The 72,089-nt window shown below is 43.7% G+C and overlaps 2 protein-coding genes across 6 annotated transcripts in view; one reads left to right on the forward strand and one right to left on the reverse strand.

Moving 5' to 3' along the window:
• Positions 1-3,959: 3,959 nt before the first annotated feature.
• RLN3 (relaxin 3) lies at positions 3,960-23,040 on the reverse strand. Its single transcript, XM_075855497.1, has 2 exons — positions 22,720-23,040; positions 3,960-4,505 (listed from the first exon to the last, which is right to left on the reverse strand). Exons 1-2 carry the CDS (start codon positions 22,898-22,900, stop codon positions 4,228-4,230), a joined length of 459 nt encoding a protein of 152 aa, XP_075711612.1. The 5' UTR covers positions 22,901-23,040; the 3' UTR covers positions 3,960-4,227.
• A 33,889-nt stretch (positions 23,041-56,929) lies between these two features.
• RFX1 (regulatory factor X1) overlaps positions 56,930-72,089 on the forward strand; it is a 24,550-nt gene continuing 9,390 nt past the window's right edge. For 2 of the 5 annotated variants that reach the window (XM_075859150.1, XM_075859153.1), the window contains exons 1-6: positions 56,930-56,990; positions 58,829-59,026; positions 59,120-59,226; positions 71,487-71,573; positions 71,735-71,794; positions 72,018-72,089. The exon at positions 72,018-72,089 is cut by the window's right edge and continues 24 nt beyond it. In XM_075859150.1, coding sequence (XP_075715265.1) covers positions 56,951-56,990; positions 58,829-59,026; positions 59,120-59,226; positions 71,487-71,573; positions 71,735-71,794; positions 72,018-72,089 — 564 coding nt within the window. In that variant the 5' untranslated portion in view covers positions 56,930-56,950. Of the gene's footprint in view, positions 56,991-57,722; positions 57,813-58,828; positions 59,027-59,119; positions 59,227-71,111; positions 71,196-71,486; positions 71,574-71,734; positions 71,795-72,017 lie in introns of those variants that run through there. The other 3 variants (XM_075859149.1, XM_075859151.1, XM_075859152.1) reach the window with 3 other exon arrangements.

Raw genomic sequence — 72,089 nt, forward strand, 5'->3', positions numbered from 1 at the left:
GTATTAAAACCAATAAAAAAATAAATAATTTTTGAAGATTTGTCCGGTTTCAGAAATGAATGTTACTTTTTGTATAATTAAGTTATACAATTTTTAAATTTACTTTCTGCAATAATTTCTCGCCGTTCTTAAAGAGGCTCTGTCACCAGATTTTCAAACCCCTATCTCCTATTGCAGCAGATTGGCGCTGCAATGTAGATAACAGTAACGTTTGTTGTTTTTTTTCAAAAACTAGCATTTTTGGCCAAGTTATGACCATTTTTATATTTATGCAAATGAGCCTTTACAACTGGGCGTGTTTAAAGTTAAGTCCAAATGGGCGTGTATTGTGTGTGTACATCTGGGCGTTTTTACTTGTTTTACTAGCTGGGCGTTGTGAATAGAAGTGTATGATGTTGACGAATCAGCATCATCCACTTCTCTTCGTTACCACCCAGCTTCTGGCAGTGCACAGACACACAGCGTGTTCTCGCGAGATCACGCTGTGACGTCACTCACTTCCTCCCACAGGAACTTCATCGCGTCGGATGAGCGAGGACACGCTGTGTGTCTGTGAACTGCCAGAAGCTGGGTGGTAACAAAGAGAAGTGGATGATGCTGATTCGTCAGCATCATACACTTCTATTCACAACGCCCAGATAGTAAAACAAGTAAAAACGCCCAGATGTACACACACAATACACGCCCAGTTGTACATACACAATACACGCCCACTTGGACATAACTTTAAACACGCCCAGTTGTACTTAAAGGAACAGTGTCATCACAAATTATTTTTTTATATGTTAAAGATGTTAGTGCTTTATTAAAAACGTTTATATTCATTTGTGTGTTTGTGTTTTACTTTTTCTTATTTTTACACTTTTTCTTCCCTATGGGGGCTGCCATTTTTTGTTCCATTTCTGTGTGTGTCGATTAACGACACACACAGACATGGAATACGGCAGCCACAGTCCCATAGGGACTGTGAACGGCTCCCGTCCCATTGACTTCAGTGTACGGCGTCTGTGTGGGAACTGCGCATGCGCCGCTCCCACACAGTCCAATTCGAAATTGGCGCCGTCCGGCGCCATTTTCCTGTGGACCGGAAGTCGCAGCCGGACAGTAATATTACTACTTCCGGTCGCGGCTTCCGGATTTGTGCACTTGGACCAGCGGCAGCAAACGGAGCGGACGGGCCGGAGGGAGCCGCGGCGGCAGGAGCAGGTAAGAGATTTCAATGTATGTTCGTGTTTGTGTGTGTTTACTACTGTATGTAAACCTACTACACTGTGTGTTAGCTCAAAAAATGGCGACACACAGTGTAGGAGGTTACACCGTTCAAACCCCTCGTTTATCCCGGCACTAGCCAGGATAAAGGAGGGGGGGATGCTGAGAGCTCACTAGAGCGAGGGCTTTTAACCCAATGTTGCAATGCTGCAATTTTGGGAATAGCTCCATCTAGTGACCAAAAATGGGTAGTATTATAAATTAGAATTAATTTATAATATTTCCTGACTCGTGAAAAAAATAAAAAAAATTTGAACAATGTTTAATCACCCACACACTAAATGTTTAATTTTTAAAAAAAAAACATGTTTTTCTGGCAACACATTCCCTTTAAGAAAGGCTCATTTGCTCATTGCTACTTCCAGTGGACAAAATTCTGTCCATGGTCATGTGATGGACACAGAGGTGCACGGCACGTTACATGGTCATGTGATGGACACACAGGTGCACGGCTTGTAACATGGTCATGTGATGGACACACAGGTGCACGGCTTGTTATATGGTCATGTGATGGACACACAGGTGCACAGCTCGTTACATGGTCATGTGATGGGCACACAGGTGCACAGCTCGTTACATGGTCATGTGATGGACACACAGGTGCACAGCTCGTTTACATGGTCATGTGATGGACACACAGGTGCACAGCTCGTTACATGGTCATGTGATGGACACACAGGTGCACAGCTCGTTACATGGTCATGTGATGGACACAGAGGCATATATAGGTTCAGGCCATATACAGTAGACATCACTGCTATGGAGCCCAGGGCCAAAGCTAGCCTTCCCCAAGAACCAGTTCCAAAATTAGGACTGGTAGGGAGGCATTTTCAGCACTAGCAGTCTCGAGTGAAGAGGGACGGATCTTGCCTTAAAGAGGCTCTGTCACCAGATTTTGCAGCCCCTATCTGCTATTGCAGCAGATAGGCGCTGCAATGTAGATTACAGTAACGTTTTTATTTTTAAAAAACGAGCATTTTTGGCCAAGTTATGACCATTTTTGTAGTTATGCAAATGAGGCTTGCAAAAGTCCAAGTGGGTGTGTTTAAAAGTAAAAGTCCAAGTGGGCGTGTATTATGTGCGTACATCGGGGCGTGTTTACTACTTTTACTAGCTGGGCGTTCTGATGAGAAGTATCATCCACTTCTCTTCACAACGCCCAACTTCTGGCAGTGCAAACACAGCCGTGTTCTCGAGAGATCACGCTGTGTCGTCACTCACAGGTCCTGCATCGTGTCAGACGAGCGAGGACACATCGGCACCAGAGGCTACAGTTGATTCTGCAGCAGCATCGGTATTTGCAGGTAAGTCGATGTAGCTACTTACCTGCAAACGCTGATGCTGCTGCAGAATCAACTGTAGCCTCTGGTGCCGGTGTCCTCGCTCGTCTGACACGATGCAGGACCTGTGAGTGACGACACAGCGTGATCTCTCGAGAACACGGCTGTGTTTGCACTGCCAGAAGTTGGGCGTTGTGAAGAGAAGTGGATGATACTTCTCATCAGAACGCCCAGCTAGTAAAAGTAGTAAAAACGCCCCGATGTACGCACATAATACACGCCCACTTGGACTTTTACTTTTAAACACACCCACTTGGACTTTTGCAAGCCTCATTTGCATAACTACAAAAATGGTCATAACTTGGCCAAAAATGCTCGTTTTTTAAAAATAAAAACGTTACTGTAATCTACATTGCAGCGCCTATCTGCTGCAATAGCAGATAGGGGCTGCAAAATCTGGTGACAGAGCCTCTTTAATATATAGGCTGCCAGCAGTATGTATGATCTGCTGGTGGGAATTATCAATTCATTTATTTATTTTATTCATTTACATGGTGTCAACATATCCCGCTGCGCTGTACAGAGATTGTCATCACATTGTTCCTTGACCTCATTGGGGCTCACAATCTGAATTCCAAATTAAAGGGCTATTCCCAGAATAAACAAGTATCACCTATCCACAGAATGGTGATAATTGTCTGATCGCTGGGGGCCCACCGATCGTGAGAACGACGGTCTTGAATTGCAGCAGTGAGGAGGGGCTTGAATGAAACGGCAGTCGAGTATGCGCCCACCACTCCATTTAAAGTCTGTGGGGATAATGAAAACAGCCGACAGTCCCATAAACAGTGAATGGAGCAGTAGGCGCATGCTCAAACGCCACGACATTCCTCCTCACTGTGGGGTGCAGTGAGGAGGATCTGGAGGTTCGGGAACTCCATTCTCACGATCAGTGGGTGTCCCAGCGATGCGACCATTATCACCTATCCACAGTATTTTTTGGAGTGTGGGAAGAAAATGGACTACCTGAAGAAAACCCACGCAAACACAGGGAGAAGTTACAAACTCCATGCAGATGACGTTCTTGGTCTGACTCGAATCCAGGACCCCAGCACTGCAAGGCAACATTGCTAACCACAGAGCCAACATGCTTAACCTCAATGTCAGTAAGGTTGACCAAGGACCGTAATGAGAGGGGGCCCATAACATAAGTAGTAAACACCTTAATCACCAGGCATAATCTTGGAGTCCGAAGGAATAGAGAAGAAGACCCACCAAGGCCGGCCCCTGCTTACATTTTACATCTTGCAGAGTAGCATCATAGTTGCTCTTTCTTTATGTCGGTTCCACTCTTCAAATTTGGATTGTTTTTTCACGACATTATTTTTATTGAGACAGACAGTGGGACGCTTCTAGGACACTTCTGCTTTTTTATTTTTTTTATTTGTATGGCCAAATAGCCCATAGATTTTTTCAGCTCAATATGTAATGGAAAAATATACAAATAAATAACACACCAGACGGTTAAAGTATATTACACATATGTGATGGATACAGCCCACTAGGGGCTCAGAACAGTACATTGGTCATACACTCTGTACACATAGGCCCCTTATGTAAAGGGATCTGGCCCTCCCTATTCCAGAGACATCTCCAGGATAGGGGACAACGTTCAGTCTCAACAAAGGGAGCTAATCTGACTTTTACTACAGCCCCATTTGCAGCATGTGTTGGACAAGCCCAGTGCCGCCTCCCTTTCTCTCCTTTCCACCACTCTTACAGAGTCCTCCGATCCTCCATGCCTGCCCCCTGTTGGGTCTCTCCAGCTTTGAGGGGATCCATAGTCCAGGACTTCACTGTTGTGGGGTCGTAAATTGGTAGCAAACTCGTTATATACTTCTTCATCCAAATTTATGTCTTCATGTCCTAGGTTTCCAAAAAGATCTGTGGGGTCACCTGAAAAACACAAATACTTTGTTATCATACAGGTATACAAAACATTTCTGGACATCTAAAACACACAATGTCAATGTAGTAATAGCTTTTGAACATGAATGTTTTGTATTAAGGTAACTATAGATATAGATGTTTGTCCACTACCAGAGGAAGGTGTGGAATGTCCAAAAAGTCTTGGCCAATCCTTACTTTCTTACCATAGTAGTCTGAAACCCATCCTATAAATACTCTGACTAATGGAACCGATTTCCTGCACTGGTTGGAAAAATACACTTCTGAACAATTCTAACAATTATAATGACAACTAGTGATAGCAAAAACAAAAACTTTTTGAAGAATAACGAATAAACTTTCCAACCAATGAAGAGAATGGTTTTGTCACCATAGACAAGGAGATGATCAGCACAATATAAGTCATCTTTGTTCATGGTGGACTTTAGAAGATGACATATGTGTGGTGTCCATCCTATGATCAAAAACATTGCGAACAGTCTACTGAAAGTTAACATTTGCATGCAAATCTAGTTCGCATGGCTTCATCTGGGTATAATAATTTCCTCCCACAAGCTTCGGTTAATTTCAGGGCAGATCAAGGTCTGTGGTGGTCCCTAGACTAAACGTAGTCTTAGCCTACCCACTTCCTTTTACAAGATAGCAATCGAGAATAGGTCAGAAAAAATAGCCTCATAGCAGTGCAATACAGTGGCCAGATAGTGCTGTAAAATGTCCAAATTAGGAGCACTTGTGGAGAGCAGAGTGGTGGATAACCCTAGACAGGGGAGCAATTGCTCCTTTGGTGCCTCCTTTAATCCAGCCCCGAACAGTACCATAGAGTGTCCAAATAACAGAGCCATATAGTGTTGAGGCAATATAGTAGCCAGATAATGCTTTAAAATGGCAAATCAGTAGAAAGAGCAATGGAGAGCAGAGTGGTGCACATCCCTAGATGGCGATGCAATTGCCCCTTTGGGCTTTCTAATTCAGCCTGGTTACAGTACCCTACAGTGCCCAAACAATAGGTCACTTGAGGGGCTGGTTGAGGAAGAAACAATATACAATTTGTAAAGTAAAAAAGTTAATAATCTGGCAGGAAACTTTTATCCGGATAACACATAGTTCAGGGAGCCAACCAGACTGGAAGAAACAGTGACCACTGATTAGTGGAGCTCAACATGATGACCAGTCATGTGATCATATAGATGGAAACAACTGTAAGAGGAGGGCTGCTTCTTCTGATGACCGTAAATGGAGAGGCTGTAAGATGAGGGCTGTTTCTTCTGATGACCGTAAATGGAGAGGCTGTCAGATGAGGGCTTGTTCTTCTGATGACAGTAAATGGAGAGGCTATCTGATGAGGGCTGCTTCTTCTTATGACAGGAAATGGAGAGGCTATCAGATAAGGGCTGCCTCTTCTGATGACAGTAAAAGGAGAGGCTGTCAGATGAGATGAGGGCTGCTTCTTCTGAATACAGGAAATGGAGAGCCTGTCAGATGAGGGCTACTTCTGAATACATGTGAAATAGAGAGGCTGTCAGATGAAGGCTACTTCTTCTGAATACAGAAAAAGAAGAGACTGTCAGATGAGGGCTGCTACTTATGACGGGAAATTGAGTGTCTGTCAGATGCAATTCTTAAGCCAATGACTTTTAATGCTTGTTGTGGATGCTCATAGGCTGCTTCGTGGAATTATACCTCTTGAGACCTCATAATTCCAGACTATAGGATTATTCTAGACTAAGAGTTCTTACAGGACGCAGAATTATCATTATTTTCATAATGAGCTTCATAAGTCTATGAATGAAAATCATACAAATAGCGGATAGCTCTAGCGGCTTCATCTTCATGCAAAAGGTGATGGCAAATCCTCAATTTTTCCAACCTGAACAGAATGAGTTGCCTCGTGACTGGATCTCCTAAAATCAGGTTGCCACAGAGGAGGGAAATTTTACTCAATACAACCACCATTGTGTTCTTCTATATGAATAGTCACATGTAGGAAAGAGATAAAACTGAGAAATTCACGTGATGAGATTTGTTCAGAAAAATACAAGGACAAATTTCTATTAGTCACAATCAATCATTGTGTACTAGAGACACAACCATTATCAATAAAGGGGAGATGAAGGTTTAAGGAAAGGGTCTGATTTCTATCCAGAAACAACACCTCTCTTGTCCAAGGGTTGTATCCGGTATTGCAATTTAGGCCCTATTCACTTGAAAACCAGACATGGACAAAGGAGGCGCTATATCTGAAAAAATCAGCCTCTTCCTACTAATCTCCTACAACCCCATTAACTATTGTCCTTTATGGTTGTATAATAAATAATGATTATTATGTGAATGGTCGGCTTAAAGGGGTATTCCAACCAAATATACTAATGGCATATGCTGGGGAATCGCAATAATAAACGTCTCTGGTCGCAATGGCCCTAAGGTGTAAATCTAGTTGTGAGCTTATTATGTCTTTGGATAAATCATATTCTTTACTTTTAAGCCATTCACATGGTCTATAGGGGGCAGTATTATAGTGGTTATATTCTTGTACATAGGGGGCAGTATTATAGTAGTTATATTCTTGTACATAGGGGGCAGCATTATAGTAGTTATATTTTTTTACATGGAGGGCAGTATTATAGTAGTTATATTCTTGTGCATAGGGGGGTAGTATTATAGTAGTTATATTCTTGTACTTAGGGGGCAGTATTATAGTAGTTATATTCTTGTATATAGAGGCAGTATTATAGTAGTTATATACTTGTACATAGGGGTAGTATTATAGTAGTTATATTCTTGTATATAGGGGCAGTATTATAGTAGTTATATTCTTGTATATAGGGGCAGTATTATAGTAGTTATATTCTTGTATATAGGAGCAGTATTATAGTAGTTATATTCTTGTATATAGGGGCAGTATTATAGTAGTTATATTCTTATACATAGGAGGCAGTATTATAGTAGTTATATTCTTGTATATAGGGGGCAGTATTATAGTAGTTATATTCTTGTATATAGACGTAGTATTATAGTAGTTATATTCTTGTATATAGAGGTAGTATTATAGTAGTTATATTCTTGTACATAGGAGGCAGTATTATAGTAGTTATATTCTTGTATATAGGGGGCAGTATTATAGTAGTTATATTCTTGTATATAGGAGGCAGTATTATAGTAGTTATATTCTTGTATATAGGAGCAGTATTATAGTAGTTATATTCTTGTATATAGGAGGCAGTATTATAGTAGTTATATTCTTGTATATAGAGGCAGTATTATAGTAGTTATATACTTGTACATAGGGGTAGTATTATAGTAGTTATATTCTTGTATATAGAGGTAGTATTATAGTAGTTATATTCTTGTACATAGGGTGCAGTATTACAGTAGTTATATTCTTGTACATAGGAGGCAGTATTATAGTAGTTATATTCTTGTATATAGGGGGCAGTATTATAGTAGTTATATTCTTGTATATAGGGGCAGTATTATAGTAGTTATATTCTTGTGTAAAGGGGCAGTATTATAGTAGTTATATTCTTGTACATAGAAGGCAGTATTAGGCTATGTTCACACGGAGTATTTTGGGGGAGGAATATCTGCCTCAAAATTCAGTTTGGAACTTTGAGGCAGATTTTCCTCTCCCTGCACGCCGATTTTCACAGCGATTTTCGCGCCGTTTTTCGCCCGCGGCCATTGAGCGCCGCGGGCATAAAACAGAGCGAAATACGCTTTCTCTGCCTTTTACGCTTTCTCTTTCTCTTGAAGTCAATGGGAGGTCAGAGGCGGAAGCGCCCGAAGATAGGGCATGTCGCTTCTTTTTCCAGCGAGGCAGTTTTACTGCTCGCGGGAAAAAGACGCTGACGCCTGCCATTGAAATCAATGGGAGGCGTTCTCGGGCCGTTTTTGCCGAGTTTTGCGACGCGGTTTCCGCGTCAAAAAACTCGGAAAAATACTCCGTGTGAACATCCCCTTATAGTAGTTATATTCTTATACATAGGAGGCAGTACTATAGTAGCTATATTCTTGTATATAGGAGTAGTATTATAGTAGTTATATTCTTGTATATAGGGGGCAGTATTATAATAGTTATATTCTTGTAAATAGGGGCAGTATTATAGTAGTTATATTCTTGTATATAGGGGGCAGTATTATAGTAGTTATATTCTTGTATATAGGAGGCAGTATTATAGTAGTTATATTCTTGTATATAGGAGGCAGTATTATAGTAGTTATATTCTTGTACATAGGGGGTAATATTATAGTAGTTATATTCTTGTATATAGGGGGCAGTATTATAGTAGTTATATTCTTGTATATAGGAGCAGTATTATAGTAGTTATATTCTTGTACATAGTGGGCAGTATTATATTAGTTATATTATTGTACATACGGGGTAGTATTACAGTAGTTATATTCTTCTACATAGGGGGCAGCTTTATAGTAGTTAGATTTTTTTACATGGAGGGCAGTATTATAGTAGTTATATTATTGTGCATAGGGAGTAGTATTATAGTAGTTATATTCTTGTACATAGGGGGCAGCATTATAGTAGTTATATTTTTTTACATGGAGGGCAGTATTATAGTAGTTATATTCTTGTGCATAGGGGGTAGTATTATAGTAGTTATATTCTTGTACTTAGGGGGCAGTATTATAGTAGTTATATACTTGTACATAGGGGTAGTATTATAGTAGTTATATTCTTGTATATAGGGGCAGTATTATAGTAGTTATATTCTTATACATAGGAGGCAGTATTATAGTAGTTATATTCTTATACATAGGAGGCAGTATTATAGTAGCTATATTCTTGTATATAGGAGTAGTATTATAGTAGTTAGATTCTTGTACATAGGGGGCAGTATTATAATAGTTATATTCTTGTATATAGGAGGCAGTATTATAGTAGTTATATTCTTGTATATAGGGGGCAGTATTATAGTAGTTATATTCTTGTATATATAGGGAGCAGTATTATAATAGTTATATTCTTGTATATAGGGGCAGTATTATAGTAGTTATATTCTTGTACATAGGGGGTAATATTATAGTAGTTATATTCTTGTACATAGTGGGCAGTATTATATTAGTTATATTATTGTACATACGGGGTAGTATTACAGTAGTTATATTCTTGTACATAGGGGCAGCATTATAGTAGTTAGATTTTTTTACATGGAGGGCAGTATTATAGTAGTTATATTCTTGTGCATAGGGAGTAGTATTATAGTAGTTATATTCTTGTATATAGGAGGCAGTATTATAGTAAATATATTCTTGTATATAGGAGTAGTATTATAGTAGTTATATTCTTGTACATAGGAGGCAGTATTATAGTAAATATATTCTTGTATATAGGAGTAGTATTATAGTAGTTATATTCTTGTACATAGGAGGCAGTATTATAGTAGTTATATTCTTGTATATAGGGGGCAGTATTATAGTAGTTCTATTCTTGTACATAGGGGGCAGTATTATAGTAGTTATATTCTTGTACATAAGGGGCAGTATTATAGTAGTTATATTCTTGTACATAGTAGCAGTATTATAGTAGTTATATTCATGTATATAGGGGATAGTATTATAACAGTTATTTCCTGATCGTCCATATGGGTTTTAGTCCCCTAGGTACAATCAAGCAGAGATAGGTTAATTAGCAATAAGCATTAAGCAATTAAACAATTAACCCCTTAGTGACCAACAATACACCTTTTAACGTTCGTCACTAAGGGGCCTTAGGCTAGGCTGACGCCTTTTCACGTGAGCCTAGTCTAAGTCTGATGACAGCTGAGCTCCTGCTCCAACTCCCGCGATCTAAGTTTACTTAGATCGTGGCCGTTTAACCCGTTAAATGCCGCCGTTAATAGCGACCGCGGCATTTAACTTTGTTTACAGAGGGAGTGAGCTCCCTCTGTCACCCATCGGCGGCCCGCGAATGCAATCGCGGGTCTCCGATGGGTTGTCATGGCAGCCGGGGGCTTGATAAAAGCCCCCAGGTCTGCCCTGGACATATGCCTGTTAGGACGCGACGGAGGCACGTCCTAACAGATTGCCTGTCAGATTTACACTGACAGGTAATAATGCTCTGGTATACGAAGTATACCAAAGCATTATAGCAGCGATCTGAATATCGCACAGTAAAGTCCCCTAGTGGGACTAATGAAATAAATAATAAATGTGAAATAAAGATTATTAATAAAAAGTACAGTAAAAAAATAATTAAAAACATTTTTTTTCCATAAAAGTGTAAAAAATAAATAAAAGTACACATATATGGTATCGCCCCGACCGTAATGACTCCATTAATAAAGTTAATATGTTAATTAAACCTCAAGGTGAACACCGTAAAAAAAAACGCAAAAAACAATGGCGAAATTGCAATTTTTTTCCATTGCCCCCCAAAAAAGTAATAATAAAAATGAATCAATAAGTCCCATGCACCCCAAAACAGTACCAATCAAAACTACGTCTTGTCCCGCAGAAAACAAGCCCAAAAAATCACTACATTGATGGAAAAATAAAAAAGTTACAGCTCTTGGAAAGCGACGATGCAAAAGCAAATAATTTTAGTTCAAAAGTGTTTTTATTGTGCAAAAGTTGTAAAACATAAAAAAACCTCTACATATGTGGTATCGCCGTAATCGTACCGACCCATAGAATAAAGTTAACATGTTATTTATGCCGCACAGTGAACGGCGTCAATTTAAAAACGCATAGAACAATGGTGGAATTTCAGGTTTTTTTTATAATCCCCCCAAAAAAAGTTAATAAAAGTTAATAAAAAAATTATATGTACCCTAAAATGGTGCTATTAAAAAGTACAACTAATCCCGCAAAAAACAAGTCCTCATACAGCTATGTAGACGAAAAAATAAAACCGTTATAGCTCTTTGAATGCGACTATAGAAAAACGAATAAAATAGCTTGGTCATTAGGGCCTAAAATGGGCTGGTCACTAAGGGGTTAAGGACATCCCCTATAAGTATGTACTGGCAACCGGGCCCCAGCGTATTTTTTCTTTCTCTTAGGTCAGTACGGAGACAGTACCCTATCCTTCTAACAGAGGAAAAGATTATTCCGGGCTGCATACAGGGCTGCGCCTCTGTCCCTCAGCCGCGAAGGTGTACCAAGATGGTGGTCAACGTCTTGGTACACGGCGACGGGGCACCTTACCTGATCCTGGTAATATTAGCAGGGGAGGAGGACCCCCTGTTGGAGCATCCACCGTTCGTCTAGGTCCGAAGTGGATTCCGGACCGACCGCCCGCGCTCTCCCGGTTACCCGGAAGTGCTGCTCGGCGTTACAGAGGCATGGATGGGGGCGGAAGTGATGTCATTGTTGGCCCCGTCCCCCCGATGTGACGCGCTAATGCAGCAGGCTCACAATACCGGTATCTCATTCAAACATGGCGCGCTCTGCCTCTGGACAGCCCTCTGCTTGCTAAGGTTAGTAAGGCTGTTTACATTGATGGGTCCTGATGTGTCTTGATGCTGATGGCTATGCGTTTCTTTCTGCCTCTTCTCTAGATGTCTGCCAGAAGAGAAGGTAGGAAAAAGACCCACAAGTCGCCACCCCTCCCAGGGAGGATTCTAGGGGATTCATGCAATGGTTCAAACAACAGCTGTCTGTAGTTTTTGAGGATGTAAAATCACCACACCATGCTGAAAGGGCCAGGCGCTCTTCCTCTCCACCTCCTCAATACCAGGAGGATCCCTCCTCAGCAGGTGGTTCAGATTCAGAGGTGGTCTCTGACTCCCCAAATTCTGACGACCCAGAAGACTGTTATATCCTAAGTAAAGATAAGCTCCATGATCTCCTCAGAGCGGTGAAGGATACATTGGAGACGGGGAATGAGGTTGAGCATAAGCCTAAAAAGGACACACTGTTTTATTTTCCCATTACCAAAGGAAAAAAATTTCCCAGCCATCCTGTCCTAACGGAATGGATGAAATGGGATTGGGATAAGCCTGAGAGGAAGGCCGAACTGGGTTCTCGGTTCAAAAACCTCTACAGACTGGATAAAACTGGCTCCAAAGATTGGGAGAATATTCCAAAACTGGACTTGCAAGTGGTTAAATTTTGCAAAGAAAACCGTTTTTCCACCCGATGAATCAGCACTGCTGAAAGACCCCATGGATCGCAAGGCAGATTCCCTTCTGAAGAAGGTGTATACCTCAGCAGTGGGCTTGTGCAAAGCCTCCTTGTATTCAGTACCAGTGGCTAGAGCACTCCGGGTCTGGCTAAGCCACCTGTCAAGGGATCTATAGGGGAGTCCCAAGGGCAGAAATTCTCCAGTCCCTCCCAGTAATGAAGTCAGCTTCAGAGTTCCTCTGTGACTCTCAGCTGGATAACATCAAGTGTGCATCCAGGGCCTTGTCCCTATCGAATGCTGCCAGAAGGGCTCATTGGCTTAAGTTATGGTCTGGGGATAATCTTTCCAAAAATAATTTCTGTAGCCTCCCTTTTCAGCCAGAATCTCTGTTTGGTCCCCAATTAACGGATATTTTGAATTCCTTAGGGGAAGGCAAAAGGGCTAGGTTTCCTGAACCTAAAAGGAAGGATACCAGGCGATACTTGCGGGATCAGAGAAGAAAATCCCCGAAGATCAAAAGAAGGTTTTTTAGACCGTCAGCCCACGTTTAAAATGAAGCGGGAAAACCCTTCCTCCTTTCGGAAGAAAAACCCCGCTCAAAATCCAGACAGTTTATGATGCCCAGCCAATCCTACAAGTAGGAGCAAGGCTTCAGATTCTCCTCTCGGTGGTCGGTGACATAATCCGACGACTGGGTGACGGCAACCATCAGGAGAGGATACTCTTTGGAGTTCAGAACTCTACCCCCAGACCACTTTTTCCTCAACAGGCATCACAATCTGATAGTCCATCAGCTTCTGCAGGTCTTTGACCAGGCATTGCAATCCTGCCATTTTGGCCCCACAGAGCCTGGTTCTCCCTAGCATTGTCTCTCTCGAAGGGTTCCTGAAACTACCAGTGTCACCGGACTTTCTGTCACAGAAAGGGGTGTATCACCCGAAACCTCGCAGTCTACATCTCACGGCCTGGACACTGACCGGGAGAACCAGACAGAAATGGGTCTTTCATCAGAAGTTATTAATACATTGCTGTCAGCTAGACGACCTTCAACGGTCAAAGTATACAACAGAGTTTGGACCCTGTTTACCTCCTGGTGCACTAAAAATTCAGCAAACTTAGTTTCTATGAATACTATCCTGCAATTTCTTCAGGAGGGCTTCAATAAAGGTTTGACGCTAAATACCCTTAAGGTGCAGTTCACTGCAATTAATGCCCAATAGCAAAATCGTTTCTCCAACCAGCAGTCTCTCGGGTGCCCTCTCCTTCCTGGGACCTTTCAGTGGTGGTGTCGGCTCTAACAAAGCCACCGTTTGAACCTATGCAAGAGTCATCCATCAGATTTTTCTCCTTCAAGGCCTTCTTCCTGGTGGCAATCACGTCGGCCAGGCGCATAAGCGAGCTGCAGGCCCTTTCCTTCAAAGAACCATATTTGAGGGACCTGGGAGATTGTCTTCTACTACGTACCATGCCTGGGTTCTTGCCTAAAGTTCCTTCCTTTAGGAATATAAATCAATAGATATTATTGCCAGTTCTTTTCCCTCATCCCCAAGGTGAAGATCAGGAGAATTGGCATACACTGGACGTGAGAAGAGCAGGTCTCACCTACATTCAAAGGACAAAGGCTTTTAGGAAAGCAGAAAATCTGTTCCTCCAACATGCCGGTCCTAATAAGGGGCAAAAAGCAAGTAAAGGCACCCTAGCAAGGTGGATTAGATAAACTATTGAAAAATGCTATCATCTCAGTGACCTTCAATGTCCTCTGCAGATCAGGGCACATTGCACACGCTCTACAGCAACCTCATGGGCAGAAGTCAGGGATATCCCCCTGGATCAGATCTGCAGAGCGGCTAAGTGGGCATCCGCATCAACCTTTGTCAAGCACTACAGGCTCGACTGGCATCAGAGGGTTCTCTATTTGGCAAAAGAGTGCTTGAAATGGCGTTTGCTATCCCGCCCATATAGCTATTGCTTGGCAAGTCCCATATGTGTTGTGCTGCCAAGGACGATCAGGAAAACGAAAATTTACTCACCAAAATTTTTATTTCCTGGAGTCCGTAGGCAGCACAAGCTCCCCCCCCCCCCCCCTGGCAGGACTTATGATTATTGCTTCGTAAAAATACGCTGGGACCCGGTTTCCGGTACATACTTATAGGGGAAAATCCTTAATTGTTTAATTGCTTAATGCTTATTGCTAATTAACCTGTCTCTGCTGCATTGTACCTAGGGGACTAAAACCGATATGTGTTGTGCTGCCTACGGGACTCCAGGAAATTAAAATTTCGGTGAGTACATTTTTATTATTGTATATAGGGGCAGTGATACAGTAGTTATATTCTTGTACGTAGGGGCAGTATTACAGTAGTTATATTCTTGTATATAGGGAGCAGTATTATAGTAGTTATATTCTTGTATATAGGGGCAGTATTATAGTAGTTATATTCTTGTTAATAGGGGCAGTATTATAGTAGTTATATTCTTGTATATAGGGGCAGTATTATAGTAGTTATATTCTTGTATATAGGGGCAGTATTATAGTAGTTATATTCTTGTACATAGGGGGCAGTATTATAGTAATTATATTCTTGTATATAGAGGGTAGTATTATAGTAGCTATATTCTTGTACATAGGGCACAGTATTATAGTGGTTATATTCTTGTATATAGGGGCAGTATTATAGTAGTTATATTATTGTATATAGGGGCAGTATTATAGTAGTTATATTCTTGTACATAGGGGGCAGTATTATAGTAATTATATTCTTGTATATAGAGGGTAGTATTATAGTAGTTATATTCTTGTACATAGGGCACAGTATTATAGTAGTTATATTCCTGTATATAGGGGCAGTATTATAGTAGTTATATTCTTCTATATAGGGGCAGTATTATAGTAGTTATATTCTTGTATATAGGGGCAGTATTATAGTAGTTATATTCTTGTATATAGGGACAGTATTATAGTAGTTATAGTCTTGTACATAGGGGGCAGTATTATAGTAATTATATTCTTGTATATAGAGGGTAGTATTATAGTAGCTATATTCTTGTACATAGGGCACAGTATTATAGTGGTTATATTCTTGTATATAGGGGCAGTATTATAGTAGTTATATTCTTGTATATAGGGGCAGTATTATAGTAGTTATTTTCTTGTACATAGGGGGCAGTATTATAGTAATTATATTCTTGTATATAGAGGGTAGTATTATAGTAGTTATATTCTTGTACATAGGGCACAGTATTATAGTAGTTATATTCCTGTATATAGGGGCAGTATTATAGTAGTTATATTCTTGTATATAGGGGCAGTATTATAGTAGTTATATTCTTGTATATAGGGGCAGTATTATAGTAGTTATATTCTTGTACATAGGGGGCAGTATTATAGTAATTATATTCTTGTATGTAGAGGGTAGTATTATAGTAGTTATATTCTTGTACATAGGGCACAGTATTATAGTGGTTATATTCTTGTATATAGGGGCAGTATTATAGTAGTTATATTCTTGTATATAGGAGCAGTATTATAGTAGTTATATTCTTGTATATAGAGGGTAGTATTATAGTAGTTATATTCTTGTACATAGGGCACAGTATTATAGTAGTTATATTCTTGTACATAGGGGCAGTATTATAGTAGTTATATTCTTGTATATAGGGGCAGTATTATAGTAGTTATATTCTTGTATATAGGGTGCAGTATTATAGTAGTTATATTCTTGTATATAGGGGGCAGTATTATAGTAGTTATTTCTTGTACATAGGGGGCTGTATTATAGTAGTTATATTCCTGTACACGGGGGGCAGTATTATAGTAGTTATATTATTGTATATAGGGGCAGTACTATAGTAGTTATACTCTTGACCCCTTGAAAAAGCTGACGGCGAAATGTGCGTCGGGGTTCTGTGGTGGTGGTCTGGTGTGATTTGGGACTCATTATGTAGTACAGTGGTTGGTATTCAACCTTGGAAGGATCTATGTTTTGAATGTTTTTTTTTCTTGGAGACAGCACTGATATCCAGTACTATACTGAGTGTATACTTTTTGTCTCTAGAAACTATGTTTATTTGTATAGCAAGTGACTATCTATGAGATATATTTACAATGCTAGTACTTCCTTGTTATATTATTGGTGTGATATGCTGTTCTGTGTATTGTAGTCCCTCCCACCACCCCCATGTGGTTTTAAATGTATGTGTTATTTTAGGTCTTGATGGCAATTGCTCTTAAATATCTGATTAAAATATAATAAAAGTTTGTTGTATGGTACCTATGGTGTGCTATTATGTTATTTCAGTCTTTATATGGTAGTTTCTACGTATATACTATAGGGATTATGCTTATGCTTTGATATACGCAGATCATTATATGTATTCTTTTGGCCTGGTTTGGTATAGGTATGGATATAGTTGCAGTATTATAGTAGTTATATTCTTCTAGATAGGGGACAGTATTATAGTGGTTATATTCTTGTACATAGGGGCAGTATTATAGTAGTTATATTCTTGTATATAGGAGCAGTATTATAGTAGTTATATTCTTGTATATAGGAGGCAGTATTATAGTAGTTATATTCTTGTATATAGGAGCGGTATTATAGTAGTTATATTCTTGTACATAGGAGCAGTATTATAGTAGTTATATTCTTGTATATAGGGGCAGTATTATAGTAGTTATATTCTTGTATATAGGAGGCAGTATTATAGTAGTTATATTCTTGCATATAGGGGCAGAATTATAGTAGTTATATTCTTGTATATAGGAGCAGTATTATAATAGTTATATTCTTGTATACAGGGGCAGTATTATAGTAGTTATATTCTTGTACATAGGCGGCAGTATTATAGTAGTTATATTCTTGTATATAGGAGCAGTATTATAATAGTTATATTCTTGTATATAGGAGCAGTATTATAGTAGTCATATTCTAGTATATATGGGGCAGTATTATAGTAGTTATATTCTTGTATATAGGAGCAGTATTATAATAGTTATATTCTTGTATATAGGAGGCAGTATTATAGTAGTTATATTCTTGTATATAGGGGGCAGTATTATAGTAGTTATATTCTTGTATATAGGGGCAGTATTATAGTAGTTATATTCTTGTATATAGAGGCAGTATTATAATAGTTATATTCTTGTACATAGGGGGCAGTATTATAGTAGTTATATTCTTGTACATAGGAGCAGTATTATAGTAGTTATATTCTTGTATATAGGAGCAGTATTATAATAGTTATATTCTTGTATATAGGAGGCAGTATTATAGTAGTTATATTCTTGTATATAGGGGGCAGTATTATAGTAGTTATATTCTTGTATATAGGGGCAGTATTATAGTAGTTATATTCTTGTATATAGAGGCAGTATTATAGTAGTTATATTCTTGTACATAGGGGGCAGTATTATAGTAGTTATATTCTTGTACATAGGGGGCAGTATTATAGTACCTAATGCTACTTCTTTTGTCAGGACAAGAAAGAATGAGTTTGAAGTGACAACCACTGTTGTGAGAGAAAAATGTGCATAGTGCAGTTACTTCTTTTCTGCCATGACAATTTTGCAGCTCATACAAAGTGCATTACTCTGCTGAGGGTGTCAGTGAGCACAGGAAATGCTCCTACCAGGGTAAGAGAATATGAAGCATGAATGATGGAAGGTATATTCCTTTGTATGGGATGTGCTCGTGGATCAAGTGAGATGAGCAGGAAATTACTTTTTAATAATAACTGAATTCTCACATTTTGTGGTTAGCTCATAGAGCGGTGACATCAGAGCAACCAGCAAGTTTATACCCACGTGAAAGCAACGGAACTCATTGTAGTGTAACACATAACAACAAACTCATTAGAATACACAACATATATCAAATAAAGAGACTAAAAAAAGTTAGCAGTAAAAACATTGTGTGAATTATGCAGCAAGCTTTTAAACCCTTATGCACAAATCAAAATTTAGTTATCACAACTCCATCACAGAAAGAAGCCGCGGCTGATGGCACATTCTCTACATTTAGGCATTAGGTACACGAGCGTTGCGCATCTCGGACGTGAAAAACTGCAGTTTTTCAGGTCCGAGGTGCATCCGTGCTCAGCGCTGCGGGGCACGATGTCTCGCATCCCTCATAGATGAGTCTATTGAGGGATGCGTGAAGCGTGAAAAAATAGGACATGTCCTATTTTCTCACGGACCCTTCACACGGTTCGTTGAAACAATGGCTGTGTGAATGGCCACATTGAATTAGAAAGGTCTGTGGGACGGCTGTCACAAGGACGTTTAACAAGCTCGTGTATATAAGGCCTAAGTCACACATTTCCCATAAGACATGGTCCATTCGAGTCTGCCAGAGCGGGAGCGGGTTGCAAAGCTACATGTGCCAGCATGGGTTATAGTTTTGCAATAGCTAAAGTGCCACAGGTTGGCGACCCCTGTTCTAGAGGCTCTTTACTCTGGCTCATAAAGAAAGGAGCCCCCCTTTTATGCCTAGTAGAGCAGACATAACTGCATCAGGTCGTGTTTTTTGCTAGCGGTACCCATGCATACATAAAAAATTAAATGTTGTTGCCCTTTAAATTTTACTTTTGAGTTTCTAGGTCAAGAGTCGAACAAATAACTATGACAAACTTCACACAGTCTGCAGTACAGATTACGGAGCAAGTTACCGTTGGGTTAATCATTAAAGAGGCTCTGTCACCAGATTTTGCAGCCCCTATCTGCTATTGCAGCAGATCGGCGCTGCAATGTAGATTACAGTAACGTTTTTATTTTTAAAAAACGAGCATTTTTGGCCAAGTTATGACCATTTTTGTAGTTATGCAAATGAGGCTTGCAAAAGTCCAAGTGGGTGTGTTTAAAAATAAAAGTCCAAGTGGGCGTGTATTATGTGCGGACATCGGGGCGTTTTTAATACTTTTACTAGCTGGGCGTTCTGATGAGAAGTATCATCCACTTCTCTTCAGAACGCCCAGCTTCTGGCAGTGCAGACACAGCCGTGTTCTCGAGAGATCACGCTGTGACGTCACTCACAGGTCCTGCATCGTGTCAGACGAGCGAGGACACATCGGCACCAGAGGCTACAGATGATTCTGCAGCAGCATCGGCGTTTGCAGGTAAGTAGCTACATCGACTTACCTGCTAACGCCGATGCTGCTGCAGAATCAACTGAAGCCTCTGGTGCCGATGTGTCCGACACAATGCAGGACCTGTGAGTGACGTCACAGATCTGCACTGCCAGAAGCTGGGCGTTCTGAAGAGAAGTGGATGATACTTCTCATCAGAACGCCCAGCTAGTAAAAGTAGTAAAAACGCCCCGATGTACGCACATAATACACGCCCACTTGGACTTTTACTTTTAAACACACCCACTTGGACTTTTGCAAGCCTCATTTGCATAACTACAAAAATGGTCATAACTTGGCCAAAAATGCTCGTTTTTTAAAAATAAAAACGTTACTGTAATCTACATTGCAGCGCCGATCTGCTGCAATAGCAGATAGGGGCTGCAAAATCTGGAGACAGAGCCTCTTTAAGGTGTAGCTCATAGAGACTTGGCAGACGTTTGTCAATTGAGACCTCTAATAAATAGGAGACAGGGGCCAGGCATACAAAATAAAGCCTATGCCCAACCCATCAAAATTAGTTTGAAGACCTCCCAGCTAAAAGCTAACAGGGCACAGCACTCCATAGAGCGCCATGGGCCTCTTCATTTTGGCAATCATGGTGGTCCCAGATCGGAGTCTTGGGAAGATAACGTTGATGGTGTTCAATGAGCTGGGACCTCCATTAGTGATTTGAAGAAAGGAACCCTGGTCTGGGTAAACTAATGGCAGTAAAGTCCATCTACATCACATCCATCATCCATCTAATCTACTAAGTGCCTGTATAATCTTTATCTTTAATCTTTTTGATGAAATCTTCGGATTTATGAGTGGGGGGACAGATAAGGAAACTTTGGCACATAAAAGATATGAACGCAGGACTTTGCACCCACTATAAGGCTGGGTTCACACGACCTATTTTCAGGCGTAAACGAGGCGTATTATGCCTCGATTTACGCCTGAAAATACGGCTCCAATACGTCGGCAAACATCTGCCCATTCATTTGAATGGGTTTGCCGATGTACTGTGCCAACGACCTGTAATTTACGCGTCGTCGTTTGACAGCTGTCAAAAGACGATGCGTAAAATTACAGCCTCGTCAAAAGAAGTGCAGGACACTTCTTGGGACGTTTTTGGAGCCGTTTTCTCATAGACTCTATTGAAAACAGCTCCAAAAACGGCCGAAAAAACGGCGCGAAAACGGCGCGAATTAACGTCGCAAAAAATGTGAGTTGCTCAAAAAACGTCTGAAAATCAGGTGCTGTTTTCCCTTGAAAACAGCTCCGTATTTTCAGATGTTTTTGGCTCAGCGTGTGAACATACCCTAAGGGTATGTGCACACGGTAGCAGGCTTTTACGTCTGAAAAGACAGACTTTTTTCAGGAGAAAACAGCTGCCTCATTTCAGCCGTAATTCCTCCTCGCATTTTGCGAGGATTCTCTGACAGCCGTAAATTTTGAGCTGTGCTTCATTGAGTTCAATAAAGAACGGCTCAAATTACGTCTGAAAGAAGTGTCCTGCATATAATGTATATAAGTGTCCTGCATATAATGTATATAAGTGTCCTGCATATAATGTATATAAGTGTCCTGCATATAATGTATATAAGTGTCCTGCATATAATGTATATAAGTGCCCTGCATATAATGTATATAAGTGTCCCGCATATAATGTATATAAGTGTCCCGCATATAATGTATATAAGTGTCCCGCATATAATGTATATAAGTGTCCTGCATATAATGTATATAAGTGTCCTGCATATAATGTATATAAGTGTCCCGCATATAATGTATATAAGTGTCCCGCATATAATGTATATAAGTGTCCCACATATAATGTATATAAGTGTCCCGCATATAATGTATATAAGTGTCCCGCATATAATGTATATAAGTGTCCTGCATATAATGTATATAAGTGTCCTGCATATAATGTATATAAGTGTCCTGCATATAATATATATAAGTGTCCTGCATATAATGTATATAAGTGTCCTGCATATAATGTATATAAGTGTCCTGCATATAATGTATAGAAGTGTCCCGCATATAATGTATAGAAGTGTCCCGCATATAATGTATATAAGTGTCCCGCATATAATGTATATAAGTGTCCCGCATATAATGTATATAAGTGTCCCGCATATAATGTATATAAGTGTCCCGCATATAATGTATATAAGTGTCCTGCATATAATGTATATGTGTCCTGCATATAATATATATAAGTGTCCCGCATATAATGTATATAAGTGTCCCGCATATAATGTATATAAGTGTCCCGCATATAATGTATATAAGTGTCCTGCATATAATGTATATAAGTGTCCCGCATATGATGTATATAAGTGTCCCGCATATAATGTATATAAGTGTCCTGCATATAATGTATATAAGTGTCCTGCATATAATGTATATAAGTGTCCCGCATATAATGTATATAAGTGTCCTGCATATAATGTATATAAGTGTCCTGCATATAATGTATATAAGTGCCCTGCATATAATGTATATAAGTGTCCTGCATATAATGTATATAAGTGTCCTGCATATAATGTATATAAGTGCCCTGCATATAATGTATATAAGTGTCCTGCACTTCTTTTGACGAGGCAGTCATTTTACGCATTTGACAGGTCGTCTGCACAATACGTCGGCAAACCCATTCAAATGAATTGGCAGATGTTTGCCGACGTATTGTAGCCCTATTTTCAGATGTAAAACGAGGCATAATACGCCTCGTTTACGTCTGAAAATAGGTCGTGTGAACCCAGCCTATGAGTTATACCCCTAGACATAACAGTTAATACAGTTCACTTTCTTGAGCAATAAAACCCTGGCTTAGGACAGAACTTGATGCATTTTTGGAATAAGTGGGTCGATCAATTATATTCCAAACCGAAATAATGTAGTTACATGTGAGCGCCACACCACACTACAGAGAAGTGCACAACACTACAACCCCCATCATATGGTGAAATACATATACATCTATATACTATTTACAAGGATGTATTTTACCTGTTTGCATGACCTCATTTCTCCTCCACCGGGACCCTCCACATGTGAAGATGACAGCCCGTATGAATTCTCTTCCACACAGCTTCACACCGATTGTGGGCACTCTGACGCTGCCATTGGCACTGCCATGCAAGGCCAACAGCCACAGCAGAGTCAAGAGAGCTGGTGCCAGTCGCTGCATTATTCTGGACCGTTCCTAGACAGCAGCAACAAGTGACAGGAGTGAGTGAGAACATGTCCAGGACTGCTGGGTACCCTCTTATAAGGAGGCGGTGTGGACCTGAGGAAGAGATAAGAACCTTTGCTCTGCGACCCCCTCCTCGGACCAGCTCTGAAGGTAGAGATAACCTTTCCAAAGCATAATCAACCAGAAATTATTCCGAGCTCGTCAGTTGCAGAAAATCACTCTCATTTACTACTTGACAAATCTGCTGGATTACACACTGTGCACTGGAGATTACAAATCCACATTCCAGTGATGTCACTTATTGATCCTCAATGACTGACATCACGGAGACCTATTCACTATGGGCAAATCTGCCCTGCTGCACCAGAAGGGGTGCAGCATCTCCTTATACATGTTCACTCTCAGGCAACTACTTCCATAACTGATGGGGTTTCCTACAGATAAAATACAATCCACTGGCGTACAGAGGGTAATACTTGTCAAACGCGATACCATCTATTCTACACAGGAGCATTTGGGGAACCTGGAGAGACTCAATCATGTTTTACCAATGGGTGGTAAGAAACCGCTCAGGACTCCTCTCTACACAGCCACTCCATCACTAGCAAATAAGAGAATGGGAAATTGGCCCACGGGTTATGAAAAGCTGGTGCAACCGGCCTTCATATTCTTGTTGGGGGACAGTTGCGGTAACATGATCCGAAACAGGGGCTCCATTTATTTTTTACCTCTCTCCAAAGTCAAAGTTCACCGTTGTCCTTGACCAATGTAGCCGGTAACATCCTCTTTGTGCCAGACAACCCTCTTTTCCACTGAAGAAATGACACTATCTTGCGGTGGCATAGCTTTTCTTTGAGTTGAAGTAGTATACGAATGCAGTGAATCTTCTTCTTTGAATGGCTGATCACAATTTAAAATGGCACTACATGTGGGTGAAGTCAACCATATAATTTCACATAAACATAATAATAAGAAAAGGACAGTAGGTTTCTCCAGAACTTCTTGTCTCGTGTTTGGGTCCTCAAGTTTCTCTATGATGTGTTTATGATATCTGGAATAATATCCATCCAGCTTAATTTCTTAAAGGGGTTCCCCAGGACTTTAAGGCTGGATTCACACGAGCATGTTCGGTCCGTAAACGACGGAACGTATTTCGGCAGCAAGTCCGGACCGAACACACTGCAGGGATCCAGGCTCCTAGCATCATAGTTATGTACGACGCTAGGAGTCCCAGCCTCGCTGCGGGACAACTGTCCCGTACTGTAATCATGTTTTCAGTACGGGACAGTAGTTCCACGGAGAGGCAGGGACTCCTAGCATCGTACATAACTATGATGCTAGGAGCCCGGCTCTCTGCAGTGTGTTCGGTCCGGGACTTGCGGCCGAAATATGTTCCGTCCTTTACGGACCGAACATGCTTGTGTGAATCCAGCCCAACACTGATGGCCCTTCCATACTTGATTTCTGGGTCCCCACTGATCAGAACAATGAAGTGATATATCTAAGTTTCCATCTGTCTTCTTTAAGCCATAACTACAGCCAAATTGAAAAATTGACACCGCTCTCCACTGCTTATGTGCAGTCTCTTTCTCTTGTAGTTTCATCTGCTTGTGCTCCAGAGTTCTGAAACATGATCTGCTACCAGTGATCAACAGAGATTTATCAGGCAGACCAGAGTCTTCACCCTCCTTGAGGCCAGGATCAAACATTTTGTCTTAGGTTTTCTTTTTTTCATACCAAGTTATATTTAAAAGTTTGTGTTTAATAGTGACATCATCGACGGAGGAAGTAGCTGATGACCTCATCTTGCGTTGTTTTAGGTTTTCTTTTTTTATATACAGTTGAAAACCAAGTAATCTTTAAAGTCTGGCTAAATGTTTGACAAACTTCTGACATGTCATAGTGACATGTCAGAAGTTTGGATTGGTGGTGGTCCGAGCACGGAGATCCCCACCAATCGCTAGAACGAAGCAGCTGAAGTGCTCGTGTGAGCGCCCAGCCGTCGGCTTTTTCCGGAAATAAATGTATCGGTGTACGAAGTCAATAGAAAGTCTATGAGCCCGTACTCCGATACATCGGCTTTCCGTAAAAAGCCGAACAGACACTCCGCAGCTTAGCGCTCACACGAGCACTTCAGCTGCTTCCTTCTAGCGATTGGTGGGGATCTCAGTGCTCGGACCTCCACCAATCCAAACTTCTGACGTGTTACTATGACACGTCAGAAGTTTGTCAGACGTTTAGCTACACTTTAAAAGTGTTGTTCAAGAGTGACATCATTGATGGAGGAAGCAGCTAATGACCTCATCTTGTGTTGTGCAGTTCAATAAAAAAAACTTTTTTATTACCCCTAATAGTAAATTCTCAGGTACTAGGGGGGGGGGGGTGTGAGTCCTCTGCTCAGAATCCTCAGCTCTTGGCCCAAGTGGAGAGCAGTTACAAATAGTTTCTCTCTCTCTCTCTCTCTCTCTCTCTCCCTTTCTGGGGGGACCTGTCCTGTATTACACAGACAACATATTGATATGAATGGGCACTGTGTAATACTTAAATTTCCCCAATGGTGGCGCTGCAGGGAAATTGAACATTTACTGCCAGGTTTCCTCACAGATTACAGCGGATCACTGGAGATCCCAGCAGGTGGACACTTTGTGCTCTGCTTATCGTCATGGGACTGTTCTAGCAAGTAGGAATTGTCCAAAGACAGTGCCTTTCTACTTCACTATGCCCCATCTCCCTGTGCCAAAGTTGCTGGGGCATATTTACTAATTATAGTGCTGTATTCTCCATTATGCATGTGCCTCATCTAAGTAAACATACCGTGATAGACACAATACATGAGACGTCTGGTGTAATGCACCTCTCTCTGTACACACATCAAAATATACTCATCTTTATTCATGTGAACTTTATTAATCAGCATTTCATTAGCCTCGCTGCTGGTGACACAGGTTCCATTGTCTGGTATAATGTCACTGAGCGGCTGATAACATCGTACAGACGCAGATAGCTGCCTTGTCTCACTCCTCACTGCCCTAACATTTTGATAATAAAAGCCAAACCTGTCACCTCTGGAATCAGATCTTTCACACCCGTATGGGGGGGGGGGGCGGTACTGGTCATGGCGCGAGTGTTAACAGGTTCCAGCATGAAATAACGGAATATTAAACAGGAATATTAGGAAGTTTTCTGCAGGAGAGAAAGTAAGTGTTCATATTCTTCAGAAGCGATGGAGAGTTAAGGTATTTAGGATAGAATTGGGCCCAATTTTTGTTCCCATTATTTTCAAAGACACAAAGATCAAACTGTGTCTCTAGGTCATATCTGTTCCAAAATCTATGACTAAAGGTGGGCATACACAATAGACTAACAACAGCTGATCCCGCCAATTTCGGCGGGATCGGACTATTATCAAATGTGTATTAGATGTTTGGCCGACGTTCATTCGGGGAATCAAAGGATCGGGAATGTTGAACTTCAACATGGCGGATCCTTTGTTCCAAAGGGAGATAAGCCACTGCCAGAAGTGTCTGGCAGTGGCTTATTCCACTCTCTCTATTGACAACACATGCATGACCGAACCGAACGTGCATGGGGAGAATAGCTGTTGACCTGACGCACATGAAGGTGTATGGCCACCATAATGGACAACAGACTAGACAAATGATGCAAAAAATTATTCATTTCCAACCCATTTTCCAATCTGTTATCACTGATGTAAATGGAACAGAAAATTGTAACATTTTTTGGGGGGTTGTTTCCTAGTACCCGGAAAAACAACCTGAGCAGTTCAGGAGAAAACATTGGAGGAGAGATTAATATTGGTGCAATACACAAGTGGTGTGCCAGTCTCTAGCCCAGTGTAGTGTGTGCCAGATTCATCAAGGGCATCGGATAAAAGCAATGTCCGGTCGGACTTCTAAGAGTTGGACATTTTTGATAAGTGAGATGCAGTTGGCGCAACGCTGAAGCCTGCCAACGTTTCAGACACAATCATAATTATATTATTATTTAATATTAAATTGTAACAATTAAACCAACCTAGACCTCCAGGAATTCAAGATATTAACCCATAACCACCCTTAATGACTCCTTAATCACCTTAGACCACCAGTGATACTAATATTAATCGTTAAGACACTCTAGACCTCCCAGGGACATAACAGGAATACGATCAGTAACCCTTAAACCACCCTATGTAAAAATGGGTGATGTAGTATAGTGAGAATAATCGGGGACCGAGAGGGATGGAAGGGAATTTAGCGATTTCTGTCGTGGGCACCAACACACTTGGAAACCCCCTTTATTAATGTTTTTTTGCATTTTTGATAGGAAAAGTATGTATAAAAATCTGTTTTGGATCATTTTGACTAAGATGATAAGTATAACGGGCAAGGGAAGATGAGAGATGCCACTTATTTCAGGCTGATCAGTAGAATTGGAAAGAGAAGACCCAGCCTGCCAGATCTACTTTTAGCCTGACATCAGGCGTTCAGCAAGAGTCTGGAAGTGGCCATTAACAATAGACATCTAATGTGTATGGACCAAGCCATTAACACGTTATTGGAGAGATAAATTGTTAGTCACAAATATATCTGATGAAAACACGCTTATGTCTGCTGCGGAGCTTAAAGGTCCTATTACACGGCCAGTTACTACGATCGCTCATCCTCATACATTATTATCATGTCGGCAGCACGTCTCCCTGTTTACATAGGGACATGTGCTACCAACAACCATAATATTTTACTTTTTTAAAACGATACGATCAGCAGATGATCGAGCATTTGCTTGTTTATCTGCTGATCACTGCCCTGTTTACACAGGACAATTATCGCCAAGGAGTGTTCAATGAATGATTGACGCCCGATAATTGGCCCGTCTAAAATGGCTCTTAGAACCAAGATTGAGGGTGACAGTATCAATAACTCTACATTCGATACTGGAACCTTCGAATTCGTAATTCCGGGTTTCCAGTTGTCCTTTAGTGTGTCCTTGGTACCTGAGCCCACTCAAAGAGTTTCTCACCTCACTACAGTACAGAAATGGTAATGCCTCCCATCCCTGTTCATATCACATTGCCATGGCACCCCGATGAAGGAATTAGGAGGCAAGTTATTCTAACTCGACCTACACAGGCATTTGTTGTCTGAGTCTCAGGCTTTCTGCACTGGTTCCTGGGATTGTTTTTCTTTGTGTTCCATGTCCCAATCCTGGCTCTGATTTGGTTTCTCTTGGCTTAGTTCTCCGTTCCTTGGCTCAAACTCTAGTCCATCTTCTAAATTTGATTTTGTTTCACAAATCCTGACTCCGCTCTTGTCTGCCGAGTCCAGTTTGTAATAAACGACTTAACCTATGTTCGAGATTACATCTTCAGTCCTGCTATTCCAGTCCTGGCATGTGCCACCAATATAGAGTCTATATGGGGGGCCGCAACATGGAAATTCCTGTGCAGCAAACAACATTATGTGTGAATTATGCATCCCTGGTTTAGTATTTTAGACAAAGGTCCCTTAGACTCCAAATCTCAACCCATTCCTGCTGGGTCCAGTCCAGGTCTGTAACAATATGAATTAAAAGATTTATTCATTGCCAAATAAAAAAAAAACTGGTTAAAAACAGCGAAGAAATGACTATTCATCTTCTACCGTAAGTAGTAGAGGGCCATAAATCTTAGTACATCCTGAAAGCACTGGTTTCCACATCTAATCTGAAAAACTGAAATCACAACAGCAGTTTGAAGAACAATAGCCTATTAAGATAAGACTATCTACAATGGTCCAGTCCCCTTATTTATGAGAACACAAGGTCTATAGTGATAGTTGTCAAGTTTTCCAGCTTTGGTCTTCTTTTTCCAGATTGATGTTTGGAAAACACAAAGATTTTAAGCAGTATTCACATATAGTGGTTTCCTATACAACCTGACCAAAAATTATATCCATAATTGCGATGAGTAAAGAAATGTGAATCAACTGGAACATATACACCCACACAAACACTTACCATCTCTCCTTGCTGACAGGATCACAGGCTTCTTGCAGGATGGGCTGTGGGCGGAGCTTCCGCCTCTGCTCTTGCTTCCTCCGTGTGTGTAACAAGGAACAGAAGACACAGCAGAGGCCGAGCCCAGTGGTGCCCCCTACATGCTGGGAGGGTGCAGCACTATGTGCACTTGCACAGGTCGCACACCTCTAAGGCCGACCCTGCATGTATGGATGTATGTATGTGTGTATATATATATATATATATATATATATATATATATATATACACACACACACACACACACACATATACACACACACACACACATATACAGTTAGGTCAGGAATTAATTGGACAGTGACACAATCTTCATGATTCGGGCTCCGCTGCCACCACATTGGATTTGAAATGAAACAACTGAGATGTAATTGAAGTGTAGACTTCCAGGTGTAATTCAAGGGGTTGAACAAAAATATCCTGTGAAACGTTTTGGAATTGCGCCATTTTTCTGCACAGCCTCCTCATTTCAGGGGCTCAAAAGTAATTGGACAAATTAACATTACCATAAATAAAATGTTTTTTGTAATACTTTGTAGAGAATCCTTTGCAGGCAATGACGGCCTGAAGTCTGGAACCCATGGACATCACCACACGCTGGGTTTCCTCCTTTGTCATGCTTTGCCCGGCCTTTACTGCAGCGTCTTCAGTTGTTGCTTGTTTGTGGGTCTTTCTGCCTTAAAGGGAATGTGTTGCCAGCAAAACATGTTTTGTTTTTTTTTAGTTAAACAGTTAGTGTATAGGTGATTAAACATTGTTCTAATTTATTTTATTTTTTTCACGAGTCAGGAAATATTATAAATTGGATTCAATTTATAATATTTCCCAGCACTGGTCACTAGATGGAGCCATTCCCAAAATTGCAGCATTGCATGTGGTAAAGCAACCACATTGCTTTATGCTGCAAAATTGGCTAAAAATCCCTCGCTCTAGTGAGCTCTCAGAATCCCCCCCTCCTTTATCCTGGCTAGTGCCGGGAGAAACGAGGGGTTTGAACGGTCTAACCTCCTACACTGTGTGTCGCCATTTTTTGAGCTAACACACAGTGTAGTAGGTTTACATACACTAGTAAAACACACTGAAACACGAACATACATAGAAATCACTTACCTGCTCCAGTCGCCGCCGCTCCCTCCGGTCCGTCCGCTCCGTCTGCTGCCGCTGCTCCATGTGCACAAGTCCGGAAGCCGCGACCGGAAGTAGTAATCTTACTGTCCGGCCACGACTTCCGGTCCACAGGAAAATGGCGCCGGACGGTGCGCATTTCAAATTGAACTGTGTGGGAGCGGCGCATGCGCCGTTCCCACACAGCGGCGTACACGATAGTGGATGGAACGGGCCCCGTTCGCAGTCCCTATGGGACTGGAGCTGCCGTATTCCATGTCTGTATGTGTCGTTAATCGACACATACAGAAATGGAAAAAAAAAATGGCAGCCCCCATAGGGAAGAAAAAGTGTAAAAATAAAAAAAAGTAACACACAAACACACAAATTAATCCAAACGTTTTTAATAAAGCACTAACATCTTTAACATATTAAAAAAAATTTTTTGGTGACACTGTTCCTTTAAGTTTTGTCTTAAAGAGGCTCAGTCACCAGATTTTGCAGCCCCTATCTCCTATTGCAGCAGATCGGCGCTGCAATGGAGATAAGAGTAACGTTTGTTTTTTTTAAAAACAAGCATTTTTGGCCAAGTTATGACCATTTTTATATTTATGTAAATGAGGCTTTCTAAAGTACAACTGGGCGTGTATTATGTGCGTACATCGGGGCGTTTTTACTTCTTTTACTAGCTGGGCGTTCTGACGAGAAGCATCATCCACTTCTCTTCACAACGCCCAGCTTCTGGCAGTTCACAGACACAGCGTGTTCTCCAGAGATCACGCTGTGACGTCACTCACTTCCTGCCCCAGGTCCTGCATCGTGTCGGACACATCGGCACCAGAGGCTACAGTTGATTCTGCAGCAGCATCAGCGTTTGCAGGTAAGTAGCTACATCGACTTACCTGCAAACGCCGATGCTGCTGCAGAATCAACTGTAGCCTCTGGTGCCGATGTGTCCTCGCTCGTCCGACACGATGCAGGACCTGTGGCAGGAAGTGAGTGACGTCACAGCGTGATCTCTGGAGAACACGCTGTGTGTCTGTGCACTGCCAGAAGCTGGGCGTTAACGAACAGAAGTGGATGATGCTGATTCGTCAGCATCATACACTCCCATTCCCAACGCCCAGCTAGTAAAAGAAGTAAAAATGCCCCGTTGTACGCACATAATACACGCCCAGTTGTACTTTTGCAAGCCTCATTTGCATAAATACAAAAACGGTCATAATTTGGCCAAAAATGCTCGTTTTTTTAAAATAAAAACGTTACTGTAATCTACATTGCAGAGCCGATCTGCTGCAATAGCAGATAGGGGTTGCAAAATCTGGTGACAGAGCCTCTTTAAGCAAGTGAAATGCAGCTCGATCGGGTTGAGATCTGGTGATTGACTCGGCCATTGCAGAATATTCCACTTCTTTGCCTTATAAACTCCTGGGTTGCTTTCGCAGAATGTTTTGGGTCATTGTCCATCTGTAATGTGAAGTGACGTCCAATCAACCTGCTGCATTTGGTTGAATCTTAACAGAAAGTAAATCCCTGACCACATCAGAATTCATCCGGCTGCTTCTGTCTTCAGTCACATCATCAATAAACACTAGTGACCCAGTGCCTTTGGCAGCCATGCAGGCCCATGCCATCACACTGCCTCCACCATGCCATCACAGTGCCCCCACCACGCCATCACACTGCCCCCGCCACACCATCACACTGTCCCCACCATGCCATCACACTGCCTCCACAATGCCATCACACTGCCTCCACCATGCCATCACACTGCCTCCACCATGCCATCACACTGCCCCCACCACGCCATCACACTGCGCCCGCCATGCCATCACACTGCCTCCACCATGCCATCACACTGCCCCCACCACGCCATCACACTGCCCCCACCATGTTTTACAGACGATGTGATGTGCTTTGGATCATGAGCCGTTCCAAGCCTTCTCCATACTTTCTTCCTCCCATCATTCTGGTACATGTTGATCTCAGTTTCATGCTGTTCCAGAACTGGGCGGCTTCTTTACATGTTGTTTGGCAAAGTCTAATCTGGCCTTTCTATTTTTGAGGCTGCTTAATCGTTTGCACCTTGTGGTAAACCCTCTGTATTTGCTCTCATGAAGTTTTCTCTTTATGGTAGACTTAGATACTGATAACCTACTTCCAGGAGAGTGTTCTTCCCTTGGGTAGATGTTGTGATGGGGTTTTTCTTCACCATTGAAAGGATTCTGCAATCATCCACCACTGTTGTCTTCCGTGGACGTCCTATGCCTTTTGGAGTTCACGAGATCACCACTGCGCTTTTTTTTTTTTCAAGAATGCACCAAACTGTTGATTTGGCCACTCCTTACATTTGTGCGATCTCTCTGATGGATTTCTTCATTTTTTTCAGCCTAACGATGGTTTGTTTCACTTGCATTGAGAGCTCCTTTTACCTCATGTTGTAGGTTCACAGCAACAGCTTCCAATGCAAATGCCACACCTGGAATCAACTCCAGACCTTTTACCTGCTTAATTGATAATGGATTAATGAGGGAATAGCCCATGCAGCCCATTAAAAAGCTTTTAAGATAATTGTCCAATTACCTTTGGTCCCTTGAAAAAGATGGAGCTACATATAAAAGAGCTGTAACTCCTAAACCCTTCCTCAAATTAGGATGTGAATACCCTCAAATTAAAGCTGAGAGTCTGCACTTTAAACCCATATGGATTATATAACTGTATATTCAATATGTTTTGGTAAACAGCTAAAATGCCAAAACTTGTGTCACTGTCCAAATAATTCTGGACCTAAGTAAGTGTGTGTGTGTGTGTGTGTGTGTGTGTGTGTGTGTGTGTGTGTGTGTGTGTGTGTGTGTGTGTGTGTGTGTGTGTGTATGTGTTGCCACCCTAGGCTTGGTATGTGATATCCAATTTTACTTGCAGTACAGAATGGATCACAACGCACCATTCTTCCAATCAGACGATCCATCCGTGCAGAGGTTTGCCTCCGCGCATCTCTTGCTGCCTTTCCCGTTCAATGTCGTTCTCGCAAACTCCGGGACATGCAACATTAAAAAGCGCTGATATCTCGGCCTAGGTATGTAGCGATCTGCCGGAGTAATGAACCAAGGTCTCTCAGTTAGGCTGGACTCACACGAGCGTGTGCGTTTTGAGCATGCAAAAAACGCGGCGTTTTGTGTGTGTTCAAAAGGCACTTAACAGCTCCGTGTGTCATGATCATATGGTGCGCGGCTGCGTGCTTTTCGCGCAGCCGCCATCATTATGACACTCCGTTTGTATGTTTGTAAACAGAAAAGCACGTGGTGCTTTTCTGTTTTCATTGATACTTTTCACTGCTGTAGCGCAAATCACGCACGTCCCACGGATGTGCTTCCGTGTGATGCGCGTGATTTTCACACACCCATTGACTTCAATGGGTGTGTGATGCGCGAAATACGCACAAAGAACGGACATGTCGTGAGTTTTACGCAGCGGATACACGCTGCGTAAAAATCACGGACTGTCTGCACGGCCCCATAGACTAATATAGGTTCGTGTGAGGCGCGTGAAAATCACGCGCGTTGCACGGACGTATATCACGTTCGTCTGAATAAGCCCTTAGAAGGTTTTGTCCTTCTCAGTTCCGACAAGTGGTGATAACTGGCACGTAAACGAGAAGGAGGCCTCGCACAATCATCCCACACCACTTCATCCGATTTGTGAGGTTTCATGTGGCTAAAAAACTTTGCCATCAATCTGGCTTTAAAGAGGCTCTGTCACCACATTACAAATGCCCTATCTCCTACATAATCTGATCGGCGCTGGAATGTAGATAACAAGTGGTTTTTATTTTGAAAAACAATCATTTTTGAGCAAGTTATGAACCATTTTAGATTTATGTTAATTAGTTTCTTAATAGACAACTGGGCGTTTTCTTTAACTTTTGACCAAGTGGGCGTTGTAAAGAGAAGTGTATGACGCTGACCAATCAGTGACCAATCAGCGTCATACACTTCTCTTCATTCATGTCTAGCTGTACTCACAGCACAGCGTGATCTCGCAAGATCACGCTGTGCTGTCACTTACTCCCACATTAACTTTACCGAAGTGTCTTGAGAGTGAATAGACATCACCTCCAGCCAGGATGCGATGTCACACGCCCGACACTTCGGTAACGTTTCTGTGGGACTTCCTCACAGCACAGCGTGATCTCACGAGATCACGCTGTGAATAACAGCGAGTACAGCTAAACATAAATGAAGAGACGTGTATGACGCTGATTGGTCAAAAGAAAAACCAGTGTTATCTACATTACAGCGCCGATCAGATTATGTAGGAGATAGGGCACTTATAATGTGGTGACAGAGCCTCTTTAATTCCCCTCCCACAGGTTTAAGCTAGGTGCTTGAAAATGAGGAGTGTGTGTGTGTGTATATATATATATATATATATATATATATACATATATATATATATACTGTAGCAGTGCAGCTACTGGAAAGTGCAGGTTTATGGCAGAAACTGTCAGGTTTCAAGCAACCAGGGAGCATGTACAGCAGGGAGGGTTTTTTCTCTGCTGTTGCTTGGGTGTAAAGCCTGGAATAGGGCCTGGTTTGCTAGAGCGTGAAGGAGAAAGGCGGGCTTCCACTCCATACAGACAGTCCGTGTCTTGGGCTTTCGGATGAGCCTAGTTAGGCTTCACCTGAGACGGCTCTTTAAATCAGGTGTGTGCTGTTCACACAGGGCTCTCAGTCTGGGGAATACAGGCATGCTAGCCTGTGAGAGTCACCACCACGTATGGTAAAGCTGTGTATGTTTGGAGGTACTGGGCACAAGGCTCAGGGTCTCTTAGTGAGGGACACTGAATGTATTATTTAGAGGCTGGACGGCCTAGGGTTTATTTTGTACAGTTTTGTTGTAAAACTGTCTGGTGTGTTGAAGATAAAGCTGGCTGCGGCTGGTTTAAACCCTTATCCAACGTGTTGGGAGTGAACTTACTATGTGTACCAACCATCTCACCCTGGAGATGGCGATCCTGTGAGCTAAGTTGTCCCCCAGGTTGTCACAATACAGTGTGTGTGTATATATATATATATATATATATATATATATATATATACACACACACACACACATATATATACACACACACACACACACACACACACACACACACACACACACACACACACACACTGCAGCTAAGCTGGAGTCATTGATCGTAGATGTGGAAGTAAAAAGCAGCCGACACTGAAGAATTTAAATAGCAGATGAGCATTACCGAAAAGTAGCAACTTGCATTAAGATTTGTGGTGTCAATAACGAATAGATCAGCGCTCCACAGGCCGCAATGAAGCAATACACACATTTACCACAAGTGCTGAGAGGTGTGACGTATCTTCTAGCACAGGAAGCGTTCTTGGCTTCTCAAACAGGAAAAAAGGAGAACATGCTGACATACACAACATGCCACAGGAAGACAGAGCTCAATACTATCGCTTTAGAGCTCCATACTATACACTGAAAAATCTTAAAGGGCCAGTCCACTTTTGACAATTCCTTTTTGTTAGGGAGGACCTTCAAAGAGAAGTTGATCACAGGGTGTCTTATTGCTGGGACTCCCTGAGATCAACTGCAATCTGTGGACTGCAGGACTAGGACATGCTTTTCCACATTTCAGCAAAAATTACTTTTTGAAGTTCTTTTCATTTATGTAACTGATTAAGAAGTCCTTTCGTCTTCATTATCGACAAGATTCCAAGAGGTCAGACCCCCACCAATCATAATATTATGGTATATCTTAGTAATATGCCATAACAAACTAAGATTGGAATACTCCTTAAATTCATGTCAGTGCTTTTAATCATTGTGTAGTTGTATGCGCATGTCTCTTGGTTTTCCTTTTTTTTTTTTTTTGCACCTTCTTGCCCGAGCTCATATTTAGCGGCTTCCGCCCTGGCAGACCCGGCCCATCCATGTATGAAATTGTTGGCCATTCGTGTGTAGGGGAAATGTATGGCCAGATAATTCCTGGGGATAGTCCCTGGCCATAACAGTTGATCACTGGGGGTTCCAGAATTCAGATCCATGGTAATCACCTGATCGCCGGGGTGGCTGTGTTTAGAGAAGGAAATGCCTTGATAAGTCAACCCCTTACTTGGAGATGCAGAAATCTCTGTGTAAAGTTTAAGGCACATGAGACTTCGTACTTTGCAACGACTCATTCTTGCGATCGGTGGCGGTCTAGGCTCACCATTCCCCAACAAATCAGTCTTTAAAATCCCTTAACGACAGCCCAAGTTCCGACAGGAGCAGGTCAGGTGCGGACGCTGAGGAGATCTAAGCGGTTTATAGCCGCTTCGGTCTTCTATTTTGAAGTCTACATAGTTCTGAATCAGTGCTATGTATTGAATTGAAGCAGCACCTATGAATAGCTGGTGGATCTTAGCAGAACCAGATCAGCTCTACTATTGACTAATTTCACGACAGGGTGCTGTTTTCCGCTGAAACGGCGGCTCCTATGGATGCCCCATTTACAGTAAAGACTGCAAAATAAAAATGAAAAATATAGGTTTACACTCACCAATGACACCATGAGAAACCAGCTCCAATTATTTTTTTACATATTTTGTGTTGTTTTTTTAATGGGACGGAATAAGGCGGGGGCTGCCATGGGCTCATGGAAAAGCAATTACTGGTAAGTGTCATTTTATCTTTCCCTTACACCCATGACCACAACCTGAGAGAGTAGACTACATAACTAGGGAGGGGGGGATACCACAGCCTGGAGTACCTTTCTGGTGAAAGTTAATTGATGGTCCAATCTGTATAACCTAAAGAAAAGTAGTAGGAGAACCCCAAGTAGCTGCCTGACAGATCTGGTCTATGGAGGCATTATCTCTTCCTGCCCATGATGTAGAAATTGCGTGAGTAGAGTGTGCCCCAAACCCCGATGGAGAATCTTTTGCTACCAATAAGTAGGCTTGGTTAATAGCTCTAATAATCCATCTAGCTATGGTTGCAATGGAACTTTACTATCTTTTTCGGAGCAGAAAGGACTTCCTCCAACTGGTAGTAGAGTTTAGATATTTCATAAGACATCTCCTTACATCTAAACTGTGAAGCGTCTCTTCTATAAAAAATTTTGAGTTCCGGGTCAGGTCTGATCACTACGGTCATCCAAGATGTTATTGTTAAAGGGAGAGATTGAAAGAGAACTTATCTTCCCCATCCTCCTCGCGGAGGTAATGGCTATCAAAAATACTTTTATAAGCAAAGATATTAATAGGAATATTGTCTGTAAGATCAAATAGAGGTTTAGTTAATCTAGACAATTCAAAGTTTAAATCCCACGGGGGTTATCTAGATTTTAAACATGGCTTTATTCTGGATGCAGCTCTAAAAATTCTCTTCATCCATGGATACATCAAAAAGCAGAGTCATAGCGGAGAACTGCACTTTCAGGGCACTAGGCCTCAAGTTTTTATTAAAAACCTCTTGGATAAATTCAAGGATACGGTGAATAACCCGCCCACCTAGGACATCTCCTGCGACTTTATAGAATCAAAAGAAAGACTTCCAAACTATTAGATAAATATCCAAACTGTCTTTCTGCTAGCCAGCAAAGTAGATATAACGTAGTCACCCACCAACCCAAACTGTCGCCATAGCCGCCCTATTCACCTGAGACTATACATATTATGTATCCAAACGACCAGAACAAACCAGGGAATCCTTTTTAATACTTTAAGTGTACATTTTCAAGTTTAAAGAATAAAGAACTATAAAATGAAAAAAGTTTTTTTTACACTTTACCCCTAAAAAAAAACCCTAAAAATTAATACAAAAATCTTTTAAATAAAGGTAATAATAAAAGAAAACAGCTCTGACCATGCAGTCCTACCCCTTATTTCCTCTGCTTTATACCCATCGCATGCCATCTCAGAACATGCTCAGCTACAGTTACAGTTTCTTGGGGTACTTGTCCACCTAGCCCTTAAAGGGAATGTGTCGCTAGAATTTTTTTTATTTTTTTTAGTTAGACAGTTAGTACATAAGTGATTACACATTGTTCTAATTTTTTGTAATTTTTTCACAAGTCAGGAAATATTATAAATTAGATTCTAATTTATAACATTTCCATGTGCTGGTCACTAGAGGGAGCAGTTCCCAAAATTGCAGCATTGCCATGTGGTAAAGCAACCACATTGCTTTATGCTGCAAAATTGGAGAAGACACACTCGCTCTAGTGTGCTCAAACAATCCCCCCTCCTTTATCCTGGCTAGTACCAGGAGAAAGGAGGGGGTTGAATGTTCAAACCTCCTACAATGTGTGCCGCCATTTTTTGAGCGAAGGCACAGTGTAGGAGGATTAGATACAGTGGAAACACACAGTATAACACGAACATAACATACAGAAACACAAACATAACTTACCTGCTCCTGCCGCCGCCTCTGCTCCCGCTCCCTCCGCTCCTAGTCCTTGCTTCCCAACATATGGATGGAAGCTGCGACCGGAAGTAGTCATCTTCATGTCTGGTCGTGGCTTCCGGTCCACATGAAAATGGCGCCGGATGTCACTCGGCCGAAGACCTTCCTTTTGGACTGTGTGGGAGCGGCGCATGCGCCGTTCCCACACAGACAGCGTACGCTATAGTGAATGGAACGGCTCCCGTTCGCATTCACTATGGGGATGTATGTGCCGTATTCCATATCTGTATGTGTCGTTACTCGACACATACAGAGATTTAAAAAAAAATGGCAGCCCCCATAGAGAAGTAAGAGTTAGAAAAAAGAAAAAAGTACAACACAAAGACACAAATAAATAAAATTTATTTTAATAACATGCTAAAAGCAAAAACATATAAAAAAAAATAATTTCGTGACACCTTCCCTTTAACCCTTTTTTCCTCCCTATCCTCAACCCACCTCCCCTTATTTTATCAATCAAAGGATTTTCAATCAATTTAATCCCCTTTCTATGCCATACCTAGCACAAACACAACAGGATTTATTGAAGGATTCCATTACGGAGTAGGGAGTGTCTCTGGCTCTTACCTCCAGGCAAAACAAATCCCTGGACTGAAGACTCCCACTTGAATTCTTTAAATCTTATGGAGGTGATTTCATGCCTCGTTTGCTGAAGCTATACGTGGCAGCTTACGAGGCTGGTTCCTTTCCACTCTCTATGACCGAGACCAGAAAAGGGATAATTCCCAAACCTGGGAAAGATCCTACTCTGTGCGCTTCTAACCGCTCTATTTCCCTGCTGCAGGTGGACGTAGAAATTTTTGCAAAAATTTTGGCTCGCCGTGCCATTTCATCTGTTGTACATTCTACACCTGATTATCAATGTACAGACACCACAAAATAATCGAGAGTGTTGGTGTCTTAAGATGCTGCTAAGTCATTCGATCCGGCAAAATGTTTGTATTTGAGGGAAGTTCTTGAAAAATTTGGTATGCCAGTACAAGTTGTTAAACGGATTTGCCTTTTGTGTTACCGTCCGATAGCCTCAGTCATGGTGAATGGCTTCCCCTCCCAGACTTTACCTATGAAACAAGGTACCCGTCAGGGATGTCCTCTTTCCCCATTTTTATAGGCTCTTGCCATTGAATCTTTTGGTAAAACTCCTCAGATATTTTCCAGGGGTGGTGGGTCTTGTACGAGGATCTTTGGTTGAGACTGTCAGTTTATATTCGGATGACACATTACTATACCTGGTGGATGATGGGGATTTTTTTTTTTACAGCCTAACTGCAATTGATTACCGAGTTTGTGGCCTACACTGGTCTTCACTTTAACTGGTCTAAATAACACATTCTTCCGCTAGATATATGCGCTATCACTAGAAATGTTGTTGACTATTAATGTTTATATGTTCTCCCATTGATCACCCTAACCAGGAACAAAACGCAGGTCTACCTGTTCCATTTTTTTCGGAAATTATACAGGATCATTGCAAGAGATCTAAAATGGCGACCCATCATCTTCATAGATCTTGAGATGAGGGGACCCTCCCAGATTTCTAATTATCATACTGGGGAAACTCAATTGTCCCATCACCCCTGGTGGTTTAATTTGGAGAAGACTAGAGCACTAGGGTTACTTATACCACTTTGTATAACTACCATGCACTCCTTTCCGAGGGCCTAGTAACGATCTTAAAGATCATCCCAACCTCAAACCTTTTTTGTATTAATCTGGTCGATCGCTAGATCCTCCTGTTATACAGTGGGTTTTGATCCGATCATGCACCTGTAGAGTAATCACTCTCTCCCTAAACTCTTAAATTTGCCTAGTACTTTATGGGGGATTTCTGTGAAGGGGGAATACTTCAATCTATCCAACAACTTAAAGAGAAATTTCTTCCCACCAATGACTTTCACCTGTCCTATTTGCAACTCAGACACGCGGCCCAAACCCAATTTCCGGGGGATGCCTTTTGTCAAAATTCCTTCTAGCGATATCTATTATATTGACCTGCTGCCATTCCGCCACAAGACTTCTTCCCCTCCTGCTAAATACAAGTGGGAGGCTATTGTTGGAGGTCTTACAGACGAGGAATGGTCAATTATCCTGGCTTCCCCAAAGCAGTTATCTCCAAATCACAGTGAAAGAATGTCCCAGGTATACATTATTTGAGGAGCACACATGACTTCCAGCAGGCTTAGCAAGTTTAAACCTGGATTTCTCAATATCTGTCCCAAGTGCGGCGAGTCTCCTGACATTTTTTCCCATTTGTTATGGGTGTGCACTACCCTACGAGGTTATTGGGAACGAGTACCAGACGACCCTAAGATCTGTCTCCTGTTTATTGATCCGGAGGGATTTCCTTTGTCCCCCTGACCGTGTCTTTGCCTGTAATGCCCTCTACTGCGCTAGAAAAACGGGGGCGAGGTTCTGGATGGTATCTGCCCCCACCCACTTTGCAATTGGATACACTCTGTTAATATTACATTGCCCCTGAAGAAATTAATATATAAGTATAGGAATAAGGAGGTTGTAACGCTGGCGGCGGGCCTTGCATCTGGCGGTGGTCCCCGCTGCAGGGTCTCGTACCTTCCTCGGTGGCCTCTGCCTCCAAGATGCCACCGACGTCCTGTCCTCTGTGTCTCACGGCTGCCAGATTCCTAGTGCCTCGGGCACAAAATTCAAAAATTACCCAACCTGTGTTTATGATCAGTCCTGTATCCTGAACTCTGTAGCCTGCTTCCAGTAATCCGGCACGAGCGTCTATCCACTACCTGCTATCTGATTGTGTCCAGCTGCCACAAAGGTACCACCTACCAGTGACTGTATTTACACCATGTCTGGCCAGCAGCTACTCTGTTGCGGTAGAATAACCCAGTGGTTCCACAACCACATTATACATTACATTTTTACCCTTTAGTAGTGTATATTATGTCTGACATAGTCCACACATTTCATCTAGGTATTGTATGCCATTACATAGGATTCGTTATTATTGCTCCAAAAACAGTTTACTGCATATGTTATTTTTCTTACATCTCCCCAAATATCTATATACAGAAAGTGGCTCTGCAGCGATCTGAATAGAAGAAGTACTGATTATCCACGTGGCATCCTACACCTGTGACACTGTTTTAAGATTATATGTAGTAGATTTAATATACATCTATACTTCTATTCCTAAAGTGTATATTAACCTCTTCCCGCGCTGCACCGCAACTGTACGTCCTGCAGAGGGCTTGCTTCCCGCACCAGGACGTACAGTTGCGGAGCGGTTCCCGGTGCACACTGTCTTAACGGACAGTGTACGGGAATCCGGAGGTCAGCTGTCCCCGACAGCTGACATCCCAGTCTTGCCGGTCAGCTGACCATCGCCGCTGATTTGGGCAAAATGCGGCGACCGATTGCGATAGCCGCATTTAAGGGGTTTGAAGCACATTGGCAGCCCCCACAAAGTGATTGTGGGGGCTGCTAATGCTTGTCGTGGCAATCGGAGGCCAGACAATGGCCTCCAGGTTGCCATGTACGGAAGCCTGGGAGGAGCAGCCTAGGCTACCTGTCAGTGTGACTGTCACGTCACAACGACAGTTAGAATACATCACACTACGTAGGTGTGTAGAGCTGCAAGTCTAAATGTCCCCCCGTGGGACAAGTAAAAAAAAAAAAAGTAATACAATTATTTTTTTTTTTTTTAAAGTGTCAAAATAAGTTATAAGTTACATAAACAAAAAATTTATTTTTTCCTATAATAAGACTTTCATTATAGGAAAAAAAATACACGTTAAAAAAAGTACACATCTGGTATCACTGCAGTCGATACTATGTTATTAAGTTATGTTATGTAACTGTTATTTTTCCCGCACGATGAACACCTCAAAAAAAAAATCAATAAAAAACGACACCAGAATCGCTATTTTTTGGTCACCACACCTCCCAAAATAGAGAATAAAAAGTGATCAAAAAGTTGCATGTACCCGAAAATAGTACCGATAAAAACTACAACGCGTCCCGCAAAAAACAAGCCCTAAGGTCCCATGCACACGACCGTATTTTTGTCCACCCGTAAATACGGGTCCTTGGTCACACGTATTCGACCCGTATTGCACCAGTATTTACGGACCCGTGCCCGTAAATACGGGTCCGGTGTCACCCGTATTTACGGGCACGTTTTCTCTGCAAAATTACACTGCAGTAATCGGCAGCCCCTTCTCTCGATCAGTGCAGGATAGAGAGACGGGACAGCCCTTTCCGTAGTAAAAGTAAAAGAAATTCATACTTACCCGGCCGTTGCCTTGGTGACGCGTCCCTCTCTTGACATCCAGTCCGACCTCCCTGGATGACGCGGCAGTCCATGTGACCGCAGCAGCCAGTGATTGGCCTGTGATTGGCTGCAGCGGTCACATGGGCTGAAACGTCATCCCAGGAGGCCGGACTGGAGGAAGAAGCAGGGAGTTCTGGGTAAGTATGAAAGTCTATGGGCCCGTAATTACGGCCCGTGATTACGGACGTTTTTACGGTCGTGTGCATGGGGCCTTACACAGCTTTTTTGACTAAAAAATAAAAAAGTTACAGCTCTCAGAATACGGTGACACAGAAAATTAATTATTTTATAAAAAAGTGATTTTATTGCGCAAACGCCACAAAACATAAAAAAAACTATATACATATGGTATCGCCGTAATCGTATCGACCTGCAAATAAAGTAAAATTGTAATTTACAGTGCACAGTGAACTCCGTCACCCGGCTTGCAAAAAAATGGAATAAAAAGTGATTAAAAAAAAAATCGCATGTACCCCAAAATGGTACCAATGAAATCTACAGATTGTCCCGCAACAAATAAGCCCCCAAACAGCTCCGGTGGTGAAAAAATAAAGACGTTCTGGCTCTCAGAATATGGCGATGCAAAATGTGCAGAGTGTTCAAAAAGCAGATAAGATCGGGCGCCATTTATCAGTGCGACACTGGCCATACATCAGTTTGCGCCCACATATATGGCATCGCCATACCCGAGAGAACCCGCTTAACGTTTTATGAGGTATTTGTCTTCAGTGGCACAAACTGGGTACAACATATTATGCACTAAAATGGTATATCAGTGGAAAATTCCAATATTCACTTTGAACCATCCGCTGTGCATTAACCCCTTTGCTCACAATAACTTAATTGCACGTCATGGTGCGGGGGTTGATGTATGGAGCCGGCTCACGTGCTGAGCCCCCTCCATACGCTGCGGGTGTTGGCTGTGTATTACAGCTGACACCCAGGACTAACTGACAGGAAAAGCGATCATGCTGTTACAGAAGCCTGTAAAAAGAACAATATACTATATATTGTACAAGTCCCCTAAGGGGACTAATAAAATGCGTAGAAGAATTAAAGTTTTTAGTAGTGAGGAAAAAAAATGTAAAGTAAAAAAAAAGACCTTTTCCCAAACAAAATTGGTATCGCTACGTCCATAAAAGGCCGAACTATTACAATATACCATTATTTAACTCGTACTGTGAACATCGTAAAAAACGTAAACAATTTAAACCGTCTAAATTGCTGTTTTGTTTTCATCTTAGCTCTCAAAAAAAATTTAATACATCTTTTGGATCACTTTTTATGTACCAAAAAATGGTACCAATAAAAACTACAGCTCGTCCCGCAAAAAATAAGACCTCCCACCGCTCAATCAACTGAAAAAAAAAAAAAAAGTTATGGCTCTCAGAATGTGGTGAAACAATACAATTTTTATTTTAACAATTAGATTTTTCTTTGTAAAAGTAGTATAATATAAAAAAAAACCTATATAAATTTGGTATCGCCGTAACTGTATTGAGCCGCAGAATAAAGTAAACGTTTTGTTTTTACCGCACGGCGAAAGCTGTAAAAACAAAGCCCCCAAAAATTGGAATCAGATTTTTTTTCCAATTTCAGCCCGCAAATAATTTGTTTTCAGTTTCTCAGTACATTTTATGGCACTTTAAATGGTGTCAATAGAAACTACAACTCCTCCCGCAAGAAATAAGCCCTCACACCGCTCTACTGATGGAAAACAAAAGAAAGTTATGGCTCTTGGAAGGCAGGGAGTGAAATACGAAAATAAGAAAGCAAAAAATGGATCAGTCCTGAAAGGGTTAATTCATTTCTAATGAAAAAATGTTTGACCATATGTGGGGTATTTCCGTACTCGGGAAAAATTGCTTTACAAAAATTGTTTTTTTCTTCTCCTTTTATCCCTTGTGAAAATGCAACACTTTATTGGAAAAAATTGTGATATTAATTTTCGCAGCCTAATTCTAATAAATTCAGCAAAAAAAACTGTGGGGTCTAAATGCTCACTATACCCCTAGAAAAATTCATTGAGGTATGTTTCCAAAATGGGGTCACTTTTGGGGGGGGTTTTCCATTGTTTTGGTCCCTCCGGGGCGTTGCAAACGCGACATGGCACCGAAAACCAATCCAGCAAAATCTGCGCTCCAAAATCCAAATGGCGCTCCTTCCCTTCTGAGCCCTGCCGTGGGTCCAATCAGCAGTTTATTACCACATGTGGGATATTGCCGTAATCGGGAGACATTGCTTTACAAATGTTGGGGTGCATTTTCTTCGTTATTCCTTGTAAATATTCAAAATTTCTATGTTTTTTCAGAAAAAAAGTAGATTTTCATTTTTACAGACTAATTCCAATATATTTAGCAAAAAACCTGTGCGGTCAAAGTGCTAACTATACCTTTAGGCCTCATTCACACGACAGGGTTTCCCGGCCGGGTGCCGGCCGTTCATAAATCGGCCGGCACCTGGCTGCATTAGGAATAATAGACCCCTAATGGGGCTATTCACACAACCGATTTTTTAACGGCCGGGAAAACCGGCCGTCAAAAAATAGGACATGCTCTATTTTCGGCCGGGTACCCGGCCGTCCGGCTCCCATAGAAGTCTATGGGGCCGGGTAATACACGGCCATCACCGGAATGTGTCCCGAGTGATGGCCGGGTTTTCTGTCGCTTGCGCTCTATCTCCTCCTCCTCACAGCGCAGAGTGCATGTGAGGAGGAGGAGTTTATGCCATTCGGACGAATGGCTGTACACTGTGTGGCAGGGCCGGGGTGTACAGCAGGTGGAAGGGAGCACTGCGCTGGCTCCCTTCCCCTGCTTGTTTTAAAAGCTCCCTGGCCCGGCGACACCTTCCATGGCGCCGCTAGCAGCTGCTGCTGCTGCGGCTGCTACTACTGTAGCGACGCCACAATAGCAGAGCAGGGAGGTATCTCCCCGCTCTGCTATGTGCTAGCCCCACTTTAGCTCCTTGAAGGAGCGGAATCCCCGTGTTTTCGGGGATTCCGCTCCTGGACAGAGCGCTTGATGTCTCTGTCCATATCTGGGCAGTGACATCAGGGGAAACTCCTGAAGCGGAATCCCCGAACACATGGGGATTCCCCTTCAGGAGTTGCCGCTGATGTCACTGTCCAGATCTGCCTGGCCCGGCACGGATGCAAAACTTTATGCAAACCGGCCGGGCAAAATGGGCGATTTTACCGGCCGACACTCGGGCTCGGGCGGCACCCTGTCGTGTGAATCCCGCCTTAGATAAATTCCTTGTAGAGGTGTAGTTTCTAAAATGGGGTAACTTTTGGGGTGTTTCCACTGTTTAGGCACCACAAGATCTCTTCAAACTTGACAAGGTGCCTAAAATATATTCTAAAAAAAAGGAGGCCCCAAAATCCTCTACTTTGCTTCGGAGGCCGGTGCTTCAGACCATTACCACACTAGGACCACATGTGGGATATTTCTAAAAACTGCAGAATCTGGGCAATAAATATTAAGTTGCATTTCTCTGGTAAAACCTTCTGTGTTATTTAAAAAAATGTATTAGAAATTAATTTCGGCAAAAAAATAAAATAAACTTGGAAATTTCACCTAGTTTGCTTTAACGTCCTAGAAAAATTAAAGTACGTTCAAAAAACAATGCAAACATAAAGTAGACATATGGGAAATGTTAACTAGTCACTATTTTGTGTGGTATTACTATCTGTTTTACAAGCAGATAGGTTTAAATTTCGAAAAATGCTAATTTTTGCAAATTTTCTCTAAATTTTGTTTTTTTTCAGAAATAAATACCAAATTTATTGACCAAAGTACAACATGTCACAAGAAAACAATCTCCGAATCGCTTGGATGGGTAAAAGCATTCCGAAGTTATTACCACTGTGAGGGTTTAGCATCAGGAGAGGTTGGTACAGCGGTTTCTTAGTAGCCAGAGACAGGGACACCGTACATTAAAGGGAATGTGTTGCCAGAAAAACATGTTTTTTTTTTAAAAATTAAACATTTAGTGTGTGGGTGATTAAACATTGTTCAAATTTTTTTTATTTTTTTCACGAGTCAGGAAATAGTCAGGAAATATTATAAATTAATTCTAATTTATAATACTACCCATTTTTGGTCACTAGATGGAGCTATTCCCAAAATTGCAGCATTGCAACAATGGGTTAAAAGCCCTCGCTCTAGTGAGCTCTCAGCATCCCCCCCTCCTTTATCCTGGCTAGTGCCGGGATAAACGAGGGGTTTGAACGGTGTAACCTCCTACGCTGTGTGTCGCCATTTTTTGAGCTAACACACAGTGTAGTAGGTTTACATACAGTAGTAAACACACACAAACACGAACATACATTGAAATCTCTTACCTGCTCCTGCCGCCGCGGCTCCCTCCGGCCCGTCCGCTCCGTTTGCTGCCGCTGGTCCAAGTGCACAAATCCGGAAGCCGCGACCGGAAGTAGTAATATTACTGTCCGGCCGCGACTTCCGGTCCACAGGAAAATGGCGCCGGACGGCGCCAATTTCGAATTGGACTGTGTGGGAGCGGCGCATGCGCAGTTCCCACACAGACGCCGTACACTGAAGTCAATGGGACGGGAGCCGTTCGCAGTCCCTATGGGACTGTGGCTGCCGTATTCCATGTCTGTATGTGTCGTTAATCGACACAGACAGAAATGGAACAAAAAATGGCAGCCCCCATAGGGAAGAAAAAGTGTAAAAATAAGAAAAAGTAAAACACAAACACACAAATGAATATAAACGTTTTTAATAAAGCACTAACATCTTTAACATATAAAAAAATAATTTGTGATGACACTGTTCCTTTAAAGTTCATAACAGGGCTTTGCCTGTGTTTTATTCTTGTCAAAGAAACAGCCTCTTGTACAACAAGGCAAAATACAAAATAAATCCTGCTCGTCTGAGCACTAACTAAACAAGATATTATCTAACTATACCAAGTGCCTTCCTACCAGGCACTGGACACAAAGTAACACAGGTCTTTACTCACATAGAATACAGGCTACTCCAGACTTAGTAGTCTCCAGTCTGAGTCAGGGGTCAGACTCACACACACTGTGTCTGCACCTTTTTATACACAGGCTGCAGGTGCAGCTAATTGAGCAGCAGCCTTGTCCTACAAACAGAGATGGACTAGGGATTGGGGAACCCGCCCTGCTCTTCCCCAATCCAACTCCAGGCCCTTTTTCCGGCTTTTCCTTAAGCCGAGATTGGAAAGCTAGAGCTATCTATTGCAAAAAATACTCATTCCCTGGAGCCTAGGATACATATGACAGGATTCTAGGGTAAATGTACCTTCCCTCAATGACTTTACCTGTCACTGTCTCAAACCACATAAAGTGACACGTCAGATTGGAAAAAAATCGTCTGTGTCCTGAAGGCCAAAACAGGTTGGGTCCTGAAGGGGTTAATGACATCGCTACTATTAAACTACTGTATCCGCGAATCTTGTGACAATTTTTTCTGTAAACACATGATGTACCGTGTATAGGAGATATAATGTATTTCCCTTTTTTCCACCCCCTCCCCCTTCTTTTTTGTATATATATCTTTAGTGCTTGATGAAGGTCCTTGACGACCAAAACGTCGCACGCATTCACTAACTGGCTTTATAAAATAAAAACAGGATAATATTACACTCCAGTTGGTGGGCCGAGTACTTTAGTTTTAGACAACCCCATTATACGTTAGAGAGATTAATATGTACATTATATTATGATGCTTATTCACGTATGTATTTTTGTTTTTACATGTCAATAACCAGGTTTTTTGTTTTTTTACCATTCTACTGCTTAAATAAACTTTATTGTAGATTTAAAAAAATAAAAAAAAAAATAGCCCTATGTGTCACAAAACAATGGCGCAAAAATTTCGTGACCCAATAAATAAAAAAATTATAGCCACTAATCGTCCACAAAATTGCACAAAAAAGTGTCTAGTCAGGTGGGTAGGTGATAAATGTAAAGGGCAAATAATAAATGTTTGATCACTGGGGGGCCCCACCGATCCCTAGATAGGGGGTCCAGAGCCCCCCGTTCATCCTCACTGCGGGAGAAAGCAGAGTACAGAGCTCAGCTGTTTCCATCAGCCCAATAGAGATTGACTAGAGCAGCAGGGCGCATGCTCGACCGTGGGTGCACTGCGGAGGAACGGGGGGCTCTGGACCCATGTTCTAGTGATTGTGGGGGTCTCAGTGATTCAACATTTATCACCTATTCCATGTATATGCAAAAAAGATTGAAAGGACACACCTCTCCACACACCCAGCCTTTAGAAAGAACTCAGGATGAGACTTAGTTATCTTTTATTCATATATATATATATATATATATATATATATATATATACACACACACACACACACACACCGTGTGTGTATAGACACACCCACATTTATTATATCTTTTCTTTTTTTTTTCTGCGCCACCTTAGTGAAAAGCGACCCCACACCATAAATATATATTTATAGACATAAATATACTATATACAAGAGATATGAAGGAAGTTTACTGAAGGGGGGGGGGGGGGAACTAGGGGGGTGCTGTCATAGGTTCATGAAAAACAGATTACCGGTAAGTAATCCATCTTTTACCCTTTCACCTATGACAGCACCCCTGGAGATGTAACATAGAACTCCAGTTTTAGGGTGGGACTACAGCTTGTAGAACTTTCCTACGAAAGGCTAAGTCAGTGACTGAATGCAACTGTAATCTATAATGCTTAATAAAGGTGTGGGATGAACTCCACGTAGCCGCCATGCAAATCTGGTCTAGAGATGCGTTGGCTCTTTCAGCCCAAGAAGTAGATACAGCTCTGGTGGAATGAGCTCCAAAGAATTCTGGGGGATTAGTGTTCTGGCCCATGTAGGATAAGTGTATGGCCTGTTTAATCCACCGGGCTATTGTGGGGCTGCCGAACCTCTATTTGGACCCTGGAACTGAATAAGGAGATTCTCTGAAGACCTCCAGTCCTTTGTGACCTCCTGGTAGTGCACGAAGCATCTCCTTCCGTCTAAACAATTAAATTCCTGCTCCTTTTGGATTTTTCAGGGAGTCACAAAAGGAGGGAAGAATAATCTCTTGGTCCTGATGAAAAGGGGAAATTACCTTTGGCAAAAAACCTGGTATGGTCTTCACAATTACTCTATCGTCCAATACTAAAGTGTAAGGGGGGGAAAGCCGAGAGGGCCTGAATTTCACTTACTCTTCGGGCGGTGTTAACCGCTAGTGAAAAGGTCATCTTTAGAGTGAGAAACTTAATGGAGAGGGAGTTCAAAGGATGAACCCATCAAAGCAGTAAGGATTAAGTTTAAATCCCAAGGTGGGACTGAAGACCTTATTTGGGGTCTTATTCTGGAGGCCACAATCAGGAACCTTCTAATCTTTGGCCAAAATAGAGCAATCAGGATTACCGAGGCTCTGTCTTCTCTAATCTTTTTTAAAACTCTCGGAAGTAGACAGAGGGGGAAAGGCATAACCCTGTTCCAGGCTCCAACTCTGAGAGAATCTACTGCTACTGGATATTCCCTGGGATCTAGGGAAAAGAATCTGGGCACTTTCTTGTTCTCCCTGGTAGCGAACAAGTCTATGGAAGGATTCCCCCACCTGGTCACAATCATCTGGAAGACTTCCCGATTCAGGGACCACTCCGACTGCAGCAACTGTCTTCTGCTCAAGAAGTCTGCTTCCTGATTGTCCCTTCCCCTTAGATGGACAGCTGAAAGGGACGATAGATGCAGCTCGGCTAGGGAAAATATCTCTTTAGCTAACTTCATCAGAAATCCCTGATCTTGTACCTCCCTGATGGTTTATGTATGCTACTGTAGTCGTGTTGTCTGAAAGAACCTTTACCCTTCTTCCCGAAAGTATAGGAATTATGCTTTTTATTGTCTGAAGTACTGCCTCCAGCTCCCTGTAATTGGAAGATCTTATGGAGGTTTGAGGATCCCACTGACCCTGAAGACAGAAGGATTTGCCATGGGCTCCCCACCCCCAAGGACTGGCATCTGTTATGTTCAGGGTTGGGGACATTTCCCATGAAACACCCTTCCTGAGGTTCTCTACTGTCATCCACCACCTGAGCGAGAGTCTGGCTACTGAGGAAAGGAGCAGGGAGTGATCTAGTGAGCGCTTGCTCTTGTCCCACTTTTCTAATATGTCCCTCTGTAGAGGTCTGGACCTGAACTGAGCCCACATTATAGACGGGATACAGGAGGTCAAAAGGCCTAGGACTGACATAGCCTTTCTGAAAGAAGTTAAATGATCCAAAAAGAGGACTGAGACTCTTTCTATCAAAGGCTGGATCTTTCCCTGAGGGAGAAAGGACATCTGTCCAGAGGAGTCTAGAAGGATCCCCAAAAAAATGCATCTTTTGGATGGGGTTAAGTTTGATTTGTTTGTTTATATTCCAACCCAGATCATCTACGGTCAGTACAATTGACTTTGATAGAAGTGTCAAAGTCTGGGCGGTGTCTGCCACTATCAGAAAGTCGCCTAGGTAGGGAATGATCAGAATGTCCTTTGTTCGTATATATTATGTCATTTCTGATATAAGCTTGGTAAAGAAGACTCTCGGTGCCTGAGAGATGCCAAACGGGAGCGCCCTGTATTGGAGGTGGATTAGGGAGTCGTTCAAAACTACTGCCGCCCTCAGATACTTCTGGTGAGTGATGCAGACATGGTAATAAGCATCCTCCAGATCTATTGATGCCGCCATACAATCCCTGAAAAGAAGATTTACTGTAGAGGAGATACTCTCCATCTGAAATTTTTTGTAAGTTAGGAAGGCGTTTAGCGGTTTTAAATTTATTATGACCCTGAATCGGTCCTCCTGTTTCTTTACCAGAAAAAGGGGGGAATAGTAGCCCTTCCCTATCTCTGGTTTCGGGACTGGTACTAGAACCTCCTTCCTGATAAGAGAAATAACCTCTGACTCTAGAGCCCGCTGTTTCTCTGAATCCTTCTGCCTCTTTGTGGGGGGGAATCTGTCTGGAGGAGGGGACATGAATTCTAACTTGTACCCAGTTTTTATGATATCTAGAACCCATTTGTTTGAGGAGATCCTTTCCCATTCTTGATAGAAAAGGGATAAGCGACCTCCTACCCCACTCCCTCTGGTGATCTTTATTCTTGGGTTCGCTCTGAGGCCTAAACAAGAAACCCCTGTACTTTTTAGGGAATTTAGAGGATTTAAAATCCTGTACCTTGGAAATGGGTTTTCTATTAAATTTCTTGGGACGAAAGTAGTCTGGTTTGCCCTGGGTAGGATGCTTTCTCCAGATCATCCAGTGGGGGGGGCCAAATAAAAAAATCTCCTGAACAAGGGATAGAACAAAGTTTCCCTTTGGAGCCTGCATCTCCCTTCCATGTTTTCAGCCATATAGCTCTTCAGGCGGAGTTGGATAGGGCAGCAGATCTGGCTGCCAGACGGACCGAGTCCACTGAGGCATCAGCCAAAAAGTCTGTGGCCTTAGACAAAACCGGGAGGGAAGCCAGTATCTCATCCATAGGAGTCTTGTCCCTGAGATGAAGCTCTAACTGAGCTATCCAGATTTTGAGAGACCTGGCTACACATGTAACTGCAATACCCAGCTTCAAGGCCCCCGCAGAGGCTTCCCAGGTTCTCTTTAGGTAATAGTCTGCCTTCCTATCCATAGGATCGGGGAGAGACCCAAGATCCATTTTTCCTGGATATCTTCGCTAACGGGGCAGCCAGTCTGGGAAAACTATCCCAGTCTTAACTTAGACTCTCCTCAAAGGGATAATTTCTCTTCAAAATCTTTGGAATGCCTAATTTCCTGTCAGGGTTCTTCCATTCCCTCTTAATGAGGCTGGATATATTCCTGTGAACAGGAAAAGTCCTCTATTTTCTAGGACCCAGGCCCTCAAACATAATATCCTGAACATACTGGGGTTCCTTGGGGTCATCGATATTCATAGTGGCCCGGACTGCTTTAAGGAGTTGGTCCAAGTCATACGCTGGGAATAAGTTCTTCCCTCCCCCATCCTCGTCAGAGGAAAACTCAGAGGAGCCTAGCTCCCCTTCCTCCTCAAACGTTTGCTCTTCACTAGAGAAATTAGAAACGCCTAGGTCTTGCCAGACGAGGTGCTAGGACGATCATGATTCTTTCTGAGGGATCTAAGGGAGCTCTTAACCTCTGTACGCAATATATCCCTTATGCTAGAGGCAAGGCTAGGAGACTCTTCTGCCAGGATCTTATCCAAACAAGGTTGGCATAACCGTTTTTGATAAGAGGCTGCCAGCTTCCTATAACACACAGCACATTCCTTGTTGCAAGCCTTGTCCAACTTTTTCCTTGGACCCTCTCTGACCTAGGAAACATGCAATATAGAAGGAAGGACAAAATTAATCATGTGAAAAAAAAGGCCTGTCCTACCATGCTTCCTAGAAGATCCCATGCCATTTAAAGTACCGGACTGGAGCATCTTGCTGGGTCTGATCGCTCAAGTCGTTCCACGCGTCCTGCTGCTTGTCCTGGAGCTTCCATACTGGTTGCTTTGCTGGAGAAGGAGCCGTTCTGGTTCAGGCCTAGAAATAGGCCTCACATTGGCTGGGGAGGCTCCCAGGCCACGACGCGGTGTAGCCCCTACTCCCCACATGGGCCGCCGGAGCACAGCTTCCTGGGACGTCCGCGCGTCATTCCCACCGGAAGTGACGTGCGCCGCGACCGGAAGTGGTCACTGTAGTGCGCCGGAAGCGGCCGAACGCTGGGTCAGGAGTTCTGGCTCTCCGCCTGTAACCCGGAGCCAGGCCTGACCACAGGAGAGCGAGACCCTACCCGCGGCGGGAATCTACCACCTCCGTAGAGGGAAGCGGTGACCGGGAGAGGAGGGAGATACCAGATCCAGACTACGGGTTGCTCCCTAAGAGGCTTATACCTCCAGGAAAACCTCCAGGAATACAGGTAAGTACCTGCTGGAGGGTCTGCAATCCTGGAGAAAGTGTCTTGCCACATGACAATCCCATCCAGAGGACAGGATACCTGACTGGGTGTGTGGAGAGGTGTGTCTTTTTTTTATATCGTCAAGCTTCCTGTCCAGCGAATGGGATGTCTCTCCAGGGCTGCTGTCATAGGTGAAAGGGTAAAATGTTGCTCTTGGCACAGCCCTTTAAGGGGTTAAAAATGTCAAGATATTTAAAGGCACTCTTTAATCAGTACATCTGCAGCCTTTGAATGATGTTTCTACTTTGGGCTAGTTCACACTGAGCAGAATCCGCGCCAAGAAATGGCCGAAATCGCCTCCCATTGATTTCAATGGGAGGTGGAGGAGTCTTTCTTCCCGCGGTTCCTTCTCTGACCTCTCATTGAAATCAATGGGAGGCAAAGAAAATATTTTTCGCTTTGTTTTTTTGCCCGCGGTGCTCAATGGCCGCGGCCGAAAAACGCTGTAAAACACGCGGAACAGAAAGTGCAGGCAGGTCAAAATCTGCCACAGACTCCCCTATCCGGGCTGTCTTTGCCCAGAAATGGAAGTTGTGATCTATATTTGCTGAGAACCCACAAGGTACACGTCGTCCTCGACATGTATGAGAATGAACGTATTACAGGATGCAGCGCGGAAGAAACGTGCAGGATGTGACCGCCCCTGAAAGATCAGAGCACACGAGACCAGAAAGACGCTGAGGTTACAAAGAGCAAAATATCTGAATGCAGCGCAGAAGCATCGGCGAGGGCGTTCACATGAAACCGCAACATTCAGTCAATAAGTGATGTGAAAATCAACCCCCACAATAAGAGAGCAAACCTGAAAATCTGGGCGAAGGTGGGAAGTGTTTACGGATCTCATATAAATCCTACATCCCGTATATACGAATCTACTCCAGTTTTCCTACAGCCACATAAGACAAGACGAACATTAAAGGGCTCGTCCATTATAGAAAGAAAAGTTCTGTGACTTTCTAATAGACTTTTGTTTTCTCACCCTTTACAAGTTCCCAGCTTGCTGTCAGTGAACAGGAACATTTGCTTACACTCCGTTTTGGATTTGCGCTCGCAAGGAAAACGCATACAACTGTATGTTCCCATGTTTAAAATATGAATAACGTTCCCCACCACAGGTCGCTCGGGAGGGGTCTACGCCCCTTTATCATTAGTATAAGGCTTTATTCAGACGAACGCGAAAAACGTCCATGCAACGCGCGTAATTTGCACGCCCGTTGCACGGACCTATATGTGTCTATGGGGCCGTGCAGACATGTCCGTGATTTTTCATCAGCGCGAGTCCGCTGAAAAAAAGTCACGACATGTCCGTTCTTTCGGCGTTTTGCACGCATCACGCACCCATTGAAGTCAATGGGTGCGTGAAAACCACGCATGTCGCACGGAAGCACTTGCTTTTCTGTTTACAAACATCCAAACAGAGTGTCTTAGAGATGAGCGAACCCGGACAACCGAACTTCACCGGGTTCGGCCGAACTCGTTTTGGCCGAACCCGCAAAAAAAATTTCCGGTACGCGACGTCAGGAGATAGTCACTGTCCAGGATGCTGAAAGAGTTAAACTGGTTCAGCTCCCTGGACAGTGACTTCCGATCCCAATATAAATGAACGTGTAAAAAAAAAAGAAGTTCTGACTTACCGATAACTCCCGGCTTCTTCCTCCAGTCGACCTCCCGGGATGACAATTCAGTCCAAGTGACAGCTCCAGCCAATCACAGGCCAAGCACAGGCTGCAGCCAATCACAGGCCAAGCACAGGCTGCAGCCAATCACAGGCTGCAGCGGTCACATGGACTGCCGCGTCATCCAGGGAGGTGGGGCCAGATGTCAAGAGAGGCGCCTCACCAAGGCAACGGCCGGGAGGGAAGTTCTCGGTAAGTACGAACGTGTTTTTTTTTTTTTAAACAGGTTGCTCGATATTGTGATCGGCATTCACTGTCGAGGGTGCTGAAAGAGTTACTGCCGATCAGTTAACTCTTTCAGCACCCTGGACAGTGACTGACGTCGACTAGCCTCATCTCTATGATGGCGGCTGCGCGAAAATCACGCAGCCGCGCATCATACACGGATGACACCCGCAGCGGTCAAGTGGTTTTTGCGCGTGCAAAACGGCGCGTTTTTGCGTCCGCAAAAACACCACGTTCGCGTGAATCCAGCCTATATGTGAGCTGATCATTTACAAAAACTCTTCTGGCAACGGCTTATCTTTCTTGGGAACAAAGGAGCGGGTATGATGAAATCCAACATGCCGGTTTCCTTTTTTCCCACGACTTCTACCGTCGGGGGGAGTTTTGGGACAACATCATACACATTGGATCATCGCCCGGTCTTGCCGAAATTGGCAGGTTCAGACGATTTTATCGACTATGTATGGCCACCTTTAGTGGCTCTCGGCTCTTGCTCCTAGAGAGGTCTACCAAGTAGGGGACCCTCCTCTTTGTCGTCCATATTTCTTAGTCTTGTTCCTGGGATATCAGTATACAGCCCCTTATTTTTCCGTTTTAACAAGGTCCTTATATTAGATATTTATGGACCTTGAGATTTCTCCGAAACATATGCGGACCCGCATGCACATTACGCCACGTTTTATGCATCACAGGCAAAATAAACCCGTTTACTGGGATTGTACGATCGCCCTCTATAACGCCATTGCAATGCTAACGATTCTAGTAATTGTCTGATTGCTGGGACCCCCACCCATCGTTAGAATAGGGGTCCTGATCTTCCAGATTCTCCTCACTGTACACATCATGTAAATAATACCACACAGTGCCCATATGACCATGGTTTATTGTGCCATAGGGCAGGGGTCTGTCAGGGCATGCTGGGATTTGTCTTAGGGTATGTGCGCACACTTACTAAAAAACGTCCACATTATAGCCGTCTGAATGAGGCCTTGGATACAGAGAGGACTTCAAGGGGGTTCTTTAAAGGAAACGACTCCAGCTCATGAACGACTGGTCTTTAGCCCACATTCCAGTATATCTCTGAAGTCACCAACAGGGCCTTAAAGGAGTAATTTCACCATAAAAATGCTACAAAGTTTATGCCATTATATTTAACAACTAAAATTCAATGTTAGACTACGTGGACATTAGGAACTACAACTCCCAGACGTCAATATTCTGCACGCATGCGCACTGCACATCAATAAGCGTCAGCTGTTCTTAGCCAGTCACAACATGACAGGAATCCAGCAGAGGCCTATAAACGTCTGCAAAGGTGGTAACAGTTTCCATGGTATCGCGGGAAGTAGTCTCGCTACCCAATCACTAGAGAAATTCTAATGACTGACAGGATTCTAACGAATCAAAGGTTGTCATGTCCTGATGACGTCCGCCCCCTTTTCCTGACAGACATTCGGTTTTTTTCCTAACCGGGCTGCGTGTCGCATTTTGAGTGACATATAATACCGCCAATCACATCGCTCTTTGCTTCGTCTTCGTTGACGACAGGAAAGAAGTGGGAGGGACGGTAGCAACAGTTGCCCGGGTGAGGGACGGAGCGGCCATAGCCACGGTAGTCGTGGCGACAAGAACCCCGGCAACGGGAATCAACAACAACAAGCGCCCCTGACTTCCAGGGCCCGGTTACCCCTCCACATTTTTCGGTGTATTCGTTACCAGCAGGGTGGGGTCATTCTCATTTCCCACCGGGCACTCCCCGGGATCCAGCACTGGAGAGAAGCCGGAAACGCCCGATAAGTTATCTGAGACAGCGCTGTGACAGAAAAACAGTTGCTAGGTAGGTGTTCCAGACGGTGTCGTTAACACCGAAAACCGAGCAACACTCGGTCGTTATGACGACGTCAAACGGTTTGGCCACCCCTCCCCTTTCTAAAATGGCGGCGCCTGGTGCGAGCGGGAGAGAGGAGCAGGCCGCGCGTCGCCATGGAAACCTGAGAAGGAAAGAGGCGTAGCAGTTGCCATAGAGACAGCCATACTGGCTATTGATTGGCTATCACCAGGAAAAATGGTCGTACCAACTGTTCCCATAATGGAGGAGGGGTGGAGGAAACCAATGCTGTGGCTGCTGGTGAATACGGTAGAATCCTCACCAGTGACCTTCCTATGTATGGCTGCTGGAGTTTATAATAGTTTAGGCCACGTTATACTTTGAAGTTCTTATAATTAAAAAAAAGTCAGAAAAAACATTAAAAAAACACCGCCCTGAGAACAGCGGCATCCTGGAGGAGAAGCGGCTGCACATTCACTATAATTCTCCATAGTGAGTGGAAGACGAGTGATCACGCTTGGCTGTTTTTACGACCCCATTCACACGTGTTGGTTTTGGCACAGATTCTGTGTCGAAATCCCCGTCAAATCCGACGGCAATCCTTATCCTATGTATGTGAAAGGGGTTTCCGCAATCCCTTCGCCTGCAACTGAACGTTTTCACGCAGATTTTTGTTTCAGAAAGAAAAGCAGAGAATTAGCCGGCGGCAAATCTGCGGCAGAAATCCGATGATCAGCCTCGGATTTCTGTTACGGACATACGCGTCAGATTTTAAGATGTATTAAAGAGTCACGTCTCCCATTCCCAGGATTGTCGGGGGTCCCAGCAATGCGAACCCCAACATTTCTACTAAGTCAGACTTCGATCACCATTAAACCTTCTAGTGAGAAGGCCGCAGGTCATATGGCCATTTCCTAGACCCCTTCCCCACCCCCCCAGAAAAAAACAAAATATTACAGCAAAATCATTCTGTAATAAATCACCTCTCCGGGCTCTTGTGGTTCGATCCAGCAGCCAAGCAGAGCTGCAGTATAAAGCATGACAGAGAAGAAAGACTGAGCCTATGATGAGCCCAGAGGTGGATTTCAGACACCAATAGACAATGCAGCTAAGCTGGAGCCACTGATCATTGCTGTGTCCTATTGGAGCAGAGGTGAAATATAAATGGCTGCCGCCGCTCCCCCACCATTTGGGGGGAGGGGTTGATAAGGGGCTGTCAAATAGAAGAATTCCATATCACTGTGTATCCAGAGGAGGGGGCTACGCTTGAGTAATTGGAACGGAAGGAATCGAATTGTAATGTCTTGTGATTGTGTCTCCCACAGGGAACGTGACTCCTTCTCCAGCCAGAATGGCTACTCAGGCCTACGTGACCGAACTCCAGGTGACTCCACCGGCCTCCGCTCAGAGCACCCCCCAGCAGTATGTGGCGGAACTGCAGGTCTCTCCGCCAGCAGCCACTTCTCAGTCAGCCGGTCCGCAGACCCCAGCCCCGCAGCAGTATATAGTGGTGACTGTATCTGGTGAGTGGGTGTGGAAGGAAGGGCGGCTCGTTGTGTACCACATACAAACATGGCCGCTCACGTGGCGCTTACTTTATCTCTCCTCTCCTACAGAAGCTTCCATGAGAGCCAGTGATGGGGAGCTCAGTCCTGGGGGATCCTCCACCACTCAGACTGCTGTGCCCACACAGGTGGTGCAACAAGTGCAAGCAGCGCAGCAGGTACTGGCGGGGGAAGGGTTAAGGATAACCAGCCTGACCTATCCACAGGGTAGGCAGTGAAAGGGTTTCCGGTTTTATGTAAGCGGGATTTCCCATCGCAGACGTTTATGGCGTTTCCACCGGATACGTCATAAATGTCCGATCGATGCGGGTCCCACCTCTAGGACCTGCGCCTATATATCGAGAATGTGGCCCCCTGACCCCCGTTCTGCCGCTGGGCTCCCGCAACTGTCTGACCAGATGGTTTCCGGGAACAGCCAAACTCGTTTTGCTACACTGCTTCCGAATCTCCCGAGGAAGTGAATAGAAGTTACGAAAACGGCGATCTACTGTTTTTTCATAACCCGGGAGTTACTGAGGTAGGACCTGCATTTATCGGGCATGCGGATATGCCATAAATGTCCGAGATGAAAATACCCCTTTAATCGAGAAAAAGTTTGGAAACTTTCTGTCGTACTTGGTTTCAATCTCTCATTGTTTTCAATATATCTGTTTGCTGTCAGCAAATGGAAACATTTGTGTACATTGAAAAGCTGAAACCTATTCCTGCTCACACAGCTGATACAGTATAGGTTAGAGCGATCAGCCTGGAGTTCCGGACAGGAGATAAATTTGGTCTACTTCTGTGTGTAGCTCATAGAGAACTGCCAACACTGATACACTGTGGCCCATAGCTGTGTGAGCAGGACGAGGTCTGGATGGGTTGGTAGCCTCTAAATATAAATAAGACTGTTCCCATTCACTTACAGCAAGTAGAGATTTGAAAATGAAGAGAAATGGAGTGAATGGAAACCAGAGTCTATAAAAAAAAATAATCCTCTCCTGATCATGTCCTGAAGTGACACCTTACCTTACAGTCTATCAGACCTGTTTAGTTACACGCCCTGAATCTGTGTCAGTTAAAAATGATCAGGACGGACTTTCAGCCTCCTGATGTAAATAAAAGTGTTCCTGTTAATCAGCTGCAAGCAGAGGTCTTAAAAATGGTGATCAGGCAGCAGAGGGAGAGATCTATATGATGGGCAATAAGACATATAGAGCTCTCTGCCCCTGCAATGGCTTTGTACATGGTGAGCTGCCGCCTGTGCAGTACTCTGCTCTCTCCACATTCAATAACTTATTCAGTAGTGTCTCTCCTGCCTCCCTTCCCTGCACTCCACAGATCTCCCTCCTCTGTGTTTTATATTATCTGTACTATATGCTCCGCCTCCTCCCTCTGTACTATATGCTCCGCCTCCCCCTGTACTATATGCTCCGCCTCCTCCCTCTGTACTATATGCTCCACCTCCTCCCTCTGTACTATATGCGCCGCCTCCTCCCTCTGTACTATATGCTCCGCCTCCTCCCTCTGTACTATATGCTCCGCCTCCTCCCTCTGTACTATATGCTCCGCCTCCTCCCTCTGTACTATATGCACCGCCTCCTCCCTCTGTACTCTATGCGCCGCCTCCTCCCTCTGTACTCTATGCGCCGCCTCCTCCCTCTGTACTCTATGCGCCTCCTCCTCCCTCTGTACTCTATGCGCCGCCTCCTCCCTCTGTACTATGTGCGCCGCCTCCTCCCTCTGTACTATGTGCGCCGCCTCCTCCCTCTGTACTATATGCTCCACCTCCTCCCTCTGTACTATATGCGCCGCCTCCTCCCTCTGTACTATATGCGCCGCCTCCTCCCTCTGTACTATATGCTCCGCCTCCTCCCTCTGTACTATATGCTCCGCCTCCTCCCTCTGTACTCTATGCTCCGTCTCCTCGCTCTGTACTATATGCTCCGCCTCCTCCCTCTGTACTATATTCGCCGCCTCCTCCCTCTGTACTACACCACATTACAAATTATTATGCAAATGTTATTTTTCGCTGATTTTCCTAAATAGTCGATGCAAATGACAGTCAGTATAATCTTCAAGCCATCAACCGTTGGAGTATAATGCGCATTTTATTGAACAAATCTAATGAGAACAGATTTTTTTCTAGAAGTAAAAAACTCACAATGCACTGTTTCATATTATTATGCACAACAGAGATCAAAACATTTTAAAGGTTGTAAAGAGAACTAAAATGGTAATTTGTTGAATTTGCAGCATCAGGAGGTCATATTTACAGAAATCAAAAGCTCTTTCAATAAAAAAAAATTATCAGGCCAAGTTACATGTTAACACAGGACCCCTTCTTTGATATCACATACACAATTCTTGCATCCATTGAATTTGTGAGTATTTGGACAGTTTCTGCTTGAATATCTTTGCAGGATGTCAGAATAGCCTCCCAGAGCTTCTGTTTTGATGTGAACTGCCTCCCACCCTCATAGATATTTTGCTTCAGGATGCTCCAAAGGTTCTCAATAGGGTTGAGGTCAGGGGAACATGGGGGCCACACCATGAGTTTCTCTCCTTTTATGCCCATAGCAGCCAATGACACAGAGGTATTCTTTGCAGCATGAGAGGGTGCATTGTCATGCATGAAGATAATTTTGCTACGGAAGGCACGGTTCTTTTTGTACCACAGAAGAAAATGGTCAGTCATAAACGCTATGTACTTTGCAGAGGTCATTTTCACACCGTCAGGGACCCTAAAGGGGCCTACCAGCTCTCTCCCCATGATTCCAGCCCAAAACATGACTCCGCCACCTTCTTGCTGACATCGCAGCCTTGTTGGGACATGGTGGCCATTCACCAACCATCCACTACTCCATCCATCTAGACCAGCCAGGGTTGCACGGCACTCATCAGTAAACAACACGGTTTGAAAATTAGCCTTCATCTATTTCTGAGCCCACTGCAACTGTTTCTGCTTGTGAGCATTGTTTAGGGGTGGCCGAATAATAGCTTTATGCACACTTGCAAACCTCTGGAGGATCCTACACCTTGAGGTTCGCGGGACTCCAGAGGCACCAGCTGCTTCAAATACCTGTTTGCAATGGAATTTTAGCAGCTGCTCTCCTAATCCTATTAATTTGTCTGGCAGAAACCTTCCTCATTATGCCTTTATCTGAACGAACCCGTCTGTGCTCTGAATCGGCCACAAATCTTTTCACACTACGATTATCACGCTTAAGTTTTCTTGTAATATCCAATGTTTTCATACCTTGTCCAAGGTATTGCACTATTTCACACTTTTTGGCAGCAGAGAGATCCTTTTTCTTTCCCATATTGCTTGAAACCTGTGGCCTGCTTTATAATGTGGAACGTCCTTCTTAAGTAGTTCTCCTTTGATTGGGCACACCTGGCTAACTAATTATCACAGGTGTCTGAGATTGATTACAATGATCCAAAGAGCCCTAAGACACAATACCATCCATGAGTTTAATTGAAAAACTAATAATTAAATGTTTATGACACTTAAATCCAATGTGCGTAATAATTTGGAACACGGTGTATATGATGGGCAATAAGACATATAGAGCTCTCTGCCCCTGCAATGGCTTTGTACATGGTGAGCTGCCGCCTGTGCAGTACTCTGCTCTCTCCACATTCAATAACTTATTCAGTAGTGTCTCTCCTGCCTCCCTTCCCTGCACTCCACAGATCTCCCTCCTCTGTGTTTTATATTATCTGAACTAAATGCGCCGCCTCCTCCCTCTGTACTATATGTACCACCTCCACCCTCTGTACTATATCCTCCTCCCTCCTCTGTACTATATCCTCCTCCCTCCTCTGTACTATATCCTCCTTCCTCCTTTGTACTATATCCTCCTCCCTCCGCTGCACTATATGCTCCTCCTCTGTACTATTTGCTCCTCCTCCTACCTCCTCTGTACTATATGCACTGCCCCCTCCCTCTGTACTATATGCTCCTTCTCCTCCCTCTGTACTATATGCTCCGTCTCCTCCCTCTGTACTGTATGCATCGCCTGCTCCCTCTGTACTATATGCTCCTCTCTTCTCTGTGCTATATGCACAGCCTCCTCCCTCTGTACTATATGCACCGCCTCCTCCCTCTCTACTATATGCGCCGCCTCCTCCCTCTCTACTATATGCGCCGCCTCCTCCCTCTGTACTATATGCACCGCCTCCTCCCTCTGTACTATATGCACCGCCTCCTCCCTCTGTACTATATGCTCCTCCTCTGTACTATTTGTGCTCCTACTCCTTCCTCCTCTGTACTATTTGCTACTCCTTCCTCCTCTGTAATATATGCTCCTTCCTCCCTCTGTACTATATGCACCGCCTCCTCCCTCTGTACTATATGCACCGCCTCCTCCCTCTGTAGTATATGCACCGCCTCAACCCTCTGTACTATATCCTCCTCCCTCCTTTGTACCATATCCTCCTCCCTCCGCTGCACTATATGCTCCTCCTCTGTACTATTTGCTCCTCTTCCTACCTCCTCTGTACTATATGCTCCTTCCTCCTCTGTACTATTTGCTTCTCCTCCTACCTCCTCTGTACTATATGCACCGCTGTTAAGGATCTGCCAGGCACAGCTTCGGTGTCAACGCCCATAGGTAATCAGTCTGTACCTGCTTCTATGTCTGTGAGACTGACTCCATCTTCCACCACTCAGGATGGCAGGCTTAGGAGTGGGAGAGCCTATCACAGCCTGGCCAGATGGAGCTAGCTCCCGCCCTCTGTCTATTTATACCTGCCTTTCCTGTTCCTCCTTGCTTGTGATTCTTCTCGTTTGGTTTCCTGGCCCTGCTGCAGCTTCTGAACTATTTGACCCTACTTCATACTGACCTTGGCTTACTGACTACTCTCCTGCTCTGCGTTTGGTACCTCGTACACTCCTGGTTTGACTCGGCTTGTTCACTGCTCTGCGTTTGGTACCTCGTACACTCCTGGTTTGACTCTGCTTGTTCACTGCTCTGCGTTTGGTACCTCGTACTCTCCTGGTTGGACTCGGCTCGTTCACCACTCTTGTTGCTCACGGTGTTGCCGTGGGCAACTGCCCCATTTCCCTTGGCTTCTGTGTACCCTTGTCTGTTTGTCTGTCGTGCACTTACTGAGCGTACGGACCGTCGCCCAGTTGTACCCCGTCGCCTACGGCGGGTCGTTGCAAGTAGGCAGGGACTGAGTGGCGGGTAGATTAGGGCTCACTTGTCTGTTTCCCTACCCTCATCATTACAACCGTCCTCTCCCTCTGTACTATATGCTCCTCTCTTTTTGTACTATATACACCTCCTCCTCTCTCTGTACTATATGCTCCTCCTCTCTTTTCTCTACTATATGCACCGCCTCCTCTCTCTCTACTATATGCACCGCCTCCTCCCTCTGTACTATATGCGCCGCCTCCTCCCTCTGTACTATATGCTCCTGCCCCCTCTGTACTATTTGCTTCTCCTCCTACCTCCTCTGTAGTATATGCACTGCCCCCTCCCTCTGTACTATATGCTCCTTCTCCTCCCTCTGTACTATATGCATCGCCTCCTCCCTCTGTACTATATGCATCGCCTCCTCCCTCTGTACTATATGCTCCTCTCCTCTGTGCTATATGCACCGCCTCCTCCCTCTGTACTATATGCTCCTCTCTTTTTGTACTATATGCAACTCCTCCCTCTGTACTATATGCTCCTCCTCTCTTCTCTGTACTATATGCACCGCCTCCTCCCTCTGTACTATATGCGCCGCCTCCTCTCTCTGTACTATATGCTCCTTCCTCCTCTGTACTTTATGCTCCTTCCTCCTCTGTACTATATGCTCGTTCTTCCTCCGTACTATATGCTCCTCCCTCTGTACTATATGCTCCTTCCTCCTCTGTACTGTATTTTCCTTCCTCCTCTGTACTATATTTTCCTTCCTCCTCTGTACTATATGCTCCTCCTCTCTTATCTGTACTATATGCTCCTCCTCTCTTATCTGTACTATATGTGCCACCTCCTCTCTCTGTACTATATGCTCCTTCCTCCTCTGTACTATATTCTCCTTCTCTGTACTATATGCTACTTCCTCCTCTGTACTATATGCTACTTCCTCCTCTGTACTATATGCTACTTCCTCCTCTGTACTATATGCTACTTCCTCCTCTGTACTATATGCTCCTTCCTCCTCTGTACTATATGCTCCTCCTCTCTTCCACGTACTATATGCACCGCCTGCTCTCTCTGTACTATATGCTCCTTCTCCCTCATCTGTACTATATGCTCCTTCTCCCTCCTCTGTACTATATGCTCCTTCTCCTTCCTCTGTACTATATGCTCCTTCTCACTCCTCTGTACTATATTCCTCTTCCTCCTCTGTACTATATGCTCCTTCCTCCCTTTGTACTATATTCTCCTTCCTCCTCTGTACTATATGCTCCCTTCTACCTCTGTACTATATGCTCCTTCCTCCCTCTGTACTATATGCTCCTTCCTCCCTCTGTACTATATGCTCCTTCATCCATCTGTACTGTATGCTCCTTCCTCCCTCCTCTGTACTATATGCTCCTCCTTCCTCTGTACTATATGCTCCTTCTCTTTCCTCTGTACTATATGCTCTTTCTGTTTCCTCTGTACTATATGCTCGTTCTTCCTCCGTACTATATGCTCCTCCCTCTGTACTATATGCTCCTTCCTCCTCTGTACTGTATTTTCCTTCCTCCTCTGTACTATATTCTCCTTCCTCCTCTGTACTATATGCTCCTCCTCTCTTATTTGTAATATATGCTCCTCCTCTCTCATCTGTACTATATGCTCCTTCCTCCTCTGTACTATATGCTCCTTCTCCTTCCTCTGTACTATATGCTCTTTCTGTTTCCTCTGTACTATATGCTCCTCCTCCCTCCTCTGTACTATATGCGCCGCCTCCTCCCTCTGTACTATATGCTCCGCCTCCTCTCTCTGTACTATATGCTCCTTCCTCCTCTGTACTATATTCTCCTTCCTCCTCTGTACTATATTCTCCTTCCTCCTCTGTACTATATGCTCCTTCCTCCTCTGTACTATATGCTCCTTCCTCCCCTGTACTATATGCTCCTTCCTCCCCTGTACTATATGCTCCTTCCTCCTTTGTACTATATGCTCCTTCCTCCCCTGTACTATATGCTCCTTCCTCCTCTGTACTATATGCTCCTGCTCACTTCCCTGTACTATATGCACCGCCTTCTCCCTCCTCTGTACTTTATGCTCCTTCTCCCTCCTCTGTACTTTATGCTCCTTCTCCCTCCTCTGTACTATATGCTCCTTCTCCCTCCTCTGTACTATATGCTCCTTCTCCCTCCTCTGTACTATATGCTCCTTCTCCCTCCTCTGTACTATATGCTCCTTCTCCTGCCTCTGTACTATATGCTCCTTCTCCCGCCTCTGTACTATATGCTCCTTCTCCCGCCTCTGTACTATATGCTCCTTCTCCCGCCTCTGTACTATATGCTCCTTCCTGCCTCTGTACTATATGCTCCTTCTCACCCCTCTGTACTATATGCTCCTTCTCCCTCCTCTGTACTATATGCTCCTTCTCCCTCCTCTGCACTATATGCTCCTCCTCTCTTCCCTGTAGTATATGCGCCACCTCCTCCCTCTGTACTATATGCTACACCTCTGTACTATATGCTCCTACTCTCTTCTCTGTACTATATGAGCCGCCTCCTCCCTCCTTTGTACTATATGCTCTTTCTCCTTCCTCTGGACTATATGCTCCTCTTCTCTCCTCTGTACTATATTCTCCACCCTCCTCTTTACTATATTCTCCACCTCCACCCTCCTCTTTACTATATGCTCCTTCTCCCTCCTCTGTACTATATGCTCCTCCTCTCTTCTCTGTACAATATGCTCCTTCTCCCTCCTCTGTACTATATGCTCCTTCTCCCTCCTCTGTTCTATATGCTCCTTCTCCCTCCTCTGTACTATATGCTCCTTTTCCCTCCTCTGTACTATATTCTCCTTCCTGCCTCTGTACTATATGCTCCTTCCTGCCTCTGTACTATATGCTCCTTCTCCTCCCTCTGTACTATATGCTCCTTCTCCCTCCTCTGTACTATATGCTCCTTCTCCCTCCTCTGTACTATATGCTCCTTCTCCCTCCTCTGTACTATATGCTCCTTCTCCCTCCTCTGTACTATATGCTCCTTCTCCTTCCTCTGTACTATATGCTCCTCCTCTTCTCTGTACTATATGCGCAGCCTCCTCCCTCTGTACTATATGCTCCTTCCCCCCTCTGTACTATATGCTCCTTCTCCTCCCTCTGTACTATATGCTCCTTCTCCTCCCTCTGTACTATATGCTCCTTCTACTCCCTCTGTACTATATGCGACTTCCTCCCTCTGTACTATATGCACCTTCCTCCCTCTGTACTATATGCTCCTTCCTCCCTCTGTACTATATGCTCCTTCCTCCCTCTGTACTATATGCTCCTTCCTCCCTCTGTACTATATGCTCCTTCCTCCCTCTGTACTATATGCTCCTTCCTCCCTCTGTACTATATGCTCCTTCCTCCCTCTGTACTATATGCTCCTTCCTCCCTCTGTACTATATGCTCCTTCCTCCCTCTGTACTATATGCTCCTTCCTCCCTCTGTACTATATGCTCCTTCCTCCCTCTGTACTATATGCTCCTTCTCCTCCCTCTGTACTATATGCTCCTTCTCCTCCCTCTGTACTATATGCTCCTTCTCCTTCCTATGTACTATATGCTCCTTCTCCTCCCTCTGTACTATATGCTCCTTCTCCTTCCTCTGTACTATATGCTCCTTCTCCTTCCTCTGTACTATATGCTCCTCCTCTTCTCTGTACTATATGCGCAGCCTCCTCCCTCTGTACTATATGCTCCTTCCCCCCTCTGTACTATATGCTCCTTCTCCTCCCTCTGTACTATATGCTCCTTCTCCTCCCTCTGTACTATATGCTCCTTCTCCTCCCTCTGTACTATATGCTCCTTCTCCTCTCTCTGTACTATATGCTCCATCTCCCTCCTCTGTACTATATGCTACTTTTCCCTCCTCTGTACTATATTCTCCTACTCCCTCCTCTGTACTATATGCGCCACCTCCTCCCTCTGTACTATATGCTCCTCCTCTCTTCCCTGTACTATATGCGCCACCTCCTCCCTCTGTACTATATGCTCCTCCTCTCTTCCCTGTACTATATGCTCCTTCTCCTCCCTCTGTACTATATGCTCCTTCTCCCTCTGTACTATATGCTCCTTCTCCTCCCTCTGTACTATATGCTCCTTCTCCCTCCGCTGTACTATATGCTCCTTCTCCCTCCTCTGTACTATATGCTCCTTCTCCCTCCTCTGTACTATATGCTCCTCCTCTCTTCTCTGTACAATATGCTCCTTCTCCCTCCTCTGTACTATATGCTCCTTCTCCCTCCTCTGTACTATATGCTCCTTCTCCCTCCTCTGTACTATATGCTCCTCCTCTCTTCTCTGTACAATATGCTCCTTCTCCCTCCTCTGTACTATATGCTCCTTCTCCCTCCTCTGTACTATATGCTCCTTCTCCCTCCTCTGTACTATATGCTCCTTCTCCCTCCTCTGTACTATATGCTCCTTCTCCCTCCTCTGTACTATATGCTCCTTCTCCCTCCTCTGTACTATATGCTCCTTTCTCCCTCTGTACTATATGCTCCTTCCTCCCTCTGTACTATATGCTCCTTCCTCCCTCTGTACTATATGCGCCTTCCTCCCTCTGTACTATATGCGCCTTCCTCCCTCTGTACTATATGCGACTTCCTCCCTCTGTACTATATGCGACTTCCTCCCTCTGTACTATATGCACCTTCCTCCCTCTGTACTATATGCACCTTCCTCCCTCTGTACTATATGCTCCTTCCTCCCTCTGTACTATATGCTCCTTCCTCCCTCTGTACTATATGCTCCTTCCTCCCTCTGTACTATATGCTCCTTCCTCCCTCTGTACTATATGCTCCTTCCTCCCTCTGTACTATATGCTCCTTCTCCTCCCTCTGTACTATATGCTCCTTCTCCTCCCTCTGTACTATATGCTCCTTCTCCTTCCTATGTACTATATGCTCCTTCTCCTTCCTATGTACTATATGCTCCTTCTCCTCCCTTTGTACTATATGCTCCTTCCTCCCTCTGTACTATCGGTATATGCTCCTTCCTCCCTCTGTACTATATGCTCCTTCTCCTCCCTCTGTACTATATGCTCCTTCCTCTGTACTATATGCTCCTTCTCCTTCCTCTGTACTATATGCTCCTCCTCTTCTCTGTACTATATGCGCAGCCTCCTCCCTCTGTACTATATGCTCCTTCTCCCCCCTCTGTACTATATGCTTCTTCTCCCCCCTCTGTACTATATGCTCCTTCTCCTCCCTCTGTACTATATGCTCCTTCTCCTCTCTCTGTACTATATGCTCCATCTCCCTCCTCTGTACTATATGCTCCTTCTCTCTCCTCTGTACTATATTCTCCTTCTCCCTCTTCTGTACTATATGCGCCACCTCCTCCCTCTGTACTATATACTCCTCCTCTCTTCCCTGTACTATATGCGCCACCTCCTCCCTCTGTACTATATGCTCCTCCTCTCTTCCCTGTGCTATATGCTCCTTCCTCCCTCTGTACTATATGCTCCTTCCTCCCTCTGTACTATATGCTCCTTCCTCCCTCTGTACTATATGCTCCTTCCTCCCTCTGTACTATATGCTCCTTCCTCCCTCTGTACTATATGCTCCTTCCTCCCTCTGTACTATATGCTCCTTCTCCTCCCTCTGTACTATATGCTCCTTCTCCTCCCTCTGTACTATATGCTCCTTCTCCTTCCTATGTACTATATGCTCCTTCTCCTTCCTATGTACTATATGCTCCTTCTCCTCCCTTTGTACTATATGCTCCTTCCTCCCTCTGTACTATCGGTATATGCTCCTTCCTCCCTCTGTACTATATGCTCCTTCTCCTCCCTCTGTACTATATGCTCCTTCTCCTTCCTCTGTACTATATGCTCCTTCTCCTTCCTCTGTACTATATGCTCCTCCTCTTCTCTGTACTATATGCGCAGCCTCCTCCCTCTGTACTATATGCTCCTTCTCCCCCCTCTGTACTATATGCTTCTTCTCCCCCCTCTGTACTATATGCTTCTTCTCCCCCCTCTGTACTATATGCTCCTTCTCCTCCCTCTGTACTATATGCTCCTTCTCCTCTCTCTGTACTATATGCTCCATCTCCCTCCTCTGTACTATATGCTCCTTCTCTCTCCTCTGTACTATATTCTCCTTCTCCCTCTTCTGTACTATATGCGCCACCTCCTCCCTCTGTACTATATACTCCTCCTCTCTTCCCTGTACTATATGCGCCACCTCCTCCCTCTGTACTATATGCTACTCCTCTCTTCCCTGTGCTATATGCTCCTTCCTCCCTCTGTACTATATGCTCCTTCCTCCCTCTGTACTATATGCTCCTTCTCCTCCCTCTGTACTATATGCTCCTTCTCCTCCCTCTGTACTATATGCTCCTTCTCCCTCCGCTGTACTATATGCTCCTCCCTCCGCTGTACTATATGCTCCTTCTCCCTCCGCTGTACTATATGCTCCTTCTCCCTCCTCTGTACTATATGCTCCTTCTCCCTCCTCTGTACTATATGCTCCTTCTCCCTCCTCTGTACTATATGCTCCTCCTCTCTTCCCTGTACTATATGCGCCACCTCCTCCCTCTGTACTTTATGCTCCTTCCTCCCTCTGTACTATATGCTCCTTCTCCCTCCTTTGTACTATATGCTCCTTCTCCCTCCTCTGTACTATATGCTCCTTCTCCCTCCTTTGTACTATATGCTCCTTCTCCCTCCTTTGTACTATATGCTCCTTCTCCCTCCTCTTGGCTATATGCTCCTTCTCCCTCCTCTTGGCTATATGCTCCTTCTCCCTCCTCTGGGCTATATGCTCCTTCTCCCTCCTCTGGGCTATATGCTCCTTCTCCCTCCTCTGGACTATATGCTCCTTCTCCCTCCTCTTTTACTATATGCTTTGCTTTTCACTGCTCATACACACTGGCTAATACTAATTCTGCATTTCCACACACAGAGACTGCTGGTACAAGCCAGGGTCCAGCCCAAAGTAACTGCAGTGTCCCCCCTGCAGCTGGCTGGAGCATCTGTAGCCCAACAAGTATGTCAGTCTGCCTCCACCTCCCATCAATGAGACTGTCCATTAACTCATCCACATAACCAGAGCCAGATTGCACGTTGATTTTTGGTGGCCTCATCACTCAGTAATAGTAATCTCATGTAGTCTGATAAGTATCTCTAAATAGATGTATTTGTTTCCTCATTATTAGCCCCCTCACATCAATCCAGGTCATAAACATGACACCGTGCTGTGCTGTCATTCGCACCTGCCCATACAATGGAGAAATCTGAATATCAGGCCCCTCCACCTTCTCTCTTTCCTCTCCTATAGCGCCTGGTGGTGCAGAGTGCTCCAAAGGCCGCTCAGGTCTCCCTGGCAGTACACACAGTGCAGCAGCCGGCACACTCGCCACCAGAGGTAAGTGCTGGCACCCCCTCCTCTATAGCACACAATCACTTATTCTGCCCTAGATAAGTAATACACAGAGTCGGTGCATTTTTCCACAATCTGCTCTACTGTGAGTGACTGAGGAGGAATCTAGCTTTGTGCTCCATTATGATTTCTGCTTTCTATTGCAGAGTGAGAGTGTGGCCCTAAAACCTGCACAGCCCCTGCAAGTGCATGGCAATCCCCAAGAGGTGGGCATATATATAACATCATCTTATATCTCAAACTTTACTATGTTGAGAGTGAATCTGCTGCATTAATTAGTTAAACCGAACAGTGACCGTAAATCCTCACATCTGTTATGTGTCTGTCGTGTCCTCGGTAGATATTCCAGGGGTCCCCTTCACCCACAGTGCCATTTGCTTGGTTGGTACAAGGTCTCATGACTTATTGTTCTCTCCTTGTCCTCCCCAGTGCTCCGTTGTACAGGCAACTCCTCAACCTCAGAAGTCTTCTCCTGTGCATCAGCTGAGTGTCCAGGGTCTG

This window comes from Rhinoderma darwinii, chromosome 3 (assembly GCF_050947455.1).
Source record: "Rhinoderma darwinii isolate aRhiDar2 chromosome 3, aRhiDar2.hap1, whole genome shotgun sequence".
In the NCBI taxonomy this organism is placed as follows: Eukaryota; Metazoa; Chordata; class Amphibia; order Anura; family Rhinodermatidae; genus Rhinoderma; species Rhinoderma darwinii.

What these genes read in the sequence shown, in the direction of transcription:
- RLN3 (XM_075855497.1), bottom strand. Translation starts at nt 22,900, where the DNA reads ATGCAGCGACTGGCACCAGCTCTCTTGACTCTGCTGTGGCTGTTGGCC. An exon ending in AAATGAGGTCATGCAAACAG is followed by an intron (nt 4,506 to 22,719) that starts GTAAAATACATC and finishes TGTGTTTTTCAG; the next exon opens with GTGACCCCACAGATCTTTTT.